General features: G+C 46.2%; 1 protein-coding gene across 1 annotated transcript; it reads right to left on the bottom strand.

The window, feature by feature from the left end:
- Nucleotides 1-23,557: 23,557 nt before the first annotated feature.
- Nucleotides 23,558-52,847, bottom strand: LOC8042325 (4-coumarate:CoA ligase 1-like). The gene is made up of 9 exons (XM_040215180.2): nt 52,695-52,847; nt 50,795-50,996; nt 47,883-47,986; nt 35,223-35,425; nt 33,934-34,099; nt 33,070-33,345; nt 27,276-27,420; nt 24,838-25,101; nt 23,558-23,738 (listed from the first exon to the last, which is right to left on the bottom strand). The coding sequence occupies exons 1-9, from the start codon at nt 52,845-52,847 to the stop codon at nt 23,605-23,607; spliced, it is 1,647 nt and encodes a 548-aa protein (XP_040071114.2). The 3' UTR covers nt 23,558-23,604.
- Nucleotides 52,848-72,089: the final 19,242 nt, after the last annotated feature.

Raw genomic sequence — 72,089 nt, 5'->3', positions numbered from 1 at the left:
AAGACGGCCCGAAAAATCGAGGAAATTCGGAATGAGGCTGTAGATCGATGAGTAGAACACGTAATTGCAACACATATATAATTTTGTTACACAAAAAAAGAAAGTGGACGGAAAGAAAAACACGACGTTTGGGTGGACGCTACGAATTTCCCTCTTTAAAGTCGCGTTGGGCACGCGACGCAGGTTGGGCACGGGACGTTGGGCACGCGACGCAGCTCAGAGAGCGAAGCAACTGGTAGCGTAGCTCCCAGTATCGATTGGTAGCGCAGGTAGGTCACTTCCTCGATTTTTAGTTCGTGCAGCCACTGCCTGGCGCCGTCGGTATTTGGAAAAGGTCCATTGGTCAGGGCGGCCCAGCACTTCGACCGATTTGTTTCGTTCAGCATGGGCTGAGATCCTCATCATGAAGAATCTCCGAATTAAGGTGTCCGAAGTTGCTACAGAATTGAATATTTCCTATGGCAATGCTGTCACAAACATCTATGAGGTTTGGGTACGTGGAAGGTCTCGGCAAGATGAGTGCCACAGAACATTTCTACGCAGGATCGAGAGCACCGCTTGAATTCGTCAGGGGAGCTTTGGAGCATCTCTGAAAGCGACCCAGAAATTTTTTTCGCCCGTCTTGTGACTGGGGATGAGACGTGACTTTACCGGCGGGACACGGAAACAAAACAACAGTCTATGCAGCCGAGGCTTCGGGGTCCCCCCCTCCGAAAAAATTCAAGAGGCAACGTTAGGGGAAGAAGGTGATGGCGACAGTTCTTTGGGACACAAAAGGGATCCTATTGTTTGATTATCTGGGAAAGAGCAGGACAATAACAAGCGAAAAAGACTGACTATTATTAGGGGGAAGGACTGACTGTTATTAGGACTAGGACACACGGGGTTTTCTCTGCCGTGGTTTGAAAACAACAATTATGTTCCACGTGCACCGTTGCAGTTTCCTGCTTTAGAGCGATAGCTGTTAGGAGCTCTTCTAACCACTGGAAATGACGTCCATTGTTGGTGCTGTACTTTGCGTAGTAGAGCGTAGTGTGCCCATCGTCGATGTTGCCAAATCCTTAAACGAACGCCCGCCACCGGAATTGAACCTTTCTTCGCCGCTGCGTACGAAGCTGAGGCGTTATCACAAAGCTACGCCACAGCGTTAACGAGCCGCCTTATGCTTGGGCTTTTTTTATTACCCGATGAACACTGCACGGGCTCTCTGGAAAATATAGAGAGAAACAGCCGACAACAAAGTGCCGGCGTAGCACTGTCAATGCCAAGAGCTCGGGCCAAGAGACGAGCTTTCACGCGCTCCAGAAAAAGAAAAGACACAAAACTTGTTCGGAATCAAATGGTCACATCTCCATTTTGTTCCGAACGCTTTTGTATGCGCAATCCACAGTACGTGAACGTGACGCCAGTGCCCAACGACTTTGCCATGACGTGTCGCAACTGTCGCTGTGACTGCGCTGTGGATGAACACGGGACTGCTGGTTTTAGTTTTCGCCAGCTGCGCTAACGTCACGCTGTACTGGCGTCAAGCTGTTTTTGGATCGGCTATTCTTTTGACACGTGTTGTTGCGACGCTTACCGTAACTTTGGTATCTTTGATGCTGCTTAGATGGCATAATTATTTTTATATTTGATTTGACCATTATTAAAAGTAAGACTGCGCGTTTACAAAGGTAGATCATCTTTGCCAGGTTCCAAGAACAGTACAACTTCGCGCATGACCCATTTGGGGTCTGAGAGGCCCCTCAGAACGCCAAAAAAAGCCTTCCCTCTCTGCGCTGCTTTAGTCAATATTGATTTAGAAGGATGAATATGTCAATACTGTTTTATTATTATCAGTTGTAATAATTGTCTGGATCCATCGTGTCAGGAACCCTCAACGGCCATGTACACCACGCAAACCTGGACAGACATAATCTCAATCTCTCCGGTTCTCCAGAGATGATTTCGGCATGCTGCTACTTGTCTTGGCTGCCACGTGGATCCAGCACGCCACAGAATGGCCGCTACCCCCCCCCCCCCCCCCCCCCCCTCTCCGTTCTTCACCGTCCCGATTAGCACCTGCCCGACACCATTTGGGGTGTATCGGAAGTCCATCCAGTCCACGTAAATGCGTCTCTGCGAGTGCAAAAAGAGATATTTCTTCCAGTTCCACAATCTCGTAGAGTTCTCCCAATTTTGGATGGTTCCGTGCAACCCGAACATTGAGGACGCCCACCGCTACCTGTGTGGATGTTTTCCGCTTGCGTTGTCGACGTTTCCGGCAAATTCTGCCCCCGCGCTGCACTGGAGTTTGCGAGCTTTGATTCCCGGTGCTACCATCCGACTTCTTGGTTGGACCCCAGTTTATCCGTTTCGACAAAGCGGCGCCACTATCCCGGGTCCGCCCATACTGTAGTGGCACTGGCGGCAGAGGACGTAGCAGATTTGAATACTGGGATATTGCCGTCTGCGTGGGCAGTCGCACCGCTTATCTCGGCACTGGCGAGATGTGATGGTGGGGATATTTCATGTTCCCTCCAGAAATTGGGGCAGTTATTAGTTACACGCGTTGATGATCGTCCGGGGACCAGACGTTGCCCATTTGGTAATCCCGGTATTGCGGTGCCACCCTCTCTGACTCGGAACCCGAGCCAAATCGCAGTAAGTTGCTTTCGTAGTTCCCAAAGAGCTGGAAGTCTTCTCCGTTTGGAGCATGATGGGACCCCGCTTGCTGAGGCATCGCGCGCGGCTCCAACTGGAACATGATCGACGCTACCCGGACGCCGGTAAGCTGGTGCACGCTTAGCTTGTTCATAAAGTTCTTTCTGCGCTCTGTCAGACGCACCCTCTGATCTTTCAGATACAAGTCGCCCGTTGAAGCAGACTAAGCTCAGCGTGTATAAACATACACACAACAAAATTATTATTACATCGTAGAGGCTGGTAGGGGTATGCGGTCGTGTAATCACAGCAGCGCGGAGCACGTTACAGACCTCGAGTTAAGTCTAAGAGCGCAGTAGATAAGTTACCCCTCCACAGCACCGAACCATGCCGCCGAATCTCAGAGGCGGATTGTCCCCTAGCTATTTAAACGATTACGAAGCCCAATTTGTTTTTATCAATCGATACCCAGAAGAAAGATGAGGAAAAATTGCATTACGTTTTGAACGAGCACATGTGTTTATAAGAATTACAGCGTACCTCCCCTGATGAAGGACGTATGAAAGGGGGAAGTGCTATTCTATGCCACCGCACTGCGTCAGAGTGAGCCCGGCCACCTAACCTTACACGCACACTATTGTCTTTTTTACACCAAAAGGAGAAGCCCGTCTCCAAACCTGGGAAACAAATATCCTCGAATGACTGCTAGTATTGTGCGAGCTTTATTTTGAAAGCCGTCTCAGTCAGGGGGCACCAGTACATCCATGTTATTAGTCCAGAAACTTCAAGACCCTACGAAGGACAGCACCGTGTGACCGGTCGTCAGGGTCTTCCCTCAGTCGAACTGCTCAATTCTCGTATTTTATTCTCCAAGTGCCATGGCCCTCATGACGGGCTCAGTTTATTCCCGCATCGGAAGACCGTTACATAAAATAAGATAAAGCGCAACAAATGGAAAAGCGGTTAGCAGCAGCGTGTGACTGACAACTGTTAACCGATATCAATACCAGATGACCCCAGCACATTCGGTGACTCAGAAAAAAGGCGCGCAGTTCTTAGCAAAACTTTTGATCAGATTCTATGAGTGTGCCACCTAGGTACTTCCGTCCTGGATCTCTGAATTGAATCGATACAGGCAATGAGCACACCTCCCACTTCAGTCACCCTATCCCGATGCTCCACCTCTAACGAAAGAAGTACTGAATAAGGCACCAACTATGCGACACAAACGAGAGTGTTTACAGATGTTATGTATAAAAATTCAAAGTGCGAAGGCGCTCACGTGACCTTATCACGTGATCAGAACATCCAGGGCAGCTCAAAGCACGCTGCACTTCTTGTCTCCCGGCTAGAAGTAAAATATTTACTTGAAGTTCTCTCATTTTATTAAGATCCACCTGTATTGGGAGGCAAGATGAAGTCTGGGTTCAGAAATCCGGAATATGTATGGGGTCTAGGATAGCTTTGGTGAATAGTATTTTTTCTTAGGAAGGTGGAGCGAGCACTTGAAAACAACTTAAGGGAGCTTTACCAGAAAGATACTCAGGTACGTAAATGATGATCTCCTCTTCGTACAAAAACCCAATTTCAATCAGACACTCAGTAATGTGCTAAAACGTTTAACGAGCAAGGATTAGGCCTGAGATTCACGTTCAAGACTCCCAAAAGAGCACCAGATTCAATTTCTGCATCTCAGTGTTGATGTGAAGGAGTATGTTTGTTGGTTGAACCATCTCAGAACCGCTAAGTTTCTGCTTCAAGAATAGTATTTGTGTGTCTTGTATTCGGTATCCGTTATCAAAATCCTGCGAGCACTAAATGAAGGAGGACGTTTCAGCCCTAATAGCGAGGCGCCAAGACGCAAAATTTCCCGGTCCAGTAATTACCTCGGCCTTCGAAAAAGTAAAAGAAAAAGTATCAAAATAGATGCCGGGAAAGACTGCGGGGAGGGAGTCGTGGAAAACAGAATGACGGTGGCTACTATCTCTACCGTTTACCGCGTATCGCACGGGTTGAAGGGGTCGCCTCAAGATACAGAGTAAGTGTCGTTTTTTTTGGCCAGAAACAAGTCGGGGCAGATTTGCACCGCTGTTGAAAAGCGCGCAGGAAGGAACAACCATATAGACACAGCTGCACCATGAAACATGACACGAAGTTCGTATCGTGTACATTTCGCGCAGTGTATCAGATACCTTTCACGTGCGAGCAGGTATATATCGGTCAAACTGGGCGGTGGTCGAACATCCATTTAAGGGAGTACCAAAGTTCCTTGAAATGATTGGCTTACTCACATTGCACAATGCGCCGTCGTGACTGTGGGTGTGAGCCAAAATTAAGTGACACTGAAGTCATGTTTAAGCACAAAGACCAGCTGTTTACAGAGATAGTGGAGGTGCACAAAATAAAATAAAAAGTTAAAGCCTTGTGCGTGAGCTAACCATCCTTGGTACTGCTAGACAGTGAGATAACATTTTTAGATTTGGGCTAGGTTTTTCAACCCCTCCCTACTGAAAAACTCTGCAAACTGGATTTCAGGTTTCCAACAAGAAATCCAGTTAGATTTTCTGTTCCATAATCCAATTTATACTTTTTTTTTGGTAGGGCTGTCATTACGCTTTTATTAATAGTCATGTAATGCGCTTGCGCAAAATCGCACTGTCCTAGATTGAAGGGCCGTTTTCGTGTATTTTTCTAATAAAAATTGTCAGTTGATAGCGCTCGTCCAGTGTATTTCCTCTGCGTCCTTGTGTTATCGCGCTGTTTCCACGATGAATTCTCCCTACGTCGTATCTGGTGTTCTTGCTATTTTTCGGATTAAAACCTTTTTTCAGAGTCACTCCGCCCTTTTGGATTCGTGGTCTTTCAGTTTACTCCTTCTTATCTAGTTTGTGCAGTCAGCAAAATACTGCGCGTGTTTGAGTACTTCCAGATCAAAATAAAACGTATTTGAAAAATAAAGCACCGCAAAAAACGAGGGACCAGTTGAAAAAGAAGACAGACACAGCGCAGTGTTGTTCCCTGTTTTAGGGCGATAGCTTTACGGGCGACACTTTGCAGAGATTTCGACCTTGTCCGTTGTCGCCGCCGCGGAAAAACCCTTCTCTCCACTCTTGGCCAGGGAAGTCAGGTTTTCCCAGTTTTCTCGTCGGTCGCGCAGAGCGGTGATGGCGAGCCTCAACATCCTGCCAGTAACAACGCGACAAAAGGAGAGTCTTTCGTGTCCTCTGCTTGAAAAACTTGTTTTCAAACATTACTCGCGTTGCGCGATTTCCCCCTTTGGCAGTATCCAGTTGCTACGCGTAATTTTGGCAGTCTTGGGTAGTAACGCGTTACTGTAACTTCGTTACTTTTTTGGTAACTTGTAACTGTAACGAGTTACTTTTTAAAAATGTAACTTGTAACGGTAGCTCTATTACTTTTTCTGAGGTAACGTTGAAAGTAACGACGTTACATTCGTCGTTACTTTCCAGTTTTTTTATGAATAATATATCACTGAATGAGTACAATTTACCCATTCTTCGCGCTTCCCAAATTGTCTGTTCCGACATTTCGAGTGCCACGTTATTTTTTGCACAAACTTGTGAATACGTTCTTTGTCGGCATTCACGACCTGAATATAGCCACGGGTAGATATGGTTAAAAAAAGAGCAGTTATCTTTAGCACGCGCTTGTACTTTGTGACTAAACACTTGCATCTTAGTATCTTGAAGAACTATATCTTTTGCGGTTTTCATTTTTTTTTTTTTTTGCAAACACGCCTTTTATTCTTGTGAATCAAGCGTGAAACAGCAATACACGTGGAGGGCACTGCGAATGTTTCGTATCTTGATTAGCGCCACCACTCCGCACTGCGCATGTTTCGTATTTTGACTTGCGCCACTACTCCGGTGTAGTGTCAGCAGTCGAGACAAAATTTACTGCTCTTTGCGCGGGGGTTGTTTCTGGCTTGCCGGGTACGAACTTAAATATGCCCAGAGACTCTATGAACCCAGCGCAATTGTCAACGGGTCAGCAATATGCTAGTGCTACCAAGGATATGAATGTTGATAAGAACAAAGAACTACCATAGCCGGCGTACAGAGTGTATTTTGCCGTGGTGGAGGTGGTTACTAACAACTTGACCGCAGAAAACGGCACTCTGTTGCCTCAACGCCTACCCGACAATCAAAAACCTGTCTCGGCGAAACAACACAGCAATCCCATCCAGCGTGTCAGACGAGCGCCTGTTCAGCAAGGGCAGGGACGTGTTCATTATCAAACGAGGGAAACTTTCAGACACTAATTTTGAGAAGAAACTGCTGCTAAGTTACAATATGAAGTAAAAAGCACACTTTTTTATGCAAAGAAACTTGGTGAAAAGCGTTTTCTAGTTTTTGCTAATTTTTATGTCATAGAAAAGTAACTGAAAAGTAACGTCGTTACTTTTTAGAAGTAACTGTAGCTGTAACGAGTTACATTTTTGTTTCGGTAACTGTAACGGTAACTTCGCTACTTTTTTTAAAAGTAACTGCAACGAATTATTTTTTAAAAGTAACTGACCCAAGACTGAATTTTGGGTAGTTTTAGAAGCTTCCACCGCGCTTACCAACTTCACGGATCACCGCGAGCACTGGTGGCGGTCGCCAGTAGCAACCACGAAGCCAATTACGACGGCTTTGAGAATTCACTACGTCGCACCTCTGTCCTCAAGTATGTGACGGTACCATTCCACCCGCTATGCGCGACCGTGCTATAGCTATCGCTTGTATTATGAATATATTATCTAAAGATTCTTTTTGTTTTCGTCGTCTGCCAACGTATAATTTAAGACATAGATTAGCTGTAACCGTGTTGTTCGCGAGTGCGGGTTATGAGCTGTACCTATGCGGAGCGCAAGTTCGTCTTTCCCAGGGCCTGTGGTGACGTCAGATCGCCAAGCTTTGATTGGCTCTGATCAAAGTACAGTGGGTAGGTCTCAAGGCAGCTGGCTTTGAGGTCTAGTCGCTATCCTTCATAGAGAAAAAATCAGAGCTCGGCGTTTTGACGTCACCACAACCCCTGCAAAGGAAAAGCAGACGATCTTCCGTTCCGCATAGGTCATTCGCATCAGGCACGTAGCCAAGATTTTGTTTCGGGAAGGGGGGGGGGGGGGGTGCCAATGCAAAGTGTTGTATGAGGGGAAGGAGGAGATTAGATTCCAGCAAAATGTAAGAGTTCGGGGGGGGGGGGGCCATGGGCCGCCCCCCCCCCCCCCTTCCTGGCTACGTACCTGATTCGCATCCAGAATACGAGACAAACATCCACGAGAATCGACTACAGTAAAACAAACTCAATATTGCTTTCTTTTTTTTTTCTAACATGAGCTACGAAATAGCGTACGTTCGACATCCGGTACCTGCAAACCAGATAGCAAACATATTTCTCCTAAAGCCATTAAAATAAAAAAAACGTGCTGTCTGATTTTGATTTATCATCAGCGTCATGAAGTTAATCAAAAATGTGGAATTTCCACTCATTAAACGATGTCGTAGGTACATCGCTCGCCACATGTGGCATTAGAGAGTTTTAGGGAACCGTCTTTCCACATCCGACACGGTACGATGGGCCCCCCGGAACGAACTGCGCACGCGCGGGTTTTCTGCGGTAGCACGTGCGCACTTGGCACAGGAGGGCCCATCGTACCCTATCGGATGTGCAAAAATGGTTCCCTAAAACTCTATTGTTCGTGCACAATATCGTTCTTTTCTTTTACGAGTGTAGCGCTTTTTTTTTTTTCTGGTCTGAATTGCGTGGTTTCAATAAAGGATGGTTTTTTGGCTTATGAAATGATAGCGAAATGATAACTGAAACAATGTGTCATAGAGAGGAGCTCACGCCCGATTCATGTTTCTTCTGTACGACGAACACAAGGGCGAGCGAGCTGATATCGAACCAGCCTTTATTGAAAGAGGTTTGAGGGCGCCCGGGTGAGCTGGTGAATAATATTAGGCAACGCGATAAAACAGAAGACACGGAAACAAAAAAAGAAATACAAAAAATCCTAATTAAGCTGATTGGCCTAACAGAGGCTGTACATATACACAATGTTATTTCCTGTCACACGCACTTTCAGGGTATCAAAAGAGTGTGTATCAAAGCCACGCGAGTCAATCCTCCTTGTAAAAAAAAAAAAAGTTACTCTTTTTTTTTAACAGGACGGGCGCTTTTCACAGCGGAGCTGTTAAGGGCTAGTTTCCATAGTTTCGTGTCCGTGGACAAATAAATCTCGACACAACCCTCTGGACAGTTACCGCCATCTATGAGTGACGGCGGCAACCAGACAACCGGATTGCTGGTTGTCTGGTTGCCGCCGTCGCTCATAGATGGCGGCACATAGTACAGCTCCGCTGTTCTTTCTTCTTCGGCAAAATGGAAAGACTGAACTTTTTTTTTGATTTTGTTAATCCTTGAAACTGAAAAAAAAACTCGACAGAAAAATAAAAAGTGTTCATTAGAAAACCAAACAAGTTCACTGAGCCAAAAAAAAAAGAAAAAAGAGTCCCGACATTTTTATTTAGAGCTATACCTTTCCAGATACTCGCCTTCTGCCCGCTGCCATTTTTGTTCACTGAGATGTGGAAGGCGTTCTGAGCGTGGGCACTAGCCCTCTTCTACGAAACATGAGATAGCGCTCGCGTCCACAGCCATAGGGGGGATCAGAGGCCGAGCGGGCTGCCGCACACCAGCTCGAAGCACGTGGAGCGAAAGCTCGTGCTGCAGCACCAGGGATCCTGGGTTCAATCCCTACTCCTGCCCGTTTCGATCGGGATGAGCATCGCACCGGCGTGCGGACACGTATCACTACTGCGTGGTGCACGTTAAAGACTCCAGGCTAGCGGTTGCACCGCACTGACTAAATTGCTCATCTACAGCTGGGTGACAATGTCGCCATGTTCTGGCACACTAAACTCCTGCTGTAAAAACAACTAAAGCCTTTTTTTTGTTTTTTTTACTTGGCATATTTTGTTTTCGGGTGATAAGCGGCGGAAATGTCTATTAGCGACGTAGACGACCAAAAGCGTCGCTGTGCTCGAAGTTCGCGATTGGCCAAGCAACAATGGATTCCTGTATTATTATAATGCATGCCCAATCGCCGGTTCACAGCGAGGCAAATCCTGCCAATCACGGAGAAGCAGAAGTAAATCCTGCGAATGGCGGCGAAGGGGGGGGGGGGGGGGGGGGCGTATATTTCTACAGCCTAGAACTTAGTCTGCCTGAACGGGCGACGTGTCTCCCAGCTGTATATGAGCAATTCAGCTAGTGCAGTACAACCGCTAGCCTGGGGTCTTTAACGTGCATCACGCAGTAGTGATACACGACCGAACGCCGGTATGCTGCTCATCCAGATCAAAACGGGCAGGGGCAAATCCTGGTCGTCACGTCGGGAAAAGAAACCATTAAGAGGGGGCGCACCTCAGAGCCCCATAGAGAATACATGAGGTTTTTCACCAAATTAAAAAAAATTTTCAGATAATAACGGCTGCGCGGATCTTCTTGAAAATTTCGGCTTTAAAGACATTGAGTCATTATAGAGACACTAAGCGCAACAAATGTTTCATCATAAATTTAATTATATTCTTTAAAAAATCATGAAAATGATCAAAATCGGCTAATTCGGCACTCTTGCGTTCGGAGCAAATTTACAAAATTATCTAAATTCAAACATAAGAAGTATTGCGCTTAATGTCTTCTAAATTTATTACGGAATCGAATAATATTCAAATTATTCATGTAAGTCGATTTGTTCCGTAACTACAGCAAATATAAAGAACCAAGGTGTCGGTGCTTGTTTTCGTCGTTTTAAAGGTACCTCTCTCTCCCGTGCGGTGGCGCTCGCTGTCCACGAAATGCGAAATCGTCCGTTCGGAGATCGGCCGGATCGGCACTGTGCGAGGTGTTCTTCCGCGGCCGTATTCCGCGCCCGTATCCTGTTTCATTCTGCGCGCCGAGGCGTCAGTGTGCGTGTCTTGCTTTCCTGGTTCTCGCTGGGTAGGTCTCCGTGTTTTCGCAAGTGGCAAATTCACCTTGGAGCTATGGGTCGAAGAGAACCGTCCTGTGGCAAGCGGACCGCGAGGTGTTCCACAACCTCGCGGTCCGTCAACGCGTTGTGCTTGTTTCTACTTTTCTTTTTCTTTTAAAAACAGGCTTTTTTTTTTTTTTTGACGCGAAGTTTTATTTTATCGTTATCCTTCACACAAACGTCCTTCGGCCTTGGGGTCGTGGAAATCGGGGATGAAGCGTGCACAGAGTAGATCGTTGTTTCCTCCTTTTTATTTTTCACGGACGTCCTGTGACCTCCGTACGATTCGTGGTCACCGCAATCTAACGCGGCGAAAAACGGGTCGCCTGCTCTGTAGTCAGGGTATTCCTAGGGGAGGGTGATAACTCGCTGTTCTTCTGGAAATTCACATATCACCCAAAAAGGTGACATGGGTAATGATTACGGTATGTTTTTTCCGGTGTTTATTTTTGAGCGAAAATCGGTGCATGTTTTTCGGTGCTTATTTTTTAATCACCAGTGTATTATGGGTTGAACGTCTTGTGATGACGCTAAAAAGCGTTGATAACCAAAGAAAAATGCGATTGGACAAGAACATTTTAAATTTCCAATTCTATTCACATATCCATTACGCTCTTCTCGTGGGAGCATCTAGCCTGACGAAAAATGCCTAAGTAATTGAGCTTTGAACGCATACTCAGTGTACAATCTTTCGGCCTAGAGAGGTATTGCGCACGCTCGAACGCGCTTCACAGCCCAGTAGACGAAGTTGGTGGCACCCAGAAGGCGAGTTTTTGGCAAAAGAAACAAATAACAATCAACGCATATCAGCTCTTCAAGCGAAGAGGCGCGTTTCTAAGGTCAATGGTTCCGGACGGCACTAATGTTGTTGGCGTTGTCGTAAGATGACGTCAGTTCATACGAACTGACGTCATCTTACGTGATCACGTGACACAGACACGTCATCTTACATGATCTCGTTACACGAAATGACGTCATCTTACGTGATCCCGCTGCACGAAATGACGCCATCTTACGTGACCACGTAACACGTCATCTTGTAAGTCAACCTCTCCCCACAGCAGCGCGCTCCGCGCTTTCCGAGCCCGTGCAGTGCTGTAGTCGAAATCAAGCTCCCTATGGCAAGCGAAAGCTTCTGAAGTCTCACGTTGAGAATACTCGCAAGCGACTGTCTGTGGAAGCTTCGCACGTTGAGGTTTTTGTTGAGATCGAGCCATCGTGTTCCATTAACTATAGTTGAAGTTATCGTTCAATAAAGCCCTAAAAATATTAATGTAGTTGGTGTAGACATCAAGATCTAATCAAAAATGCGGTTTGAGGTCGTTTAATTAACGTGTATATACAAGTATAGAGAAAAAAATGAGTTATTTGTGCATAGATGTTTAAAAAAGTGTTTATTATTCGACATAGGACTTTGGGAGAAGGATGTGTTCAGATTTTTCTTCATGAGCGCAAATATACCTGACGCAATAAATAGTGACGATTTCATCGTCCCAGTGGTGAGCAGGTGATTTCTTGCTCGAAACAATGATGTCATTTCATAAACCAAGTTCTGTGACATATGCTTTTCCAATGTCTGGTCACTATTTTGTAAACCTTTCAGTCCAAACGAGTATACTTCTGTTTGTTTTTGTTAGCTTAGGAGGGGGTCACAGAGCCTATCTTTTTGTCTTCCTCTAGGACAGACGTACAGAGTTATACCGCAACACGCATCTGAGGAGCACACAGAGCTATCGCTCTCCTGTTGGCGGTACAGTAGCAGACGACACAACGCAGCTCCGTAGTCTATCGAAGGCACGGCTAGCCGCGGCCCGTAGCGCGACCGTTCAGACTAGGGAAATGGTTTTGAAGAACCGAGAAATGGTATCTTGTATACAATAATCACATGTCGTTAGTATATTCTACTTGCTAAGCCAAATAAATATTTGCAGCTTGTGAGAAAATGTTTGCGTGACGATTTACCGTTCACACTCCTGACGGTGTTTGCGAATCCTTCATGTTCGTGGCTCGCAGTTATCGGTACCCCCTCGGAGTGACTTCACCACATATATTTTTTTCTTGCTTGCAGGACATCATAAAAATCACAAACACGCGAGAAAAAAAAATCTTATGAGTACGCGTGATTTCGAGCTTCGCAGCTCTAAAGATGCCCGGTAAATGTCGTCCAGCTTGGGAAGAAACTAATCCTTTTTGTTGGAGTTTGACTATCGTATGCTGGCAGCTCGTTTCCGGTCTGTTTTGTCTATACTCCGTTTCACCGTAATTTGGCAACCCTCAGTCAGAGCTGCTGTGAGGGAATCACAGTCGCGGAGCAAAGCACGTGACAGCTACTTTTAGGAGCAGTACTATGGCACCTGCAGCGCGTCTCCGACCGGTATGTTTAGCGTCTTATGCTGGCCATACATCAAAAGTGGTCCCGAAGTGCAACAAATGACGTCACAGAAGACGGAGTGTCACGCTGTTACATCTCGCGATCCTGGCAATTCGTCGTAGAAATGCTGGCGAAAACCACGAGGGAACACGAGTGTCGCTGTCGTCATGGCGTCCCAACGAAAAGCAATTATACAATTTCGACGTTTTTGTAATTCGGTAATTTAAATTACTGTGTACAATTTTTAAGAAAATAAAGACATCATAACCAAATAGGAACTTCCGTGCTAAAACATGCAGTGCGAAGTGAAGACAACTACTAACTTTTTTTTTTCTTGATGTCCACAAAAAAAAAAAAAGGCTATGCAGCATCGATCCTACCGTTTTTTTGTTTTGTTTTTTTCGCACATTATGTGATGTCCTCTAACACGAAAGTACCGACGTAAAAGCGCTGTAGAGACGATATAAAAACAAAAATTTAAGTGAATCGAGCTTTGTAGTGGAACGAAAAAAAATAAATAATTAACGACTTTTTACGGTAAAGACTTCACCTCTAAGTAGAACTTCAAAAAAGTGACGGTTACGCGCTTTCATACCCATTTCAACAAAGTTGGGAGAACGATGTATTGCTTCTTGTGAATAGACATGTGGAGCAGCATGTTTATGTTAGAGGCATTGTGTGCGATCGCTGCGCAGTACCTGCCAAAAGAAGATATTATTTGGGCACAGTCTCAACCGTTTCCGTCTGTGTGTGCTACGAATACAGCAACTTTTTTCGTAGAAGAAGTGATGAGGAAATGGCGTGCCCTTGATGATACGATTGTGATTATGAAATAAAATTTTTAATCAGCCAATAATTGCGACCTGTCCGGTCGCCTGGAACCCGGACAACAACTATCGTTCTCTGGAAAGTTCATTCTAATATTTACACGTTTTGTGGAGTTCATCGAGCGAATAAGAATGTTCCAACAATGAGCTAAACCTACACGAGTTCCCGAATCCAACACGGCGCTTTTGAGTTTTAGCGCCGTAGATAGTTCTGCGAACAGTGTATACTTCTGTGCAAATATTCGTCTAACAGTTTTGCAACGTCGGCAAGCATCGCAATGATTCAGAATCACTGCGGAGTTGATACTCGGGAAGATAAGACGGGCACTTGGGAGAAACGGACCGTGGCATTTGAGACAGGGGCACAACCGGGGGACAAACGTGCTACAATCGCATACCCTTCCAAGGTCGTCGCTTGGGCGACCACGTGCGGCCAAGAAACCCTTTTTTTGTTCTTTTTAGGGGGGGGGGGGGGGGGGGGGTGGGAGGTGGTGTAGGCGCTAATAATCTTCCTCCTTTGTGGCTTTTGACAGACGCACAACGAGACTGGCAGAACAAGCGCATGATTCATTTCTTTCGATGGAGGCGTTCTGTCTGTGTATGCGAACATGATTGTTTTCCCCTTTTAGTAGTTAGTTGTTCTTGCCTTGACTCGGGTCCCAGTGGGTGCGTTGTCGTTGTGCCCACTATTTTTTTTTTTTTTTTTTAGTTTATGGTAGTTTTTGCGCTGATGGGGTATCAAGGTAGACAACAATAAAAAAAAAAATAAATAAAATAGCGCCTCGACAAAAAAAAAGTGGTTGCGATCAGGAACGTTTTCAAAGCGATTTTAGGAGCCTGCAGTGTTACCACAGGTGCAGGATTGAGAGCGTAACCCACGCACTTGAAGAGAAGGGGAAGCTCTCGTCTTATTGGAACTCTCTTTTATGGGTTTCCACGTCGCGATTGTCCTTCAAAATCAACTGTCATTTATTTCTCGCTCGTGGCTTCCAAGTACTGAAAGCCACGACTCGAGCCACAATAGTTTTGCGAAATCAAGGTTTCGCTGAAATGGATAACTCTCACGTACAGTTCGACGCGCAATACCTTTGCCGTATTGACTCGCGAGAGATGCCCCCAACACGGCTGAGTATGGCGGTGCTCCAGACCTAACATCTAAATTTTGTTGCCTTACCTGTTACTATTTCGCGCCCATTTTGAGCCATATCAAAATGAAAGCGCATGATGAAATAAAAATGACACTCGTTTTCCGCTCGATGGAAATTTCACGCCAGCTCGCTGTCTTTGCTGGTACCTTGAGCGTTTCCCAACGACGCAGAAAGTAAAAAAAAAAAAAAAAAAACACGTACGATGGCATCTTTTGCACACTCATTACTTCTATAACACTGAGCCACCTCGTATCCTTTTGTTTTTCTTTCATGGTACTAATTTCTTTCTGCGCGTTACGGCTGTTACGACGCTAAGTCTGTCTGCCCTTCGAATTTGAACTTAGGCTCAGATCAGGGACGAACCAGTTTAAATCAGGAAAATATAATTAACACTGTAGCAAAGTAAATCTATCATATCGATCGGAAATACGATTTGGCACATTCCATCTGAACACATATTGTGCGCAGCGAATGCAATAGCGAGTCAGCGTGCAAAACGCCGCCACACTGAGCTACCATAACATCTCAGCGATTTTTGCATAGCACCGAGCACGGAAAAGAGAAAACAGATATTCATCCACATAAACGAAGCAAATTTTATTTAAAGCCCGGACACTCCGTACGTCCAATCTAGCTAAGGTTTTCAATAGACTCGACCATGTCATTTGTCGAAACAGATAAAAGACGTTGGCAAAAATTATTAGACTGAATAAGTGAATCTAACGCACGTATTTTACCAACCGACGGTCGCGCGCCTTCAATACCCTTTCCAATTGTCATTGCGCACCTTGGACACACTTTGGGGAGCAATGCATATTTACATCGCCGCCCGAAGTCTTTATTGAACGTGTAGTGCTGACCCAAATAAAATGCTAACCTGACTCTCAATCGCTCACCGCAAAGGACGATTTCGAACAGGCGGTACTGTAGGTCATTTGAGATAAAAAAAAAGAAAAACAAGCTATAGAAATGAGCGTCGTAAAAAAGGGGACCGGCATTTTTATTCCTACCTCCGAACAGAAACGAGCGCCACCCACTGCATCACACAGCGCAGAGGCCGGACTCGGCCACCGCGCGTACATACCAAGCGCGCGCGAGGGAGGGAGAAACTTCCTCCGCCGGGAGAACACGGCACATTTCGGGATCTATTTCACGCAGCGGATAACGCGGGCCTTTTCACACCTCGATACTGGCGCCATCTAGAAGCTGCGCGTTCAACCACGTTTCGAGCCGCGCGCCATCTGGTGGCTGAAACGGACGAATAAATAGAGGTACCGCGCCCTCTTAAGGGTCTGTTCCACTCCGACGCCGACCGTTGCAAACGCGGCGTATACCGCAGCGTACAGAGCTTCCTACTAAACTCGCATTATTCTTAGTGTAATCGAAGAAACTTTGTGGGCGTCGTTCGTACGGGCGTGGCCTTTTGTATACGGGGGGAGCCTTCGACATCCGCACCAGAATAGGCTGCCAAAGCTGGGAAAGAAAGAATGACAATGCAAGACAGCACGAGTGTATTCGAATGGTGACGCGCCCCGGCACATCCGTGGATAATTCGAAATACTCTAATATTTTCTTGACTTAAAAAAAGATACGATGATCACCTTTACCCTACTGCGACCTACCCTCGTTTGCAGTACTTTGGCGCATCCCCGTACTCGCACTAGGAGAGAAGGGTAAGGTGTAGAAAGAAAGCATAGAAAAAATTATACTAAGAAAAAAAAAAAAAAAAAAGAAACGGAAAACTGTGCGATTAGGCGAACGACCAGAGAACACGTACACGGACAGAGCGCTACTCTGTCAAAATAAAGTAAAAAATCGTTTTTTTTTGTTTTTTTTTTACGTTTCTGCGCCTAAATACGAAAATAAAAGGAAGGTGGTTCGTTTTAGTGCCGCTAACTTTTGAAGCTCCGCGTTCAAAAGCGTTCCCCCTCTCCTGCCACTCCTGCTCCCTCTCTTACCACGACATAGCGGTCTATTATTCTGGCATGAAAGGTGAAGGTTACCGGAACTAGAGAGAAGCCGATCTTTATGGCGTTTACAATGTGAATGATAATAATGTAAAAAGAGTACTAAGCTGTAAAGTTTTTTAAACACAACAGAGAACTAGCTGGATTCGAAGCACGTGTGTCTGTTTTCGAAAAATATCACTGCAATTCCCATGGCCTACACATATATTCCGACAGAACGATTAACGGGAAAATTACAAGTGTCGTTAAAGAAAGCATTTCAGCAGCTGTCTCGGCAAAATTAAAGCCCGTGTACTTTCATCGGTCAGCCGCGACCAAAGCCTCGCGTAAATTGCCAGCTACACGCACGACAAATTTATCTGATGAGAACGTGACTAAAATGTGGCCGAATCCGAAAAAAAAAAAGAAAAAGAAAACGTCGGTCACTTACTGGGCTGTGCTCGTTGACGTGACGCCGGGATTGACCGGCGGTTTGTCGGTTTTGGCCGTCTCTCCGACGCGTTGTAAGACACGACCTTCTGTCATGCATGTATCTGAGGCTTATATATATATCTAATATTTGCTTCGACAAACTGGCCCGCATTATTTATGGAAAAGCAATAACCTAAAAAAAAACAAAAAAACTAGAATTTCGTTGCGTGCTAATTTATATCTCTTCAGTACAAGTCGCAGTAATTTCGAATGTTGATTGTCATAGCGAGGATCCTGAGCTTTGCTAATCTTAATTAGACCAGTTTTGCGAGGAAAAGTAAATATTTGAACTGGCCTATCACTGAGCAGCCGGTAACTTCTTTTTTTTTCGCGAGAATAAAAAAAAAAAAAAAAGAAGACAATATTGACTCGCTAACGATATGAGTACGCAAGTTAAACCTAACGTATAAAATAATGAGCATCTGCACCTCTAGAATGCACATCGCTAATCTGCGAAATGTTGATATTTATTACATAATGCGAAAGCTGACGAAAAACACTAATGAGCAGCACATGTTTATTACCTCCCACTAACAATAGAGACTCATTTAATGTTGTACAAACTTCCAGCCTTTGATAAAACGACCCAATTATTTCTGAGTATGCCCAATAAGAAAACGTGCAGAGCGTCCGCCCAAAATACTGTCACGTTCCCGACCGAAAAGGATCTCTTCCCCGTAATTCTAGAAGGTTTGAGTTTACTCTTAACTCGGGTGTAACAGATAAGGAGGCCAACATGACCTTGCCGTGTCAGTCTCCACCCTAGCTCACTCCCGCATATTCAAGGGCCTCTAAACTCGTCAAACACAAAGTTAGGGCCGAAGTTGACGGAGCGCACCAATTGGCCTATCACGACGATGACTTCGCACTTTTTTTCGCCAACATCCAATCGGCGCGCTCCGTGAACTTTCGGCTCGAACTTTGTGTTTGACGAGTTTAGGGCCCTATACTTCGTTTCAGCTTCGGTCCAAGCGCGGCCGATGTTATACGCCGAAGGCCCAATCAAACACCGCAAAAAGCGCAGCGTCATGGCGTGCTCTCTGCGCTTGATAGGATTAGCCGGCTGAGGAGCGCGCACAGAGAGACGGCGAATACCGGCTGGTCCTATCAACTGCAGGGAGCACGCCATGACGTTGTGCCTCTTTCGCTGTTTGATTGCTCCTTCGGCTAATAGCATCGGCCGCGCTCGGACCTAAGCTGAAACAAAGTATGGGTCTAATATTCGATATACTGAGTGTAGTAGATAAGCAGACTGGGCGTGGCCTTGCCGACTCATTCTCCCGACGACGAGGCCCACTCTCTGGCAGTCTCACCCCAACCAGCTGTCACGCCGACGCTACGAAGTTCGCTGCTGCTCCTTCGATGCTCATTATTTATTTTGTTTCTGCCACATGTTCGCCGATTAAACCATGTTTTTTTTTTTTTAGTTTACGCTCGTCAAGCCTTTTTCAACCGCGACAATACTTTTAAAGTTTTATTTTTCTTTCACCGTAAAACCAAACGAGTCATTGCCGAACGCTCAGCCTCTGTTCAAATGTAGCGCTAGAAGTCTGAACCAGATTCCAATGTTTCAGAAGTAACCGTCATCTTATTATAAGGTTATAAGCGATGCTCCGAAAATTTCAATGGAAAATTGGGCCCCATACTTGGTTAGTGGCGCCACTCAGCTTCACGTCATCGGCCACAATTTTCCCACATAAAATTGAAAAAAATCAACTGTAACATTTTTTTTATATGATAGCGGCCCAGTCTTGAAATGTTGACATCTGGTTTGGACCTAGCGCTACATTCGAGTGGCGCTCAGCGATGCGTAATATGTTTTTTGCAGCAGAAGAAAAAAAGAAGCAATTCTTGCGTTTGTGTGTGTGTGTGGGGGGGGGGGGCGTTTTGTATACTAAAGCACCGCAATCTCAACAAACCGTGTAAGTTTCGCGACCCCTTCAACTGCCAATGCCGCAGAATCTGACGTGACTCCGAGGTCCCAGAACGAAATCTGTCATACAGATTTAAAATCGAAGCTAATTTTAACCAATCAGAAATGTACCAAGTTATAAACGTATAGCTCTCAAGTAAATAGAAAATAAATTGGACCTAAGTCTTTGTATAAATTGTTATGTTAGTTATTTTATATGTACACCATAGATTGTTACATTTTTTCCCGCAGGTCGGGCTGATCCTGTCGGTGAAAGACGCTTGCGTCCTTGTCCATGATGTGAAGCATTACACTCCTCATTGTGAGTGCTCCGACGTCCCGTTCAAGAATCTGCGCGCAGTTTACAACAAGCTTCGTCTGATTGAAAACAGCTGACTTCATGAAGTTTTATCGATATAAATAATAGTACCAGATTTTAGCTATTCGCCGATCACCCGATGGTATGATTTTTCTCAAATATTTTTTCGTGAGGATTAGGGCAAAATGCCAAATTCGCCTAAAATAAAAATGCTGGAGTTTCATAACACTAACACTTTGCTATAATTGAGATGCAATTTTCGTGTAATAAAATGTGAGGCCTTTGATGTTATAGTTTTTATTTCATTTCATTTATTATATAAGGCTGTTTGACATATATAAGGTTAATACAATGGTAGAAAACAACTTATCAAACGCTGTTCACCTTCAATGATTATTTGCAAAGTTATAGCGAGAAAACGCATATCGAGTGAGCTCTGTTGAAAATAAGGGATGATGAATTTTTGCACTCAGATTGGTCGTGTGAAAATATTTGGCAACCACTTCTTCACAGTCACTAACACGGTAAGGACGGCGGTGGCTTTCAGTTGTTGCACCTCCTGTGCGAGCTTTCTCCCTTCGGTAACACTTTGGCGTCTCGCGATCATCGAGTGTGATCATGCAGCAAAAGCACGACGGAAGGCAAAACCGTGTGTTGCTGGCTGGGCATTGGAAAAAGGCGTCCTTCATGTCCCGTGAGTGACAATATAGTCGCGATGCCTCTTTTGATCTTTGCTTGTCTCTGATGTTTAGATTTATATTTCTACGCCTATCATAAGCCAATGGGTGGGCCTCCCTTTACCGTAATTAGTCGTTAGTTGTTTCTTTACATTGGGAGGTCGTCTGCCTCATCGTGGCGACATTGTCACCCACTGTAGATGGGAAATTGAGCTCGTGCAGTACAACTTTCTAGCCTGGGGGGGGGGGGGGGGGGGGGGGGGGTCTTTAACGTGCATCACGCAGTAGCGATACACGACCGCACGCCGGTACGATGCTCATCCAGAGCTCTAATGTAGACACTTGGCGAAAACGTCGAATTCCTCACGGATGTTTTTTCGCCATTAGAGCCCCAGATCAAAACAGGCCAGGGTGCGGATTGAGCCCAGGATCCCTGGGGTGTGCAACGCGAGCTTTCGCTCCACGTGCTGCGAATCGGTGTGCGCTAGCCCACTCGGCCACCGATCGGCCCCTCCCATTACAGTGCCGTCTTACAAATTTACCCTCATAACAGCTGCATTTGGGATAAGGAATACGAAGTTTATTGACAGGGCGCGGCGAGTATCGACCATCTTCTTTTCGCTTCGCAGCCTATGAGATTGTGAGATTAGCCGAAGAGAAAACAAACCAAAAAATCACCAAGCAAGAATACTGATTATAATGAGCCGCGAAATCCTTAGGATGTGAGTGACTATAAAATGGTCAATATTCCGTCTCAGGTAGTCCCATTCCTTAAACTTTTAGCCTACCAGGGGTCCTAATGTGGACACTTGGCGAAAAATTCGTCGAGTAATCTGGCTGCCGTGATTGGCCAACGCCGCACTTGACCTTGGTGCCGGCCGATGAGAGCCGCCGGATTTCTCGTCGACTTTTTCTTAGGGGACCTGAAATGTACCATCGCGAACAGTATGAGCGGGAACGCCGAAGCGCATGGGCTTCGATGAGGGGTATTCACACTAAAGTTGCTAGATAAGCGCTGCCTACAAGTAGCGACATTCTTTGATGCGCGAACTGCGTGGCAGTGCAGGTTTCAGGAAGCAAATGGCAGCGCACAGCAGAGAACTGAGCGCCATTTTGTTCCTGCGGAATGAGCTTTGTCATTGGTATTGGTGTGTCTTTACTTGTAAAAGGAAGTATGAAGGGACTTTAGTTCATATGATGGGTGCTTTTCATGGACGGATCTGTGCGATGTCAGTGATCGGCGGAACCTTATCTGAGCTGCGTCGATCTTCAATCTACCATGTTGAATATACCTGAGACTGGGGTAGAAAAAAACATAAAAGTCGCAGAAACAGAACGGGACAGGACGACGGCGGTGCCATAGCGTAGGGGTTTAGGTGTCCGCTTCGTACACAAGTGGACGCGGGTTCGAATTAAAGCAAAACTACCTTTTAATTAAAACGTCGTCCTGTCCCGTTCTGTTTCTTCGACTTTTATGTTTTTTCTACCCCAGTCTCAGGTATATTCAACATGGTTAACATCTACCAGCTCGCCTGCACCCTTACTATTGTATCTTCAATCTACCTACGGCCTGCTGGCGACACGCTAGCGTATGGTCAGATTGGTTTTTGGAACACCATCAATGCAGTTTAGGAGACTGCATTGATTGACTTACCGTCTAATGCTCCCTTGACGATGAATGTGGCGCGCACCTACTGAAGCTACCAAACTGAAAAGGTGCAGACGGACAAGATGTCGTTCCTGGCGCCTTGAGACGCGAAAAGCGGCTGCTGTAACCATGCGTCAGAGACCTATTGCTAAATTACCCAAGCATCAATAAGAATTATTCGAATATAGGACTACGCGCCGGATGTGATGGTGGCTACACCAGTACCGGTTCGAAAGCAATAATATAAAACAGACGGCATTTTGTACGGCCGTTCGTCAACACTTTATTTTTGTTATTTACTTCGAATCCCTCATACGTGGAAGGCGACCACGTGCGGCGCATAGACCTACACTCCCAGCATTTTCCTTGATGCTCGTGTTATTAGCAATAGGGCTATTAGCACGTAACTTCTATCCAAGTAGATCTTCTAGTGTTACGTAGAGAATAAAAATAAATTGGATCGAACAAGGTAAAACGAAAATCGCGAGAATCGTGCAGCAAACGTGAAAGTATACGTTTTAAGGCACGTTTTATAATATATAGCACTACATTCCCTCGTGCTGACACCATAGCGATTGCACTTAGTCAGCGGTTGTGTATGCTTGCAGCTCTGCATGGAGATGTGGGGCACGATGCGGCGTCGCTTCTGCCCCACATCTCCACATGTGTGCTGTTGGGCAGGTATTTATAGCAGACTGCAAAATGGCTTCTTGCGCCACGCACGATGTAGACATTTTAAGCCCTCACAAAACAAACAATACACTGAACTTGTATCTGTGGATGGCACGTATGGGGACCGTCTGCGGAGAAAATTGCTAATTTCAATTTCTAACGTTTGTTGCAAACTTTTTTTCTTTTTTTTTTTTGCGCGCGCGCGCAAAAAAAAATGTCTCTGCAGTGACACCAAAAGCCACGAGGCGCATTCGTACGACCACCGCTCGACCAATTCTCGGCTTAGTAGAATGAGTGCTTTGGGGAAATATTTTGCATAGTTTTCCAGTTGTCTCAGAGCTTGAGAATGTCAGCTTAATGCAGCTTCTTCCAATGACGCAACGTAGATCTTAAGAGCCATTTTTTTCACGTTTAGGAATCAGATGAATGGAATGATAGAGGTCAGCCCTCACAGGAACTGGAATGGGCCCAGTGCCTCCATTCGTAAGAAATGAAAGGAATGAAACTTTCAGACACTCTAATTCCAAGGAATGGAGGTGGAATGGAATGGGCGTACCCATTCAACAACACTGAAACCAAGCATCTAATTAACCTTCTAATCAGCCTTGCGAAGGATAATAGGAATGCTCCTGGGTTAAATTTAACTCTAACATGGCAGTTGTTCAGCACAAAATTTATGTGAAAAAGTATATAAAGATGAGCAGATACATTTTTGTCAAAGCGTTTTTTATTTGTATTCAAATACATTTTCGGTAAGTATTTTGCCCAAACCTGTCTAATATTTATTGAAGAAAGTCATCTACTGATCCCACAACACCAAGTCAAGATATACTGAAACGACGAGTTCAAAAGCTTTCATATTAGGCTGGCTGAAGAAAACTGCATGATGCAGAGGGTTGTTCATTTGTTCGTTATAAAGGCAGCCGGGTACACTTGGCCCAAGTATCGAAGAGTGCTTTCCTCTGTATCTTTCCACTCTCCGTTTTCGGAAGAGCTTCCACGAAGAAGACGCCTCCGTAGAGATGCTTGTACTCAGCACAGGTTCCTTCGGAGGAAGTAGAAAGTGCATTTTAGAGAAAAAGTTGCGAACTGAAAAGGTACAAACACTCTTAAAAGATTTCGTCACCCGTGTTCCAGTGTAAGAGGCGAGCACGCAAAACCCTGAGTGCAATTTTTACCGAAAATCTTATCGGTAAAGCAGCTTTAGATTCTCAATCACCCCGGAAAATTTTTATCTGTATACATAGCTTGCCTGTGACATTAGTCCGCTCTTCTTTCTAGAATTCAGAGGCGCCTCGTGAACGCACCGAAAGATGCGCCTTTTCCCCCGATATCTTATTTGACCAAGTGACGGCATTGGAAACTATGTATTCTCATCAACAGTTTTTTTTTTCTCGCCAACTGCCTCTACAGAAAGTATTATGATAGATCTGTTTGTGTTCTACTTCCACCAACTTGCCTGCGTTTTACCATTGTACAAGGGTCATCCGACATTAAGCAAACTGCGAATTCATGTTCGGTAGAGATGAAATTAGAATCACAGCGTTAGTAATACACACACATGCTCGGAGTTTTCTTTCTTTCAAATAGACAGTTCGATATTTGAAGCTACTGATCTTCAATATGGGAAGCCACAAAAGGGTTGCTGATAGGCATAAAAAAGCTAAAAACGTAGGATACGCGTTTGATCAGAATGCGACCCGTCCACCAAGGCTTTTAGACCCGCGAGTCAAAGAACTCACCACCTCTGCAATAAGCGATAGGTGCATACTAGCTTATACCAGAGAGAGAGAAAATGGGACACTTTTATTGTTCTTTGAGAATCAATTTGCGATATTAAAACATAGAGCCCAGAGGTATCCACTTGGTTTATTTCATCGAAAGGAATATGTTGCACTCGTGTTAATTAAACATTTATAAAATCCGCAAATTCTCATTTATTTAATAAGGATTTAGTCGAAATATAGATCTCGCTCGCATCTGAGAGATGAATACTTATGTATTTACTAGCCGTTTCGCGAGAGGGTCCTTAATATCACGAAAAAAATCGTAATATTATCCCTTCAAGAAACATTTTTCATTTGGAAAAACACCCTGCACTTTAATGTTGAACACCTTTAGACCGGGTAAAGAATTTGAGATACCCGCAACGATATCCTTGATTTCTCTTTCCATTGCTCCAGCAACGTTCTTGATATCCTCCTTGGGCACGACAATGGCGGCCGGTGCTTCTCCGTAGACCGGGTGGGGCACACCCAGCACAGCCACCTCCGCGATACCGCCGTGTTTGGCGAGCAGCAATTCTTCGAGTTCTGTCGGAACTACCTGCTGATCCAGGCACTTGATCATTTCTTTGATTCTTTCCACGAAGTGAACTCGGCCATCTGTATCGTGGTAGGCCAAATCGCCTGAAAGAATGCAGAGATCAGCTTTAGTCACCGACAGGATAAGAACGGCAGGGAGAACTTCTGCTTGTTCCGGCTCCAGCACAAGCTTCCTACTAGAGCCACTAAATGAGCTACGCTTAGAGTATCGGCACCGTGAGTCGTGATATTTTTGTGCGCACCACCGTTTTGGTGATTAGGACAAAGCACATGCAACTGCCAAACGTCATAATTCAAAAGCGCGGCATCCCCGGCATTAGATTCCCTGTTAGGAAGCTCATGTAGTATTATTAAAAAGCTCAAACACCAACCAAGCCCCTCTATTGGGGCCTTACATTCGAAGCCAAGTCGGTCTTTTCTTCAGGGGTGACTACAGTTATTGCCGTTGAGGAGCAGTGTCCTTTTCTTTTTCTTCTATGGTGGGTGTCTTAACCTCCTTCTACGGCTGTATTGTCAATATAGTGACGAAGCCCGTTCAGATATGCGGATGGTAAAGCTCCGAGAATCCGACTGATGTTCTGTGGCGTTATTTGAATCTGCCAGGATTCGAGAAACAGTCTTTTTCGGGGATTTGTCTCAATGTCACTGATGCATGTGTTGTTAAACTCAATACGATGGTCCTTGACGTCGCAGTGCTCAGCAACCGCAACACGCTCATAATCAAACTTGCGTACGTCTTTTTTGTGCTGACGGATTCTTTCTGAAATGTTCTTTGTTTCGCCAATGAATGTGGACGCGCAAACCCCGCAAGCAATCTTACATATAACGCCTTGGGTTCTGTCTTTAGCAGGGCGATCTTTTGGGCGTTGCATGAGTCGTCCACGGGTAGACACAGGTTTGTGCGCCGTTTGGAGGCCCTTTTTCACGTGCCAGTGCCTCGCTTGTTCCCTTCATGTAGGGAACGCTGATGCGCGAGGTTTGGCAGGAATTTACACTTGACTGTTGCTGCACGTGTCGTTGGTTTCGGCTTACACAGCGGGCAACACAATGGATGAAGCTGCTCGGGTAGCCATTCTTTTTTAAGGTCCGAAATGACGGTTTGTTCCTCCTTTCTCCTTTCTCCTGACCTCTTCCGATCAGCAGGTGGTCCTTACCCTGGTTAAGAGTGTCCTGACCACCGACGCCTTGTGAACGGCTTTCTGTTTTACTTTTAAGTCATGTAATATTGCTTTGCTATGCCGTGAACTGTTTAAACATGTTTGGAAGACGGAAAAGCGTTTCCTGTGATTTAAACTAAAGCTTGAGATAACCGGCCACTATGATTTTAACCACTAACAAAGGTAAGGGTCGTTACTCTGAAGCGTAGCTTATCTAGTGGGTTCCTACCTTTTATTTTATTCAGTGTTTTTTAGACAATACAGATTGTCTGCAGCATAAATGCAAAAAACCAGATGGACTGACGAGGCCTCGATGCCGCTTTATAGTAGAAATACAAGTTACTGTCGATAACGAAACGAAATATCAAAAACACTCTGATCAAATCACATTTTCCTGCATTAACAACAGTATTACAAAAAATGAAAAGAAAAAAAATTCGAATAACAAGTTGCAGATGAACAATTCATACCAAACAGTCACTTCAGTTTCAATTTTATATACTCTTTATGGTTCGATTGCTATTAAGGTTTCTTTCATTATGCATTTAAATTTTTTTATTGAAGTACTAGGTGCGGTAAGTTTTTGAAGGTCAGTACACGTGTTTAAATAGTTCGGGATTTGATACGCCAGTGTTTGTGTGGTTATGTTTGTCCTAATTTTAGGGAGTATTTCCAAATCATGCCGTAAGCCATAGTGATGGCTTGGTAGAATGCAAAATGAAAGATGCGTTGGTTGCGGAAGTATCGAGTCCTGAAACATGCAGATTGCAAGTCTATATGCGTACAGTTGGTAAACATTTATTATTTTATGGTGTTTTAAGAGGGAGGAGGTAAGTGCGTCAGTCAGAATTTAGTACAGCATTGTACGCATAATACTGTCTCGTGAGCCTCTATTGTGGACACGCATCTAAAGGACGACGAAATGCAACGAACGCGTGCTGGAGGCCGGGTATTCGAAAGAGATGCCTTGCCGTTCTCAAATTGTCAGTGACTTTTACGAAAAAGTAACGGTGTTAACAGTACGTGGTAATCGACGTAAGACTCACTTTTATCGTAAGTGGTGCGAAACCGACCCTGAATTTATTAAGGGGAAGAACTTACCCGACCGACACCATCCCTCGCTGTCTCTGAACTGGGCAGTCTCCAGAGGACGCTTGTAATAGCCTCGAGATGCCGCGGGTGATCGGTAGCAGAGCTCGCCAGGCTCATTCGGTCCCAGTGATTTACCAGTGGTCACGTTTACGACCTAAAAAAAGAATCGCCAATTACAAAAAAAAAAAAAAAATGAAACAAGTGGGGTGCCAACTAAGAGGATATTCAGATATCATTCGAATGCCTGCATGATCCCAACGTTCGGCACGTGCCGCGAACAAAGCTTGTGAACTAATCCTTAAATTTCTCTATTGTTTCTTGTTTTTTTTTTTGTCTTTGGGGGGGCGGAGGGAGGGAACTGTGCGTCATCTTATCTCGGGACGTGTCTACTGTGCACAGGAATGGTGCTAGAGAAAAACAAAATGGGAGACATCTACATGCCATTGGGATTGTGATCTTGCAATCACCGCATTAGATTCGGAGGTAAAGCGATCGGCTTGAGCCTTGCGGGACCTACCAATCCGTCCATTAAGCAACCCTACCATGTTTGAAGTGTCGGTGATGTCGTCTGCCTCCTTTCTGTCAGTGCCTAGGGGTGCTGGCAGATAGGAGATTTATGGTAACAGCGAATCCATAAATTTCAACATTCCCTAACCATCTGCCTCTGATTAGGAAGTGCTGAATGCCTGAGCCACCCGGAAAAAAAAGGGGGCCGGGGGGGCCGGGGGGGGGGGGGGGGGGGGGGGGGAGGCTGGTAACTTTAGAATTTTCTTAGAGCTGTCTTGTCAATAAATACATAGTAAGAACAATAAGACACACAGCCTCGCAGGAATTAGAGCTCTATAAGTTGTGAAACTTGGTTTCGATATGATGTTTGAAGATTTCAAGTTAAGAAGTCTAAGTTTTGTGTCATGATCAATTTAAGGCTTCTGATATCTAAAATATTTTGCCGTGGTCGTTTTTGTAAAAAAAAAACACAAAATAACGTACCTAAGTTGTGCGTACTTAATATTATACAGAAAAAAAGCATGCACATCCAAATCAGAGCGCGCTATACACGAACGTAGGTGTCAACGCAGGGATAAAATATAGCCGCAACTCAAGGAAAATAGTGTCAACACTAAAGCTATTTTACTTCGACATGAAAATTCGAAAATCGATGCAGGTTTGTGTGCAGAATTAAATACATCGTTAACTATTAATTGAGGTTGCGTATTTTCATCGATATTTTCACAAAACAATGCCTCGTATCTAGCCGCACTTTCGTGTTAAATTAGAGTATCGCAACGTACGACGGGGTATGTTTAATAGTGCTCCAGATAGAGCTTGGGATTTAGCGACACTGACACGACGGTGACACGACAAACTGAAATAGGGGCAAACTAAATACTTCGTTTCAGCTGAAATCTAAACGGAGTCGATGATACAGAGTAATGGGACCAATCAAGCAGCAACAAAAGCGCAGACCACTCTGCCTTGCCTGTTTCTCATTAGATCAGCACTGATAGAAAACGTACAGAAACATGACGAGCCCCATGATGGTGCGTTTTCGACACTTTCTGATTGGTCCCATCAGCTTGTAGCGGCTACTGCGTCGGGACTAAGGCTAAAACATAGCACAACAGCTGCTTATTTTTCCTTCTACAGAAACGTTCTAAAAAAATATATCGAAAAGAGAAGGAACAGGAAGAAAAGGGGGTTCGGAGCTGAAAAACAGACAAAGAATGAAGAACTATTTTGGATTTCCGCCATCAAAAACGCTCAAACCTACGCCGTTGTCACCGAAGCGCTTGCGTGCGGCCCATGATACGTTGGTCTTCTAACGCGACAGTGTTAAGGAGCTCGTGTCGCAGAAAAGCCGGCGTCGGTGGCGCCGTGACGGAAAAATGCTGATTGGTCAATAGGGTAATGACGTCAGAGCCACATAAACTCGCGCGGGAATTTTAAACAACCCACAACATTCACGTGAAACGTAATGCAACACCTGAAGTAAAAGTGATTAAAGAACATGCAAATTAAATGTCGCCGCACGTCTTAAATAATTCCGCTTTATAAAGTACTTCATTTGCCTTGAAGGGAATGTGAATAATTGAAGGCGGTATTCGAACCCACAACCCTTCGGTTGCGAGCCGCACACGCTACTGACAAGGCCATGTCCGCTTTTTTTTTTTTTTTTCTTTATTGCATTGAGCAGGAAACACATGTCAAATACTATTAAAAATGCTCTGCAAAGCTTTTGCAGAGCATGTTAAAAGCTTTCATTTCCAACAGCTCTTTCCAAAGGCCTAGCCATTCGGGCTCCCGCTCGCGGGTAGAAAAAAACACTTTCCATTTGTTTAACAAGGTCAAATAAAACCGAACTTCTTTGGTATCGGGGTCGGCTTGACGCACTGCCATGCGCGACCGCCATATATACTGCACAGCCCTAAAAGAAAGAACATATCAAAAGGTATACAATCGTCGTTGCTTTAACTAAAAAAACGTATGCCCGACGGGCTGATACAGAACTCTTTCTGTAACGTACGCTGAAGGAAGTCCCCCCCCCCCAAAAAAAACAAACAAACAAACAAAACAAAACAAAAAAACTGCATTTTAAGAGAAAATAAAACGTGCTCGACGGTCTCGGGTTGTTTACACAACATACAACCCACGCCCTTTTCTCTCAGCCAAGCTTTGAGTATTGCTACGCAATTTGAAAAAGAAAGTTTTGACAGCGGGTAGTACACACATGCGCTTAACGCGTTTCAGTACATCGCGACCATCGCTGCAAACGACACTTCTGTACAGCGGGCAGGAAACAAACTTAACACCAAGTCACGTTTTAGCGTCTCCTTGGTTACCACAGACAGACACTCCAAAGAATAGCAGGAAGACAAAAAGTGGAAAGCGTCGACAACCTCTTTGTGAAAGCCATATAGTCTTGATGACTCACCGCCGTAGGATGATACAACGAAGGTCAGCAAATGGAATGACAGTCTTGTTTGAATGAACGCGTGTATGAAAGGGTGGTCTTGGTCGCGGAGAAAAAAGAAACGTGACACCAACTGTCGTACAAACAAATCCGATCATCCCAATCCGCCGTCACTGACACGATGAAACAGATTGTCGCGCCTCATGGGCTCCCAAGACGAGTTCCAGATGTATGTCGCAAAAATGCGGTGAAACTTTTGCACGTTCATGCGGGCACAATGAATTACTGCAACGCATACCATAACTTGGCAATAAGAAAAACATTGCAAACAGTCGAGGCCATGTCCACCGCACTTCCTGCTCACTGACAGAAAGAAGATGAGAAGCGAATGAGAAGGCGATGAGAACGGGGCCTGATAACCCTATCGCGTTCCACTTTTTTAATTAACTCGTTTTTTTTGTGAATACAATTGAAGGCTTACTGACAAACGTTCTGTGCATTCCTGTAGTCACAAAAAACGCCTCCATCACTTCGCGCTGAGGGAGTCGTAAAAAATACCGCTTGCGTTTGAAAAAGCCTACATTGGGCAAACAGGAAAATGTTTAGACTACGAGAGCACAAAAACACCTGAAAGCTGCAGTAAGTCCCACGATATCTGGCAGCGTATTGTGCAAGGAACAGTTGTGAGGCGCAATCCCAAAGAACCATCATACTGACTAGCTAAAGGGAAAAGAAAAAAACACGATGTGATGAATGCGTTTTTCATGACGGCAGGAACGCACGGGCCTCTCGCACGTACCTCAGTGACAACGGCGTAGGTTTGAGCGTTTTTGATAACGGTAATCGCGATAGCGCTGTTCTATATTTAAATATGCTTTTTAGTTCTCTCTTCCTTTTTCTTCTTCCTTTTTTTCACCTTTTGGTACACTCTTCCGTGGAAAGAAAAATGAACAGTTGTTAATTCGTGCCTATTTTTGTATATGTCATATCGTCTGTCTCGTCTCAGTGTTGATTACTTCTAACCCTTCGCAGCGCCGCTTAGTCAAAGTTTTTTTTTATCTTCCTTTCAATTAAGCCCCCAAAGCCCCGTGGTAAAATTGTCTATTCAATGTGTAGATGTCTCAAAATACAGCGTTGAACCATCTGCAGTCTCAAGAAACTGTGCACCTGGCACTGCCATTAGCTCGGCTTAGTCAAGCACAAAGTGAACAAGAAATTTCATGGCGCATTTTAAAACTTGGGTATCTGCCATTCTGGAGGACGTGCACACTGGTTTATGAGGACAAACTAGCTTTAGGTTCCTGCGAAAATATTGTTTATGCAAAAAGTTACGGAACATTTCTTAAGACAATTTTTTTTTTTTTTGCACCATAGATATTTTTATTGCGTTAGCATTAGTTGTTTGGTATATGCGCTGACGTTGGACTGGCTGGAGAACGCGTATTCAAAGTTCGCAGCGCCGCCAAGGGGTGGCGCCGCAGCCCCTCTGGCTCTGGAAACTGGCTAGGAAAGACCTTCTGCAAGAGTCGACAGATGGCGGCACGGTGCATATTTCGAGAGGCTAGGACGCATAGCAACCAGTGCTTAAACACCGACGACCAGTTCCCACTTTCCATTTTTCCTTCGCTTCCTCCAATCCCCCCTTCTACCCTGTCCACTGTTGCCTGTTTCCCCCTCCCCCCTGGTGAGGAGGAGTTTCCGCCTTGCAGAGTCTCGAGTGTGATAGTGGGCCTTCAAATTCAGAGGGGTCTGGGGGGATCTTTTCGACGGCGACGATGTTGAGAACTACAACCATGCGTACAGCATTATTTATTTGGCGTGTTTCTGACGCAGCGTTTGGCTATGTGAGTTAAACGCTGACCCCTCCCCCCATTCCCCTTCCCCCGAGGTGACTACTACAGAGACCCCCTGCCGCCGGTAGGAGACTTTAAGCACTGATTAGCAACGCAGTCGGCGTAAGCCGTGACGTCACACCTAGACGCCGAAGATCAACGGCGACGTCCTTCTTCGCCAATCTCGGAGCCGCACAGCGGGAGACCGAATTGGGAAGGACTGGGGCGCGAGTCAACTCTCCCCGTCCTCCCGCTCACGCCGCTTTGTTGCGACATTCTGCGCATGGCTTATTACAAAAGTATTAACCAATCTTTTGGGCCAGACGTACACGCCGCCTGGCAGCGACCCGCCGGCGGCGACCCGCCGGTGGCCGAAGTACGTCATAGCCGCGCTGTCCCCCTACTGCACCTCGGTTATAAGGTGTTACGTCAGACGGCCGGCGTGCTAGTGCGCGCTTTCGACGCCCTCGGAAGCTCATGCAGCCGGCTTCAGAGGCATGTGAACGCATGCGAGCTGCACGTTGCGTTCTTCGGCCTGCCACGCCGATAATGACGCGCAGTTGTCTTACCATATGTCACCGGGTGGTAAGCGCACGGTGTCGTCGCCCCTGTATGCACATGTCTGCACAACAAGGAAATGGGTCGATCGATTTTTTGCATCGCGCGGACGTCCTTTATGCAAACGCTAAGTGACCTGATCTGCTTGCACCAGGGAGAACAAAAGTTTCAGGAAGGTTCACCCCGCGGAAAGTGCTGAGACGCTGCATTCACCATGTTTTGATATAATTTAGCGCTTCGCGAAATGCTCACGCATTCCTTCGAGAACCAGCGTGATGACAGGAGCGATTTCGGCCCATTTCGTTTCTCATTTGGCGTAAAATTTGTTTTTAGGGTTTTTTGAATTTTTATTCAAGAAAGTCTCATATATCTGGCCTTAAGACAGGACACAAAATGTTGTACCTGCATGTACTACAGTCACAAGTCAATGCATCGTAAGAATCAGAATTACAGGCTCAGCTAAAAAGACAAATAAACCTGAAAAAAAATTAAATTTTGTTACCTTGATTTCGCTCATGAGAACAGGATACCCGATGTCAGTGTAAGAGACGACATCCTTCGGCGGGGCACAGAGAAAGCCGTTTGATTCTGTCATTCCGTAGAACAACCTCAGACTTCGAAGGTTTTCAAAAACGCTCATGGTTAGTTCCGCGAGCTGCTTTGAGAGCGCGCCGCCCCCGACGCCGACATCCTGCACAGTGTTGAGTCTTCTACCCGTGGAGTGAACGTAATGCACCAATTTCTCAAGACGCCCTGGAAAGCCATGAAGAAGAGTTACCTACAAGAAAGGAGACGTGAGAGGCTTCATTAGACGGCACCCCAATGTGCAAGCGCGAGTAATACAAGCGTGAACGACCTGCCACGCTTACTTGGCGCATCTACTAGTGCCAAAGAAGACCTTCTCCAAACTAATGCTTGGCCTACAAGTTTAGATACAAGTCTTAAAATTATTACACAAACCGCAAGGAACATAATCGGAATTGTGGGATCTATACTCATCGCAAACAGCAATGCAATATTATGTGTGGGTGCATTTTTTCCAATCTGTATGATGGACTTTTCTGAGATAAATTTTGAAAAGGTATTTGCTAAATATAAATAAATAAGGAGTAAATTTACGAGAAAAAAAAAAATACGCGACGGTTTCGACAATACTCTGTCTACCAGCTCATTTTCCTATTAAAGAGAAAAAGGCGAGACGGCTTGAGTGCTGTGTTCCTTGCTTTGAAGTAGCTTAATATTAAATTCTTCTACTTTTAAACTTTCCCTGTGAATGTACCGCGTTCCTTTTTTTTTTTTTTTTAAACTTAAGTTGCATTAGCCCCAGCAGTCAATAAATAGAAACATAGTTTGCGTACCCCCTCACCTTGAATTTGTCGATCATATCGGCGTACCGGTCCATCCCTAAGGTATGAGGGACAACTACGCAGACTGCTCCAGCCAAAGCTGTGAGGATACTCCATAGCCCTGAGACGTGAGCCAGTTGGTTCCATGCCAGCGTGACATCTCCGTCGGTTCTAGTGCCGCATTTCCTGCAAGGGGTCATTCAGAAGCCAGTCCCAATGACTTAAGGGGAGGGAAAAGAGACAATGTTCAGAAATATTTCTATTTTAAGACCCTTGGATAGTATTCTAAATGAGTGAATGATGCGTATGTGTCTACTTCTTTATAAAGCGTGGGGTGTGCACTGATCGTGATCTACAGAGGGTGCTAAGGTACAGACGTCCAGCAGTTCGTAATATTTATGGGTGTCTACAATTGATTTTAGTGTTGTCAAACTAGCCGGAAAATCGCAATCGCTGACTCGGTCACCTGCGAACATGTCCATCGTTGACTATTTTACAAAATGTGCGACGACACTACTTAGTGCAAGCTATTGGGGTAAATGTTTATGACTGCAATGAAAATGAAGCAACGAGAGTTACTGCCTCCATTCTCACCTTTAGTGCTTTTTGTCAGAAATTAAAATTTATTACCTATCACAGCTTACCCAATTAGCATTTACGTTAGCGATCATCTAGTAATATATATGTTCATTAACAAACTATACAAAAACAGAACAAAAGCTAGATCTCTAAGTATGAATTTTCAAGTAAAACGTGGAATGCGATAGGATGTAGATTGTCTGTACATATCTTTTATTGTGTGTAAGAAGAGACGCGTTCCCAGGGCGACGAATAAAGTATTAGATAGAGGCTCAAAAAATAAAAAGGAGGGTACAACCTCCGTGAGCCAGGCTTCCTTGGCATTGATGGACATTGAGGTAGAATTTTTAGATCAGGAAATATCACCCATGGAATTGTATAACCAATATCACCTAATTCGGTGATGCACAGGCGTCATCCCACCGCGATTATAGAGTTATGTGTTTTTGAAAGTTTTTGTTTTGCGGATTTTCCAGAAAAAAATTCCCGTTAATAGTCAGCGCTTGTAACGCGCGCTTCTTTCTTACGTTCGTGTAACATTCACGCTGTTTCAAGATGAACCCACGCCAATTAGCCCAGTTATCCTGTCTCATAAAATACATATATAAACATTTCTTGTAAGTGTTTAAGCAGCAGCTTAGAAATTTGAAAATTGTATCATGCTTACGTTCATCTTAACAAAAAAAAAAGTAGCAACGACCATATAACTACAGGCAAGCTTCGTACATACGCGGTTGTATAAAATGAAGCTACGAAGTTGTAGTGCGTGATTTCGACGGGCTTGGGAAGTCCCGTGGTGCCCGACGTGTATGCCAGGGCCATCAGGGTGCGCTCCGGGTCCGGTACGGGAATCTCTCGGAACTCGGATTCCTTCCATTGGGAAAAGGTAGAGGTGGAGACGAATCCCGCGGCATCTCCTATCACGAAGAGACCCTGCAATATGGACACAATCCTTTAGAATGCAGACTTTTCTGTATTCGAAAGTCCCGAGTTTATTAGTGCTATTGTCACGAATGCGAACTTGTGCTCAAAACAAAAAGGAAACAGAAAATAACAACAGAGCGTCGCGTGCGTTGAAGTCGGCGTAAGAGCAGGATCGAACGCTAGGGCGAGACTTACTGCGGCTTGCCACGCGAAGCCCCTTTTATACACGCGTGGGCTTCAGGAACAATCGACGGAGAAGGTTCGGGCATAGAGCTTTCTAACCTCGAATCAGCAACACGGTCCTCGAATTTACCATACTTCGTCTCACCCTACAATGGACTAAAGGCAAAAATTACGGACGGCCAGATCCAATCACGAGTCACTTAGAAATTGCGTGGTATTGCGCTTTGATGCACGTATGAGTGCCCGCGTCTTGAATCACTGATGGGGATGGGTGGACAGTGGTTCGAATCGAATAGCAGTGAGTGACCCAACAATTTTACATTGCAAAAAAAAAAAAAAAAAAAACAAGCCGCGACGTACAGGCTGTTTTCAGTGTCGAAGCTATAGAAATGATGCAGCGTTTTAGTGTTTGGTGTATTATGCGTCCACCCCTAATCAATGCTATGCATGTCATAGTTTAGCGTGGAGCGTGATTGGACCTGGCGGCCTGTGGCTTTGGCCTTTAGTCCATCCTGGGATGAGACAAAGTACAGAACATCACATTACAGAGTCAACAAAAAAGTGTATCCGAGGCCAGGAATCGAACCTTCGCTCTTGGCATGGAAGGCAAGCGCGGTAACCACTGATCGCTATTTTAGTGGGCTGGATCGCGGATCGGGAGCCTGTCGGTGTCGCCACCGGCGGCCATAGCTTGACACCAGGCAATACACGCAAGTCTATGGGAGAAACGCACAAAAGTAAGAATAGTGATGCATTTACGCTGTGCAGGGAGGCGAGTATTTTATAGTGCGCTGCGGTCCTCATGCCGGGCGTTTCGAGATTGAATTGAGATTTGTCAAACGTTGGGTTGCCGAATAAAAAAATCAAGCGTACAGGAGCACACTAGCTGAGCTTGCAAGCTTGCTCTCGTAGTGGAGTAAGCAGAGGGACTTGCCGTCAATGAGACCGTCCTCGGGGAAGCCCAGAAGTTGATGAATGACAAAGAAGTGCCATCTCGACAGCGGCTTTCCGGGAGTGAGCGAATTCCGAGTAGCAAAGCCTTCGAGCTTGTCGTCTGCTAAACCCAACTCAACGAAACCGCCACCGACTCCGCTGTAACTCGAGGTATCTCTCGCCTCGTTGAGCTGCACTACTGCGGAGTCACTTTCGACCACAAAATATTTATTTATAAGAACTGCGAGGGCTGTCAGTTTTAATCTTTCTACGCAAGCTATTTGACGGGCTTATCGAAAAGCATCCAAAAAGTTTCAGTGCCAACAACAACTTAGAAACGGGGGAAAACGGATCTTTTTCTCGTTCTTCCCATAGAGTGCCATGCATTGGCTGGTGTCAATCAATAGCCACCGGTGGCGACACTCGGCCCCAGCTGCCGAGGCCACGCTCCGCGATCCAGTCTACTACAATAGAGATCAGTGGCGATAACCGTTAGGCCACGAGCGCGCTGCCTGCTTGGTCAGCTGCACGCGCGGCAGCACATCTGCCAACGAAGCGGAGGCTTAAAGGGCAACTCCGCTTCACTTTTGATACTTAGAAAACTATGTAGCCCTCTTCATTATCATATAGGAAGACCCTACGTCAAATATTACGATCTAATTCCGTCTATATATTTAATAAACTGGCCAGCAAACCTTCAAGTGAGCCAAGTCACCGAAATCTGCCAACTCTAGCGTGCGACGTGAGGCGCAATCATCAGCGCAGTGAATGCGACGAAGTTGGAGCGGCCAACGTTGAACCACTACGTCAGAGGCATGACTACGTCATTCTCACGTTTTGCTTGTATTTACTTCTCAGAGCGAAATTGAACGATGACGTCACGAGTTTCTCCTCCCGGTGTTGGCTGACCGGGCGTTCACGTGATCACGGTAACACGGATGCGCTAGTTTGCGCTGCCCTGCGCGCTTATCGGTCTGTTTCTCCGCTCCCCTTCTCCTCTTTCGTCTTCTTCTCTTCCCCTTCTCCCCCGGGCCATCACCGTCCACGCCATGCGAAGCGACCTGCCCGCGTCGCATGTAATGTCCCTCGCTCCCTCCCGAACGTCACAAGACCACGTGGTTCGACGTGACGTCGCCATGACTCTGACGACACGAGACCAACGTTGTCGGACGCAACCGAAGTTTCGGTTTCAGCTGATGTTTAAATTAGGATTACACAAATAATATTGCACATTTCGCGAATCAAAAGACGTAGAGTTGTTTAGTAGTGCTTTGTGAATCTGAATCACATGTAAGCCTAAATTTTTCGAACATGAGCGGATTTGCTGTTTAAAGAGCCCATGAAACGAATTTCGGGTTGGGTTGGGATTATTGGGTTTTAGATTGGGATTTTAGGCTAATAGCACATTGTTCAGTGGGCCAAAAGAAACAAAGGTAAAAAGTCAAAAGCCTGACTTTCAGTGCGAAAATTTGAAAACACAGCGGACTATTTCGTACCTCCTCCCCTTCGTAAGCTCTCTGCCTTTACAGTGTGACACATCCGCGGTCCCAAAAGCGCGTCATCGAGTTCAAACGAACGTCACACGAAACCGGACCTCGCTTAGTCCCTTCACCCCTAAGCTGACATTGTGGTGGAAGCTCCGCGCTTGCTGGACCAATCAGCCGGCTCCCTTTCATCACCTGACATCATTCTCTGGCCGTGGGTATGCGCGAGGGAGCGTGATCATGTGGCAAATGTGGCTGGTCCGACGAGCACGTAGCTTCCACAGCACTGTCAGCTTCGGGGTGAACAGGTTGGGGAAAGCAACTTTTGTCTAAATTTTGAGTGATGGGTTAATCTTCTAGGGGGACAATGGCTCTGTCCGGGTGCACAAATCATATTCCGAGCAAGAGGGGCCTCTCCTCTTTTCGTCTTCTTGAACAGGCAATGCTGGAATGCGCGATTTATGAGTTGAGGAGGAAAGCTAAACAGGAAAAAGTTGGAGAAGCGTTTCATGACCCCTTTAAGCAGCCACCTTTTTTCCCGCTTTTTATCTACATTTTTAAGACGTCTGCGCGTTCACTTTTCTGCACGACATGCTGACTGCCAATCACGGTGAATAACGGAACAATCATTACGAATGATGAAGCTAAGAATATCATCCAATCAAAATGTCGCTCCGCACATCGCGTTTCTGTGGCCCATAGCAACACCAAAAGGCCTCCGCATGGTCACATCTCCTTCTATCAAACGACATCAGAGTCGGATCGCGCTAACTCAGCTATTGGGCCCGGGCCTGACCTTCGACGCGCTGATTGTACAAGAGCCCCAGCCGAACACTGACACAGCACTCGTACCCAATCTCACGCCTCCATCGATCTTACTGTGATGACGCATGCGGAGCCCTACTGTCTAGGTGGTGTTGCCTATAGTCGCCGATTGGTTGAGAAAGGCAGTATGTGGCTCTTCACGTTCGCGCTTCCTGTTTCGTGATTCGTTCTCGTCGTTCTTATTGCCTAATGCCTCAATTTGATTGGCTCTGCAGCGATCATAAGATGTTAGGGTCTCGCCACGCCGTGCGTTTTCAAAGCTGTCAGGGAGAATGACTGAGTTTCAAGTTTCGTCAGGCAACGATCGGAAACCTGGGTATTCCGTAGGAATGTGACCGCGCAGGCTTTACTGAATGGAGAAAATTCAGGCGCGAACAAACCCAACATACAAAAAAAAAAAAAGAGGCTACAACGACATTTGAGATTGCTAACATGTAGGCAAGCGAAAGCATTGGTGTACTAGCGTATTCCTACAAGCTGCGCGCCGCGCTCAGCCCGGCTGGGCGACCTCTGCGTAAGCTGCCCAGGCGGGCTCTCCGGCCGGCCGCTCTCCAGAGCCCGGCCATCTTCTCCCTCTTACCGGCGGCCGGCCCGCTGCGCCATGGAGAGGGCTTCTTTGTGGGGTGGCGTTTCTTGGAACTATGCCGGGCGCCAGCTAATGGGAGTTTTCCATCAATTCGGTGCTACAGACTACAGGCTTCGCTCCATCGGGCAGGGAAATTTAGGTGCCGTGAGGCGCAGCTTTAAAAGCTGATAACGCCGGTTCGCTCCATACGACAGGTTATGCTTTGGCATAAAAGAAGTGTGGCGACCTTCATATTCAAGGTTCTATAGAGCGACACGCCGCTTGCAAAAGAGTCAGCGTTTGCCCACACCAGGTGTGACCACGCCGACATGTTTAATGCGACTCGAAGAGACGGAGCTAAGGGTAAAGAGGAAAAGAAAAAAAAGTGAAAACCGTTTACAACTCCCTGTAGCGCCGAATTGGAGCGCAGCTCTTGAGGAGGAGGAGGGAAGGGTACTGAGGGGAGGGTAGACCCGTCCTCCTCCTCCTCCTCCTCCCCTCATTCTTGAATATGCTCCAGGGGGGTCACCTGACCTCGGGGGGAGGGTGTCACTTGACTTCGGGGGGGGGGGGGAGGGGGGTCATGTGACCTCCCGGGGGTCACGTGACTTGGGGAGTCACGTGACCTTGGGGGTCACGTGACCTCTGGGAGTCACGTGACCTTGGCGGGTCACGTGACCTCGCGGTTACGCCGACGCCGCTCAAGCCGGAAACGGGCGCCTAAAGGCACGACCACATTGGCGTCGCGGAGGCCTGCGGCGCGACGGTCGGTGCTGCCGTTTGCCGACCGAAACCAGTTTTCGGCTTCAACGGCGCGACGTACGGCGCCGCAGAGTCAACCGCTCCGTGCGCGGTTCAGAGCTTGACGCCGCACGCCGCAGAAGAGAGGAGCCAATGAGAGATGGCGTAGATAGTGACGTCGCGATGCCATGGCAACGCTCAAGCCGGTCCTCGGCGCGTCTCACGTTCCGAAGGACGCGTTTCGCGTCGTCTGCTATCCCTATTTCCCCCCGATGCCTTCCGCAACGCAGCGGTTCCTTGAAACTATGCGACTGTTTCCCTTTTTATATGACAAGACGCAGCCAGACCGCCTAGATAATGACGCTAAGAACAACCGCTGAGAAATTATAGCAGAGGAATTCGGAATTGCAAGCGAGTTTCTCCGTGGCACTTGTTGCATGTCGTCTGTGTTGTGACGGATGTCGTGTTGATTTCGTGACACTTTCGAAAGTAGCCTTCATCTCTGGCGCGCCACCGGCGCAACAATGCACTGACCTGTCCTTCGGTGTTTCGGTAGAACCAAGGAGGTAACCTCCTTGTGTAGAACCAACTCGGGCGGACCCAAAACCTGCGTCTCCTTCCCTTCAGAGCGCGGCGACGTCGCAAGATCAACGAGCAGGCTAGGATAATCACATTCACGCTGATCACCAGGTCATTGTGGACTCCTACTATGTAGGTAGCGAGTGCGGTTTCGATGCTGATATATGCGAAAGATGGGAGCCGAAACGGAAGTATCTAACGAAGAGCAGACGACGAAAGAGCGGGAAATCCGACGGGAGGCGCGATCGCGAGATCCAGTGCTGTCATGTGACGCCCGCAAAACGGAGGCCAATGTGGACACCTCGCGTTGGGACGCCGGACGGCGGTGCCGCCCGGCGGCGCCGCCCGGTGGCGCCGCCCGGTGGCGCCGTTCACGCTAGTGTGGTCGGGCCTTAAGAGCTGCGCTCTAAAGGTTTTCGAGTGCGCGTGTCGTGTTCTCAGCAATGCGGGGCGTCGCCCATTTGTGCGTAGAAACTATATTTTGGTGTCGCGAAGCGACTGCGCATGCGGCGGGCCGACAACAGCGCCACCGCAGAAGCGCGACGTCATGGCTGCGCATCGGCGTATAATGCATAAAACAGTATTTCAGAAGCAATCGGTTAAAATAACGTGTAAAAAAAATAAACGCCACGTGACGTTTGTCGTCAAAGCGTGATGTCACGGGACACCGCGACTTTAGTGACCTGACGTCACGTGATGTTGTCACGTGACGTCACGCCACGGTGTGAAGTCACGGTTTCGCGTGACACCATTACCTCACGTGACATCAGGGTGTTGGATCAAGGTGTCACGGTAAGTCCCGTCAGATAAGAGCGTCACTTTGATATCACCTGACGTGGTCACAATAGATCCGGCGTCAAGTCGGGGTTTCACGTGGCATAGCGTCATGTGAACTGACGCCAGGTCACACAATGGCTTGATGTTGAACGTGCTTACATACCCTGCAGTAAGCTACGCACGGGCGGACGGCCCAAGGACGGGCAAAGTGAAGGGATCAGGTGGTTCCGTTATTAAACATTGCCTGCTCTAAAGTAGCTCGGTCATTCAGTAGAAAAGGCGCCACGAAAATAAGGGAGAGCTATGGGCCGAACGTGGGTTAAGCACACACGAAACCCGTTCCCTCATCTAGACTCTGGACAACCACAAGTCGCGGATAATCTTCTTGCGGTGGTAGCAAAAAAGAAATGCGAACTCAAATCGGTTTCTGCTTTAAACGCTAGGGGAAATGAAAGTTCTAAGTGAACAATAATAAAAAAAATAAAAAAAGTACGGGACAAAGCAGCAGGAGCCGGAACCTTGGCCTCGCCGCACACGGGATACTGCGACCGTCGTGAGACTCAATCAGCGGATCAGTCAGCATGGAATCTGGAAAGACGGCCTCTTTAGGTCAATCAAAGGTGGTGTTGACGCAGGCTTGTTGCGAGCGATGTGTTATTCAACGCCGACGTTCAACTCTGTATTCTGCAAGGAAGTTAGCGTCATCCTTTTTCAAACTGCGAGGGGAGCCGTGTTGGCGCAAGCTCAAAGGTGGAGAGGACATGGGAAAGGAGGGAATGGGAACGAATGAAAGGCGCGAACTGTACATAGGCCTTCAAGGTGGTATTGCGTACAGTCACAGAAGGCCTCAGAAGCGCAAGGCGTGCTTCATTAAGTTCGCGCTTTTCGCTTCGAAACTCGTTTTTCGGCATCCTTATCGATTGATTGATCGATTGATTGGAGTTTCATGGCGCAAGGGCTACTAAGGCCAAAATGCGCCAAGAGTGGAACTATTGTATAAGCAAAGGTTTGGAAGAAGAAAGAGCTATAGTAGCTGATGATGTAATAAAACTATGTATATGAGATTGTATAAGTGTATACAGGATGAAGGCGAGTTCGGATTACTAATTAAAATCATAGTCGGTGTATAAGGCCGATGTCCTTAAGAAAATTAAACACACAAGAATGCGGTATCAGCGGCTGTTCGCCAAATAAAATAACTAAGTGCAGTGGAGTATGCTCTTGATATATTTGCAAAAAGTTTTTGAAACGATCTTCGTCATACTTCGGGGCATCCTTATCGGTTAATGTCGCAACCTCAATAGAGAGTTTTAGGGAACCATGTTAGCACATCCGATACTGTACAATGGGCCCTCCGGTACGAATCGCCTATGTGCGAGTCTTCCGCGGTATCATATGAACAGTTCGTACCGGAGGGCCCATTGTACCGTATCGTATGTGCGAAAACGGTTCTCTAAAACTTCCTATTAGCTGCGGAACGGTAGTACAATGCTCGCAACTCGCCCCGCGCCATTTTCTTTGCGTGGACTTTCACTATACTTCTACGTTCACCAAAACAGTCTAGAGGACATGGTTCAAGGGTTAGTTTCCGAACCATATCGTGGTTGCAAAATCGAAAGCCACAAAATTGCGGCACTTTGTCACCGAATCTAATCGGGCGACCAATCCTGGAAGGCCATGCTAGCCAGAGGGCGAACGGCCGGTGTCCTCCTTTCCAAAATAAAATGAAGACGCTCCTTAGCTTCCAACAGATCGGAAATCATTACGGTCAGTCGCTCGCTTGCACCTTTCACTCACTTCTAGTGGGATGCGATCGACGAGCGGGAAGCTAATCTCAATTACACTGCGCGGAACCTGAATTGCGCGGAAACTTCGTACCTAAAGGTCTACACACTGCCCTATATAAAAATAATAAAGCTTTTCTTTTGCCCGGTTGGGGAGCTATATACTCTATAAAGAGCGCCATCGTTGTACCAATTTTGAAGGTCGACGCGCAGGCAGCGCTTTTTGCCAGGCAGAAATCCGCAATGTCCCTCTTCACTGCTCCTAGCCCTCATTCATCATTCATGTTCAAAAGCGAGGCATATGTATTGGTTCCCGTGTTGCGCCAGTGCTTTGCGATATATTTTTGGCTGAATGTGATAAGAGAATATGTAAGGATATCAAAAGAATGGCGAAGTTCACAATCTGTCGGTATGTCGATGATTTCTTGGTGCTTGCCCCGAAGTCCGTTACTGATGCCATGGACTTAATCAGCGATGTGCTGGATTGTTTTAACTTGCATTCACACGGATTGACGTTCACCCATGAAACTATGACGATGGGATGGCTTCAGTTTTTGGATTTGAGCCTCAACTTCGAAGGTGACCATGTTTGTTGGAAATACACTCTTAGAAAAAAGGGTATGGATAGTCCTCCCTTAGGGGAGGAACGGTCTTGTGACCTATGTTCCTTTAGAAAGGGAGAAACTTTCGTCCCTGAAGCAGGGGAGCAAAGTTCCTCCGTCACTTGCATCTCAATATGGCGTCCCCGAATAGAGCAAATCGAGTCCAATAAGGCTTGACAAGGACGCTACGTCTCTTGTACGGGACGAGAGCAGCAGCAAATGAAAGCGTAACACGAGCTTTCCGCAAACTGTGTTTATTTCCGAAGCCAGATTCCCCCCACAGGTACAGAAACTTGCGTTTCGAAAGCAGTTACTCAGTCTTCTCGTCGACAGCACAGCGATGTTAAACGGAGACAACCGATACCCAGTTACTTCGCGCACTTTGTGTCTTACCTTTGGTGTTCCTCCAGTCACAATTCCTTCGTCAACCGCACATCACGGAGAAGGGCAAACTCAATCCGCGAAACCAAAAGCCGCTCTCGAAAGAACAAACTCGAAGCCGCTGTTTATTGCGTAGCGTGAAAGAAGGTTAAATCGCTAGCCACCAGATGGCGGGGTCAAGCAGAGTAATTGCAAGTAGCTAGGCTAGATGGCGCTAGGTACCGCCCAATTCATGTTTTACAAAAATAAATTTTTTTTTCTGACGTCACTACTGCGCTTGGGGATCCTCTACTATACACACATTCCGCTTAAAGCATCAGGTGAACATACACTGAGCACATAAATATCAATACAACGGAACTCCACACTAACCCGAACACTACACCCGTGCTCTGCGTTTTCGTCTTTTATACTGGTCGTTTTGAACGTACGGAACTTTTCGGTGACTCCCTAAGCAATAAAAAATATACCCAGCATGTTGAATTTTTCCCAGCAATGTCATACCTCTGAGAGTATTTTGAAAGGCTCAGGCGATGAATCTCCTATTAAAAAGTAAACGCTCGATCATGCCGTAATTATTTGAAAGCTAATAAATCAAGCCGCTCTAATGCGGTTCGAAGCCACGAGTTTGTTTCCCCACACGGCACGTCGTAGCCTGTATTTCTATTGGTTTTTCTATATGTGCTGTTCGCGCAAAGCTGCAATTGCCGTCTTGAATTAATCTCTGTAGAGCGGATATTCACTCAGCTGGAAGTGATGCTTCACGGGCTAAGAAATCGCTTTTCGATCAACTTGAATGCAGTCAAAGCCGCGACTTGCGGCAGGTGTTAAGTGTACGGAGCTACGCCGTGGCGAGCCCGAAAACTTCTAGCGCTCATCCTAGCGCGCCACGGAGGGCAGTTTCTCCAGGAACCGTAGTATATTTAAACAGCAAAATAAAGGGTAGCTTCTTTTTTCGATTTTACCTACTATTGTTTTTTAATGCCGAAATTCCATACTGTAAATATACGTACTTTCCTTCACGATTTCGTACTGTTCAGTCCTTGCCCCAGAGCGCAATCGCTCTCCGGGACGAGACAATTCCGACAGTCACATTGGCCACTGTACGATAGGAGCTTTTACTGTTCAGACCAGTGTTCCAACATGACAATCCGCAAGTTGATCGATTGCACGTAATCCCTGAAGTGGTATTAAACTTTTTAATGTAAAGCGGAATGTCAACCTGCGACACTTTACGATCTCATTTTCTTGTTACACCACTGATACGCGAACACACGGTCACATCGGCGATAATTCCAGTCTTCTGTTCACTACCCACAACACTGCCATCACGATGTTGCAGCTATGTTGCTGACACGCACAAACACAGAACCACGTTGAACGCCGGTTGCACTCGGCATCGGAAAACAGAACCGAACTCAGGGGGGAAGGCACCCAGGCAGCCGGCAGCAAAACCTGCCTGTCTTGGACGCAGTTCCTGCGATTTCCATAACGTCGAAAACGTCGACACAGTTACGCGTGGTTTCGCTACTGTAGTGACTGCAGTGCTGTAGTTGCTGTAGCTCCGTGCCGCGCGAGTCCCGCAATCCGGAGACGGCCATCGCCCAGTGTACGTGGCGCTGCTGGCACTGCTCCGGAACTTCGCTGTTTCAAGCGGCTTTGTTTGCTCGTTTGATAAAATTAGTGATAAAAACGTCAATGCAACCGAAATGTTCTGCAAGTTTAGACTAGAAGACGGAATTACAGGCGGCGTTCGCTGCCGCTGAAGCTCAATCAACTCAACAGCTATTTATTAAACAACGTGCGCGACCTGCTCGAAAAACAAAACCGAAAGAGGATGAGTCGGGATGGCGAAAGCTTTCTCCCGTCTGCCTGGAGAAGGAGAAAAACGTTTCGTTGCTCCCCTTTTCTCGTGTCCGCTTGGGGGCGCGTCGGTAGAAGGGAGGAAGACTCGCCGTTGCTACTTTTTTCCTTTATTTTTTCTCAGAGTGTGTGAGCCGCGAACTAAGAAGGGGGTTCTGCCCTTCAATTCTGCGCAATCGAAACTCGTTAAAAGGGGAACAGCATCGTGCCTAATAAGAGCCTCCCTTGCAAAATCATGCCACCATGTCGGGGATGAAAGCTTCCTCACGCAGGTGAATCGTCTTAAACGCGGAGGGTACCCCGATCGATTCTTGGTGGAAGTAGCGGATAACCTTGTTTCCAAGATGAAGAGAAAAGATGACGATCATATTCCTTCCAGAAAACTAACAAGACCGGCGGTGATTCCTTATATTCATAATCTATCGCACAAACTAAAAAAAGTGGCGGCTCATTTTAAAGTGCCAGTGGTGTTTTCAGCGCCACACAAGCTGTCTCACCTGTGTTCAAAAACAAACAACGAAATGGGAGAGGGTAAGGTGTGTCAAAAGAAACACGCTAATCAATACGTGGAACGTGCAACGTCAGTGGTGTATAACATACCATTGAGTTGCGGGAAATGGAATGTGGGCCAAACGGGGCGTTGCAAAAATGAAAGGGCCAGAGAACATGCCTGGTCAATCAAACAGTCCCCGTCCGGCAATCTTGCGGTGCATTGTGGTAGGTGCCCATGTGGCCGGGAATTGAAAAAAAATTACACCATCTTCCCGAGGGGAACCATGGGGTGATGCGGAGCATCGCGTATCGTTATTAACGGTGTTATTAACGGTGTTAGTAACGTTGTTAGTAACGTTGTTAACTTGCGTGTTATTGCGTTAGTTTGTGAGGGTGTGCTGACGCTTGCTTGCGCCAACCCACTAACTGACGGGACTTTTCCTTACATCACACTTCATCGGAAGAACGGAGTGAAGTGGAGTCAACAGCGGTGAACTGAACGCGCGCAGCGCGCTACCGCTGCTTATATTCACACTTGAAGGAGAGGAGACTAGAGGAGGAGAGTTGCGCATGCGCGCGCGGTGTGAGTAGGAGCGAACGCACGCGAAGTGCACGCAGCTGGTAGAGAGAGAGAGCGGAGAGAGTAACACGCAGCTGTTGGAGAGAGGGAAGGAGGAGAGTTGCGCATGCGTAGTGTGAGTGCGGACTACGACGCCGCGGGACATAGATCCGAGCAAGAGATGCTTTGCATCTAGAAAACAACAGTTCTGGGTAGATACGAAAACAAAACAGCGCGAGAAATACACGCGGCATTCCGCATAAGAGAGCAAGGGGTGAGTCTGTGTATTAGTGCGCCGTCACTGCACTTAACTGATAAAGAGTTTTTCTTTTTGAGCCAACACCCCGATAGACGCTATTAATAGTCAATGTTGTTTTTAATAAACCTTCAGTTGTGAGTGCGCTTCGTCTCTGTCCCCTTCTTCGTCCTTGTTCATTCGGCGCTTTCCATTCAATTAATCATTCCTTCTCTTCGCCCGAAAGGAGAGGGCATACAAAAGTGCCCCTTCCCTCCCCCTTGCAGAGGGGATGAGAGGATTCGTCCTTTCTGGGACGAAAAGAAGGCATCGCTTGCCGGTTTTCGCCTTTCTGTTTGCGCCTCGGTCTAAACAATTTACGTTTCTTTATTTTCGTTTTGTAAATTGACATATTAACGTAATTCTTAGTCATATGATTCAGAGATTAGTCTCACAAAGATACCTTGAATGGGGTCACGGCATCCACATTCTTAACTTTCTGGACGAACTTTTGTTCTGTCAAAATGTGCACAACGTCGGCCTCCTTTACTTGGTACTGGAGTTCCCCTGAAACAGAAAGCATGTTAGTATTTAGACAAGAGTAAAAGGTGTTTTACTCAATAGCCCGCAGCTTAGGTGCTACGAGCACAACACAGTGCGTGGTTGGTAATTGGGGATATCATTAGATGCCGCGGATCATGAACGATTATGAGCTTATGCGGGATGGCTTCCGGTGTAGCCCAAGAATTTCAACGTTCACCGAGATGATTTCTGATTTCGCTTTTCTACTCGCATAAACACTTCCTTTCAAATTCCTTTTCTCGGTGAAAGAAAACCGATGTGCAGTGCTTCTTATGCTCGAGCTGTTCTCTAAATATTTGTTCAAAGCGGACAAACTGATCCACCGTATATCGTCTCGGACAAGGAACACTGATATATGTAGCATATAATCTCTTCATAACATGTAGATTAAGAAATTCCTAACTGGTGTCTCGTTGGTTTTCCTCCGGCTTCCGTATAACCCCCCCCCCCCCCCCCCCCCACCCCAAACTATGCACAAAATAATTTGTTCATAGTTTATACACTGCTCGATGTAGCTCTTGTAAAACTTGCTTGTCAGAGACTAAGTGCCATGATAATTTGTGTCTGGAGTATATCTCTGGATAAAATTACATAAAACTGATTTTATATAGGGTGTCCCAAGTCATCATGACTCGATCAAAAATGGACTGTAAAAATCGACACCTGCCCGTTGCAACGTTGGAATCTAAACTTTTCGTCGGGGATCTACGCTTCGTAATTTTACAAGAAAAAACCGACCTGTGAAATACACTTTTGACGAAAAGATTAGATTGCTACGTGCATGCGCCGATTTTTTGGGTCAATTTTAGATCGAGCCTGGTGACTTGGGACACCCTATACATATACTGAAGGCACTTGCAACCGAGTAGAACCCAACAAGCCAAGACCGGTTTTTAAGTCTCTCGCGACGGCTAAGGACAAGCGCCGCAGCAGCGCATTCGGTCCTACGCCGCCGCAAGAAGCCTAAAAACCGGTCTTCTCTCGGTCTCGGCACTACTCGGTTGCAAGTGTGTGAACGGTCCCTAAAGCTCTCCCTGGGAACTGATGGCTGGGTTCACAAAGACATTGCTCTGCAACCTCCTCAATCCAGATGAAGAAAAGTAATAGGAAAAACTTCTATTAAGTAAAGTGAATTTTTTTTTTATATCAAGTAATCAAGCAAGCAAATTTGTTTTTTCTCTGACCGGGGATTATTTGTTTTCACTATTTGTTCCACTATTTGTTTTCAGTAGCATAAAAATAACTGAATATGCCCGGCATTACCAGGGCTAGTATAACATCCCCCGTCATAACTACTGGGTGTATCATGGAGTGGCCAGGCTTTTCAAATCGACCGCGAAATGCGGTTTCTTAGCCTATCGCGCTACGACTTTGTGCAGCGTTGCCCACAAATGGTGCATTTTTTTGTGTGTAAAAGTTGCAAAGAGCGAACTTTCAAACAATACGGCGCCGTTTCGCACGGGAGACAAGAGATGGCGGAAGCGGTCGCGAAGCCAACTGCGCCAACGAACGAGCATACGGCGCCGAGAACCGGCGTCCTTAGCAGACAACCTTTTCGTCTCGAAAGCGGAGCGCGTTCCGCAGGCGGCGACAGTCGCTGAAACAAAAACAGGCGCGGTAACAACAAGGAACTGCAAAGCAGACGACATCGGTACCCCGAAAAAAATCAGTCAAAATATCCCGACAAATCGTTTTTCCAATCGATTGTGTGTTCACTGAATATGATTTATCAGTAAGGATGATAAAATAATGCATTGGCAACAGATATCAGAAAAGCTCGCGCCGCTTTTGAGTCGAAAAGATCGTCTGCTAATGACGCCAGCTCTCGGCGCAATATGCTCGTTCGTTGGCGCAGTTGGCATCGCGACCGCTTGCGCCATCTCTTGTCTCCCGTGCGAAACGGCGCCGCATTGCTTGAAAACCTTCGGCTTCGCCGCATTTCCATAGGAGCTAAGCCTTTTTCTTCCTTTACTTTTTTTCTCAGGTAAGTTTGCTCTCTGCAAATTTTACAAAAAAAAAAAAAAAATGCACCATCTGTGGGCAACGTTGCACAAAGTCGTAGCGCGATAGGTTAAGAAACCTAATTTTGCGGTCGATTTAAAAAGCCTGGCCACTCCTTATACACCCCGTATATATCTTATTTGGGAACAAAGTCACTGGATTGGTTCTTGCTCCGAAACTAAATTTACGCTTCACACACATGTAAATCTAACGTTTCGAGAATAGTGGTTGCCAGATATGCTTGGAGCTCTGCGCGCTTTGCCGGCAAGCATACATGTACTGGAGGGCTCCATAGCGAGCACAAAGATTGATGATTGTCCGTGCGTTTACTATTCAGCGAAGCATGCCAGTAACCGCGCTCGCCAGAGGGCTAAAAAATAGCTTACATACAAAGCGTGCAACGTAACGAATACTTAACGAACTTAGATAGCGCGAAGGACAGACAAGGAGAAGGACACAAAAACGTGACTAGTGTTAGCTAACTCACAACTGTCGTTTTAATTCAATATCTTGTAATCGTATTAAAACGACAGTTGTGAGTTAGCGCTAGTACCGCATCTTCATGTTCAAATCCTTGCCTGTCCTTCGCGCTATTTATGTTACTAATGAATGTAGCCTGCGACGCGGCACGGAGTACAAAGACAGTCAAGCTGGGCACTTAGGAGGGCACATAATATATTTCAGGCGAAGCGTAATCTGATGGTGCACACGAGCTGTTTAGCTTTTTCCGTGCCCTGAGTGAGAATGTCTCACGATAGAAACTAAGGGAAATTGTTTCTGTATAAAACATACTTTCCGTTAGAGAGGTCTTCGCCAAGACGATCACTGCTCCGGCGAAAACACACCCGAACGTGGCGAAGTAGTTCTCGATGCTATTTTCTAAGTACACACACAGGTGATCGCCTGGTTGGATGCCGTGGGCTTGGAACCCTGCAGCGTAGCGCTGCATTTGAGTTAAGCATTCGGCCCGTGTAAAAGCGTGTGAATCGTCAACCTGCAGAAAAATGAATGTATAACAAATTTTAAAAATATATCCTCGGGCTTTATAAAGAAAGTTTTATCGGTGTGAGACCGTGCCTGAGCTATAGACGAACAAAAAACGAGCTGTTTCTTTTTTTTTTTCAGAATATATATATATTATCAAAGGAGTCAAAGCGTACTTGAAGGTGTGAACAATAATATTCCAAATACAACACGAGACAGGTAATTTCAGGTCAGATTCTGCATTAGGTCAGTGCTAGTTAGTCCTGAAGTATGCGTGTACAGAGGCTGGGACGGATGCAAAAAGCGCAAAATATTTATACAAGTACCAATTAGAGGTTCATTGATGCGCCACCACGCGAACGATGTGACATTTGACTCTCACGTGGGCTTATTATGTATTACAGCTAACACCATAGCCATAGAGTCAAAGTACGCGTTTTTGTTATGTGAAATAGGCCGGACAGTAACCCATACCTTTCGGCCACCTCGTTCCTCTGATAAATATGTTGGTTTTATAAAACATTGAGATTGGGTTTATTTAATTATTATATATATGTGGACCATACAGTCTTCATGGGTGATAAAAACAATATACATCGCGCGAATTACAAGCCACGCGCTCAGAACGGGTTTAGCAAAGCGAATTTTCACTCAACATTTTATTGTCCAAGTGTCTACTCTGCCCATAAAGAACAATGACGACATCAATGAAATCAAATGCGATGAAACCAAAACGCCTGTATGAGCGAACGTGAACGAATAATATGCATTTTGATGCGTGTATTTGTGAATCGGGTTCACTCTTATAAAGAACATTGGGTGAAGGCAGAAACCACGGCAGGGTTCATGGCCTTTTGCCTCAGAGAAAGACATAAACTATTCCTAAAATGCTTGTTCAACTGCCTTCGGAAGATATACTGGAGTCATGTTTCGCGTAAAATATATATACATTGTGTTTTTTTTCTTCAAATCTCTACAAATTGTTTTAGAAAAGCTGTGTACTTTGCACTAATCCGGTCTGTACAGTTGAGTTATGCGGCACGGGGGACATATTTACGTGGATAATGGCCTTGACAAGTCGGTTAATTAACTATAATGCGTTAATTATCTTTTTAAATATTAAAAATAAAGATATTGCACGATTTAGAAACTTGCTGAGCTTAATCGAAAACCGCTAAATAAGCAATCTTATGAAGGTATAGGGCGCGTGGGAAACGCGGTGGTGAACTAGAGTTACCAGTCGTGCAACAAGAAAAAGGCCCCAGCGCGGTATTTCCGTCTTTTATTTATTTATTTTTATTTATTTATATTATTTTATCCTCCGTGTTTTTCCGCCGCCAGCATTGCGTTTGTTGCACGAGTGGTAACTGTAGCCATAGCCTCCTCTATAATGACAAAGCCTGGCAGATCGCCACGAGAAGCGGCCGCCGAAATGGAAAAGGTGGAGCGGGAGACAACGAACGAGAGGAGAGCCACGGTAGAGAAAGAAACGAACGTCACTACTTGAATGTTCAATTTCTAAGCTCAGCTTTGGACATAATTTGTGTCAATAGGTAGCCATCATTAACAGTTTGATGTCATATGACTATGATGGATATACTGCGGAAAACTAAGTCATTGCTGTGGCATCAGACGGATCAAGGCGGTCATTCGAGCGTTTTTCAGCTTCTTATTCAGTAAGGGACATGTCAACTGCATCATTACTTACCAGCATCACCTTTTCAGGAGCATTCTTTACTAGCTCCCTTGTCATTGCGTAGAAGGAACACTTGGGTATATCGAAAGACGGGAGCGGTGAATACACGATGCCGTCCTCGATGCGAGCCGTTATGGGCGAATCTGCATTTGAAACATGTGCCATGTTCGAGTAAAAAAAAAACAGAACTACACTGCTTTCAATACCTATGGCTCATCTCTGAAGCAGAGAACCATGTCCCAGGATATAGCTCATATGTGTTAAGACATATTGTGACGCAGTGTTCTTGTAAGCCAGATGTCCACACGCAAATAAAGAGGTGGGTCCAGTTCAACGACATACTATAGGAAAAAAGCTAATGAACACAACAGGGGTTGCCTATGTTTCGCTAATTAGCTAAATGTTATGTCGAAGTGCGACTACTAGTTATAATGGTAACCAAGCGTGGAATTGTTTGATTGCCGTGGCATATATGACTGTCGTACCTCGAAGCAGATTTAGGGGTCTTCGATTATGCTGAGAAAGATTTTAGATGGAACGATTTGTTCATTTTCACTAATTAGAAGTATGTAACTTCTAGTGTAATATTCAGCTAAGTGGTGTTTTTTTGTGTTTTTTTGCAATTCTTCGTGTGTGGCGTTGCTGGCACTTTGTTCCAGTAGAGAGTTATTATTATTTTTTTCTCAACGACTTCAGGAATTTTCGAGTCTTCGCTGAAACACCCGGTATAAAGGTTGTTTCACAAACGACTGGAAATATGGTTTTGTAATAGTTAACGCTTGAAATGGGGAAAAATTAATATTCACCGCGGGAAACGCCACAGTATAAATAAAATGTGACAATTAACAATATAATCACGTAAAATTTGCGACTTACTTTAATAATTCCTCGCATTTGTCAGATTACAAAATAGAGATTTCTTGCCCGTCGTCAAAATATCATATACAAATTGTGAAAAGCAAGAAAACCTAATTGTTGTTCGTGCTGTTCCCTGGCGAATATAGACTGTCTAGAGTCTGCCCTAGAGAAAAAAAGTAGAAAACTGCCGAAAGCAGCGCGCCCGGAGCGACATCAGAGTGCAGCGTGCCTGGTAACTTTCATGCTACAATCTCTAACTGAAGTCCGTCTCGGTAAATAAAGTTGTGCTGAAGGTATAATTCTTTTAGTTAAAATTCGACTTTTAAATTAGTATCAGTGTCTAGTGAAACACCCTCTACATTTGTAAGTTATACTGTGCGGCTTGCAAAACACTCGAAGTTGAAGGTATTGGTAGATGACGTTCGTAGTTACGAACGGGATGTGCGCTTCCTCGCAGCAGTTGGTTTCTCTCCAAAGAACACGAAATGATGCTGTGTCGTCGCTGTTCACGTATATACCTTTTCCACAAGGGCAACTTGAATGCTGCCACTTCTGATATGCGTTAAATACATCATTTTGATCTCTCCAAGCCGCTGGAAGGTGTTCACGAAAAATTCCTGATTGTCACACATTCTTGTTTCGCTTTACATATATATATATATGTAAAGCGAAACAAGAATGTGTTACAATCAGGAATTTTTTGTGAACACCTTCCAGCGGCTTGGAGAGATCAAAATGATGTATTTAACGCATATCAGAAGTTTCTAACGCATATCAGCATGTTTTAATTTAAACTGTATGTTATTTGTAATAAATAAAAAAGTTAATTAACAAACTTTACCTAATTGGCCGACTGATAGTTACGACTATCTCCCTACACCATGTCCTCCTGGCCGTATAACTCACCTGCACAAACCGCATAAATGTTGATTTCACGACTTTTTTTAAAACAAATCTGTTAAAATAAAAAGAAAAATACAAAAAAAAAAAAAAACTTGTATAATCAGTTTGTTATTTAGCCCAGAGAGGATCAGCCTTTGTGAAAGCGAGATTTATGGAAGAACGTCGTTTGTGGAGACAAAAAGCACGAAAATGGACAATGGGCTTCGGCACCAACCAAGTCTTTGAACGCTGCTGCGCAGATTCAGTGCCGACACTCGCGTCGGGCTCATTGATAAACGGCGTACCCGGCTACAAAACATTGAGGAATGCGCTGGAGAAGAGACATATTACTCCCAACAATAGTAATGAACTTTGTAAAGATAACAGGGAAGTTATGCGGCTATAAAATGAAGAGAAGGACAACCGATTCTTGAAAATGAGAGGCTAGCTCAAAAGCATACTTACCCATGTTTAATGAGTCTTTACCTTCGCTGGTAGCAGATCAGACAGTCTGTGCGCAACCGCCTGGAATTGGGGCTGCCAGCTCAACGACAGGTGCGCGGCACAAACATGGTTCGTTGAATAAGTGAAAACCTTTTCCTCTGCTCTGCACCCCAGGTTGTTACGTGGCTCTCCGGCAGAGCGTTACGTGCCGCGCGTGACAAGCAACGTGTTATTTTTATACTTAATACTATTTTGTTAGATAAGTAGCAATTTGTTACTTTCCGAGAACACAAACGAGTAACATCTATTCGCTCTGCCTGTGTAGCGAGTAACATATATTCAGTCTGTCTGTGTAACAAAGTAAAGAATAACTCGTTCCTTTTTTTAAAAAAAGATCACAGCTGGCACTAAATGAAAACAGCACAACGGAACAATCACCGGGGCGCGCAATGGTGACATGCACGTGGCGGGTGCAACGCGCTTTCGGAACGGCTGCTGTCGAGCGACAGCAGCCGTTCGCAAAGCGCGTTTTCGAAAGTCCGATCGTCTGTCACGGGCTTTCGCCAGCCATGTGTGACCGTGCCTATGAGATTAACCATTAAAAAAAAAAAAAAGAGAAATCATATGCACCCATATGACACATATATCTCAAAATACCATGCGAGGGACCATATGAACAGAAATCTGAAAATTAAGTGGTTTTGTCAGAACACTCAAGAATTTCAGGTGGATCAAGACAATCTCTTACGCATACACATATTATATACAGAGAACTCAAAATACTGTCCATGATGTGCGCCGCGTTTATTTATTTAAAATATCGCCGATTAGAAAGTTGCTAAAAAGTGGTGCAAAAGAAACAATGCCATTTATGTGTCGCCTGACAGGTACTGTTATAATAGACAAACATGGCCAAATATGAAGTTCACGCGTGCGCTCTTTAATGAGAAGAATGAGTCTAATATATCATACGGTTCAGTCATATGGACGCCGATTAAATGTTCAAACCCGGTTATAACCGGGTTAAAACTTTTAATATTATAATCGCCACCCCGTAATCAATTATTCCCGGCATAATATCGCTGAAAGGCAGGACACATTTTATTATGTTTTTTTTAACACACCGCAGTGCACATTTTGAGCATTGGATAAACGCAGTCAAATAAAGTAAAAACAAAACAAGACAAGAAAAAATGTGAAAGCCGTTTACAACTCCCTGTAACACCGAATTAGAGCGCAGCTCTTGAGGAGGAGGAGGGAAGGGTACTGGGGGGGGAGTGAAGTGACCTGGGGGGGTCACGTGACCTTGGGGGTCACGTGACGATGCCGATGTCGTCAGTGACGTCACTGATGACATCATCAGTGACGATGACGATGCGGACTCCGATGACGTCATCAGCGATGATGACGATGCGGATGTCAATGACGTCATCAGTGACGTCACTGATGACGTCATCTGTGATGATGACGATGACGATGCGGATGCCGGTGACGTCACTGATTACGTCATCAGTGATGACGGTGCGGATGCCGGTGAGGTCATCAGTGACGTCACTGATGACGTCATCAGTGATGATGACGATGACGATGCGGATGCCGGTGACGTGATCAGTGACGATGACGTCATCGGGGAGGTCACGTGACCTCGGCAGGGGGTCACGTGACCTCGGGGGGGGGGGGGGGGTCATGTGACTTTGGGTGTCACGTGACCCTGGGGGAGAGGTCACGTGACCCTGGGGGAGGGGTCCCGTGACCTCTGGGGTGACCTTGAGGCCGCGTGACCTTGGTTACGCCGACGCCGCTCAAGCCGGGAACGGGCCCCTAAGAGCTGCGCTCTAAAACACTCTTAATAATATTTTAGCTGCATAAAGCAAAGAAATATTGTGGCATTCTTCGACTTGAGGCAGTTTCTTGCCTCTTCACAATCATCCTTGCTGCACTATAGACAGACGCTCGAGAGACGTTTAAAGTTTTGACCGTATAGAGGCATTACTTTTCTTGCGGCCCACACCATCTGAGAAGCGAGGAAGCACAGCAATCGGCCACCGCAGTTCACCATTTGTCACGTCTGCTTTGGAACCATACAGCGACATTCCCGGACTTTTTGTCCCGCCGCCATTGAGCGTCACGACGAGCGGTTGTAGAACGTTGTGAAAATCGGCTGCTTTGAGAGGACTGACAACGTCGGTAGTACCAAACACTTTATGAGCGTCATTATAGTGGACCGACGTCAACGTGGGATTACGAAAAATGTGACCGCGGCCGTCAATGCCAGAGGAGCGAGAGAAAAAGCCTTAAAGCCCGACAGCTGTGCCTTTGGCTAGATGCACTATTAGGGAAAGTGAAGCTGTGGGGCTCGAGCCTTTTGTCCCTTTTGGCGCCCTTGGGGAATTTCCGCGTTCAGCGAACCTGCTAATCTTGGGACCGCCCTCTCATGGGCAAGCCTACAGGTCGTGGACGGTGTCTGCTTGCTTTGCTAGCCACGAAAACCCAGATGGGCTCTTCGTAAATCGCACATGGCTTTCGAGTTGGAATTTATTCTGGCTTAACCGCGAAGAATGATGTAGATATTTTTTTTTTAAGTTTTGCGCCGACTAACAGGATAGTGTTTGCGTTTCGCAGATGGAGAGCACGTCAGTAAAAAACAACAACAACAACAACAACAACAACAACATAAATGTTTATATTTGTCTAGGTTTACCCGGTTTCAAGATGAACCGATCACCAGTTAACCGCGATTAAAGTATCGACTAACTAATAGAAAAGTTAATCAGTCAATCGCCCAACCCTTTTTCAAGTTTTTTTGTTTTGCTTATTTGTTGAGAAAAGAGATTTCTTCTTTTCTACTCACTGCTTCACCAAGTTTTACCATGGTCAGTAGCTTTTGAGACGCTGAGCTAGCAAGAATTATAAATAAAATATCCATGTACAAAAAAAAAGGTCTGTGCCAATTATACCAATATGCAAAAGCACCCCCGATATAGAGCTGGGAACGGCCCAACCACTCTCTCTCTGCGTACTCACAACGCAGCGACGCGCAATGAGATTTTACCTTTCCGGCCGTTGGACGCTATACTTCTGCTAATCAATTTTAATGCCGCTGTACGCTATGCACTATTTTCTGCAGAAAAGAAGCATTTTGGATGATATGATAACATCTTCTAGAATGCGATGTTGCCAAAGTTTACCAAACTTGTGACACACGAAAAAAGAAATTATCGCGCATGACAATGACAACGACTAATGTGAAACATAAATTGAGATAAAAAAGAAACTGCCTCTGTAATTGCGAAAAAAATATTCATAATACGTTAAACCTTTATTGAAGACAGTCATTTATTGATACCAGAGCATCATTCTCAAAATATAATAAAGTAATAAAAAAAACAAAAAAAAACATTGCATCATATGACGAAAGTAATCCCTGGAGAAGGGGAACAAGAGGGACAAAGGACAAACATAAATCTCCAAACACAGCTCGCTTGCACCTTTGGATTTAATTGCATTATAATTGCATCATATGCTGCCTGAAGCAACGTGGTTTACGAAAGTTTTCTATTTCCCCATACCGGGTCAGCCGCATACACTGCTGGCCCAAGTGTCCACGAGCTCCTTGTTCGGAACCTTTCCGGTTTCCGTTTTCGGAAGAGATTCCGCGAAGAAGACGCCATCGTAGATATGTTTGTGGAGAGCAAAAGATCCTTTGGAAAAAATAGAAACCGTTTTTTCTATTAGAATTAGATCTGCAATGGTACACAATTAAAAGTAAGCGTCGCCCATGTGATTGTACGGCCTTACCCTAGGTTGGCCTGATACCAATTGAATTGCAAAGTCCTGAAATACTATTTGCGCTGAGAACCTGATAGTTTTGGCACAAGTGAAACTGATGTCATTTTTTTTTTCTTAAGCGAGTGTGTTGTTATAGTACGAAAACTCAAGAAAAACAACATAAAAGGACCGAACATTTTGTAGCATAGTGTCGGAGAGAATTTTAATATGACATTTCAGATGCTCAGTCACCTAGCGCGGAGGCCACGTATGGTTATATAAAGTTTTCCACCACATCATCCGACAATATCTTCTCTCAGTGGGCATGGCAGCCTTAGCGCAAGCATGGTGCTAAATCCGCTGCTGTTTTTGTGACGTGAGTGCTGTTGCTGCATATCCCCGCTTCATCGATGACTAGTCAGCACCGGTCCTATTCGTCCTGCCTTCATCTGACCTCATCACCGACCTGCAACTGTCGTCATCAACAGCAACCAATCCAACTTCATCTAGAGTGGTGACACCGGACATAAAAGAGAGGACCAGGCAACGTCTCGACAGTGGGCACGGCAACATTAAGCAAGCATGGCGCTAAATCCGCTGCTGTTTTTTGTGCAGGTTGGCAGACCATCTTCCATGGTTCAAAGCGACTATCTAGCTATGTCTATTCGTCCTGCCGTGCCCCAAAACTTGTCTCGAGTGCATTGTTGAAATGTTAGACATGATTTGTCTTTTACTGGAATTATTTGGCGACATGGAACAGAATCCCGGACCGAGCGTCCAAAAGATGTTGGCTCAGGTTCTTGAAAATTAAACCTGGATGACGAGGGAGCTATCAACTATAAAATAAAATAAAAAACATGCAGAAATCAGGTTCAGCAGTAAAACAAAAAGTTGGCTGCCGTAGAGGCGAAAATGTCTGTTTTGGAAACTACTGCAAATCAGTTTCCCGCCCATCAGCACAGGTTATCCTTACTTCAAAACCTAGTCGCAAAAATGGATGACAGAATTGATGATCTCAAAAGGAGGAGTCGACACAACAACATTATCGTTTGCGGCGTTCCGGAGGCTGCCGACGAGACAACACAATCCCTCCAAAGTCAAGTTGTGAATGGCATCTTTGGTGAAAAGCTCGGGGTGTCTATTACAAGTACGGAAAGACTGCACCGTATTGGTAAACGAACGGCTGATAGACCAAAGCCTGTTATAGTGAAACTTTTCATTTTTTTCCGAGAAAACGCTTATTTTTAAGAACTGCCGAAAAGAAGGGCTCGACAATATTTGTCTCTAAGGATTTTTCAGAAAGAGTACGCGGCGTTCGTGAGAACTTGTGGAACAGTGCTGCCGAAAACCGTACAGGGGGCGATAAAGTCACTCTAGTGTACGATAAGCTTAAAATAAACAACACACTTTATGTCTGGGATTTTGAAAGGTAAACGAGGGTTCCAATGAATCAGCGGTTTTCAGAGCAAATCAACTGACAGCCAAAGCGAAAGTCTGATGCCATAAAACTTATATTGTCACGGGTGGTGACTAAAAAAACAATAAATAAACAGGAAGAAATAAACGTTTAATGTGGCGAACTTGTGCCAAAAATAAAAGGGTACAAAAGATAATAACAGAGCGTCGCGGGCGTCGAAGTCGGCGTAGCAGCAGAGTCGAACGCTGGGGCGAAAACTGACTGCAGATCGTCACGCGGAGCCCCTTATGTACACGTGTGGGCTTCTGGAATGATCGGCGTAGAAGGTTCGGCGTGTAGAACATTCTGACCTCGAATCAGCAAGACCGTTCTCGAATTCACCCGAACATCAAATTACACTGTCAACAAAAAAATGTGTAGCCGCGGCCAGGAATCGAACCCCGGCCTTCTGCGTGGGAGGCAAGCGTGATAACCGTTAGGCCACGCGCGCGCTGCCTACTTGGCCAGCTGCACGCGCGGCATTACTCCCCCCTTTAAAAAGTGCATCGTCCCGATGCAACCCAAAAAACAAAACGAAGCAAGTAAAACAGAACGCTAAACTAAAGAGTCATTTGGAACACATAAGGGTCACAGTCCTAACGAGCGTAGTACGGCTTCAGTCGCACGACGTGGACGACTTCCGGTCGTGGAGGGCGGCGTGACGAAGTCCGTGTTCCGTTGGGCATCACCTCGTAGTTCAGATCCCCGAGTCGACGAGCGGCGTGTAACTCGCTCGGTGCCTTCTTGCACTTGAACCAGTACCGCGCCAAGTCCGGCGTTACTTGCGTCCGTGTGAATTTCGGTTTCCGCATCTTGATCGAAATGTCCTAGAACAGGAGTCTGCAGTCGTCGCTTCAGCTCGTCGAATGCCTGCTGCTGCTCCTCGGCCCGTTCGAACTTCTCGGCGTCTTTTGTGAGGTTTGTGAGCGGTGCGGAAATCCTTGCGAAATTCCGGATGAAGCGCCGATAGTAGGCACATAGTCCAAGAAACCTTCGCACGGCCTTCTTGTCTGTCGGTGCTGGAAATGCTGCGACGGCGCGAGTCTTCTCTGGGTCGGGGCGAACGCCTTCGTTACTAACCACATGACCTAGGAACTTCAGTTCGTCATAGGCGAACCGACACTTTGACGGCTTCAGGGTGAGTCCGGCGGTCCGTATGGCTTGGAGAACTGCTCGCAGTCGTCGCAAGTGCTCGTCGAAGTCGCTGGAAAACACTACGACGTCGTCGAGGTAAACGAGACAGCTCTGCCACTTCAGTCCTGCCAGTACAGTGTCCATGACACGCTGGAAAGTTGCTGGAGCCGTGCACAGTCCGAAGGGCATCACCGTGAACTCGTACAGCCCATCTGGCGTGACGAAAGCTGTCTTTTCTCGGTCCCGTTCGTCGACTTCGATCTGCCAGTAGCCGCTCTTCAGGTCCATGGATGAAAAGTATCGGGAGTGGTGCAGCCGGTCTAACGTGTCGTCGATGCGGGGGAGTGGATAGACGTCTTTTTTTGTCACTGCGTTCAGCTGCCGGTAGTCCACGCAGAACCTAAGCGTTCCGTCCTTCTTCTTAACCAGTACAACTGGGGAGGCCCACGGACTGCTTGAAGGTTGGATTATGTCGTCGTTCAGCATCTCTTGCACTTGCTCCTGGATCACCTCCCTTTCTTCAACGGAGACTCTGTACGGCGATCGATGCACAGGGCGCGCGTCGTCCTCGGTAACGATGCGGTGTTTCGCAACGACGGTTTGGCGCACCGTCGACGACGTCGCGAAACAGTCACTGTATTCGGCGAGAAGGTCACTTAGCTGCCGTCGTTTCGGGCTCGGAAGCTTAGGGTCAATGTCGAGCTGCGCTGGCGACGGACTGTCTTGCTGAAGTGGCGAGGTTTCGTCGGTAATCGTGGCGATTTCGGCGGCGTTTCGAAGTTCCTCGACGTGGCCCACGGCTGCACCTTTCGTGGGGTGTTGCGTTTCATTTCGGAAGTTCGTCACGAGGACCACAGTCCGCCCATCCTGAAGTTCAGCTACTCCTCTTGCGACGCCTATTCCTCTTCCCAGGAGCAATTGAAGGTTGCCTTCTAGGACAACTTCGCCGCAGGTAGCTGTATCGGTTACGACGGGTACGGCAACACTTGATCGCAGCGGCAGGTTCACGTGGTCGGTGGCGACTCGGACGGCGGCTGACCCTGTTTGGGGTTTCTCTGAAGGCGGAACAGGCTTCCGCAGCGTCAGTATGTTCTCACCCAGGTCGATGACGGCGCCGTATTCACACAGAAAGTCCATGCCAAGAATGACATCTCTGGAACACCCCATTGAAAAATATTTTTTACCGGAATGTAATTTCCAGTAGAAGTCTATTTTACTAGATTATGGGACTGTTTTTACTTCCAGTAAAGCTGTATTTTACCGGAAAGTAGCCGGACCTTTACTGGAATGTCACCGGTTGTTTTACAGGAATGTTACCGGATTTCTACCGGAATGTCACCAGATATTGCACCGGAATGTCACCGCATTTTGACCGGAAGTTTATTTCCAGTAAAATCTATGTTACTGGATTACGAGACTCTTTTCACTTCCAGTAAAGCCAGAATTTACCAGATCACCAGAATTTACCGTGTTTTCTCTTTCTTTTTTTGGACGCCAACGGTAGGCACTTAGGAGGAAGCCTGTGAACCGTGGTTGGTTATGTTTACCAGATGCTGGACGATTCGGTAACAATTAAGGTGGTTAGTCTATATAGACCTGAAGGTATTTATTTAACAGGCTCGATACCAGTGAAACAATTTGCACAGCTGTAGACAAAAGCAATAAGACCAAATAGGAACAACCAAATTCTTTGCCGCAAAAGATATCTTTCAAGGTACTCACAATGCCGCTGGGCATATTCCTAGACGTACGGTAGTTCAATTAATACAACCGCGCAGGTGCACCACACGGACACACACACGTATACTGTCAGCAGCACGTTTAGCGAAAACAACGAACGCGCAAAACCCTACTGAAAGAAACTATTTGAAATTCAAACGGGTGGCAAACTGGTCGCCCGTTTGAATCAAACTTGTCGATCCGTTTGGATCAAACTTGATTATAGGATACGGTTACCCGTTTGAAATGGTACCCGTTCGAAACGGTACCCGTTTGTTACGGATTACCGTTTGATACAGGTGCCGATTTGATACGGTGCCCGTATGTTACGAGTACCCGTTCGACCTGGCACGTGACCACAGGTTTTAACGTGCCATTCGAATTGGCAAATTATGCGCTAGCCCTAAATGGGTACCGTCTGGGAGGTTGGTTATCTTAAACATATTTGAGACGCCCCGCAACTCAAACGTATTTATAACATGGAGAAAGCACGTAGAACAAATGCGCTCGCGTAGGTGCTTGTGAAGGGACAGGAAAACCGACACGAAAGATTGTTTTCAATTCTTCACGAAGTTATACCTCTTGTGTAGACAAGTACAAACGTGCAAGCGGTCTGTGAAGACTATACATGTAGACTTTCGGGGAAATTATTCTCCCGTCTGCCACGCGAATATACGTTGCATAATTCTATAGATAATCTGGAAGAGTACGCGTAGAACGGTCGATCGTTGCCAACACGTAGGTTGCAGTGCACTTACCATAACAATAGCGGACTTGAAAGATGTAATCTGTGATATTTGTCGACACGGTCACAGCAGGACAACCACACAAACACAAACGAGAGGGAACGGCTCCTTGGAAGTTTCAACTCGATGCGGCGCACAAGCTGTCATTTGCCGAACCCAACCAAACCGCGAGAATTTGCGACTTCTTTGAAGAATCGCTCGTTGCCGATATATACGTGGGACTTTTCGAACACTGATAGCTTTGGTGCACATCCAATACGTCGTCGAGAGACATCCCAATAAGACCGCAGGTTTAGGCGACAGATTGAACCAGGTAGGACGAGCGAACTTCGAGCAGCAACTGACAACAAGCAGACAAAGAAAAAAGCGGCTGCAAGGCGCGCCTCTCCGGATCTTGATGCTTATCAGGGTCTATCAGGGTGTAGCTCGCGCGCTGCTGTGGGTCACGTGACAGGGGTGACAAGAGAGGAGGGAGGGGGCGAGGTCAAGGCGATGGGACCACCGGCACAGCCCCTCTCCCTCTCCCCAGGCATTCCAGTGAGATGTGTTTTTGTAGCCTCGAAAAACAAACGCGCGCGCGCGCGCATTTTAGCATGCTCGAACCTTGGAAATGGCGGCGGGGTGGCCAGAAGCTCGGCTTGCGCCCGAGCGAAGAAAGTACTTAGCGCGAGCTCGTAGTTTGAGTGCTGCATCGGCGGGCGTGCTCTCGCAATGCTCGATGTTCTTGCAGCCGCGTGTACGCGTGCTACCTTCGCTGCGTCTTGAATTAAAGTGAAACGGAGTCTAGACGTACATTCTTTCACGCGGTCGCGTCTTCTGCGAGAGAGATTCGAGCTGAATAAGTAAATTGAGGCAACAAAGATGGACAAAGTTTTAAAGTTCTGTCAAAAATATCGGCTCACCAAATTTTAGTTGCAGTATTTTAGTTGCAGTTGCAAGCGTTTACGTAAAAAAAAAAGGTGTTAGTTTTAGTTGCAGTATAATCGAAAATCAGCGCAATTGAAATATAAATATAATTACTTGCATTACGCGGACGATCTGAAATCGATGAACCGGCGCTCCCAGCCTTCCGGAAACATTGGCTGCCACGGCTGAAACGCTAGGCGTGCCCACGCCGTCGATCTGTACGTTCAATATCAAACGGGCTCCGGAGAGCCGTTTGATTAAACCGGTACAGTTTGCAACATGGTCACCGGTTTGAGCAAACGTGCGACAACTTTGCCCAAACGAGTCGCCCATTTGCCAAACGAGTCGCCCATTTGCCCAGACGAGCGACCCATTTACCAAAGGAGTGACCTGTTTGTCCAAATAGGTGACCGTTATGGCTCATACGGGCGACCCCTTTGAGCCATACGGGCGACCCCTTTGACAAGCTGGTGACCGGTATGGTTAAACTGTAACCGGTATGGACCCGTTTATTTTCATATAGGCGCCAAATGGTTTTTTTTTCAGTAGGGAACGAACATCCGCCGACGTTGAGAAGTCCCGGGCACACTCACGATGTCGTCCCTAATGCCGTCACCGCGGGTGCACCAGGCGTCAGTAGCACGCTTAGCGAAAACCACGAACGTGCGGAACGAACATCCGCCGCCGTTGAGAAATCCCGGGCACACTCACGATGTCGTCCCTGATGCCGTCGCCGCGGGTGCACCAGGCGTCAGTAGCACGCTTATCGAAAACCACGAACGTGCGGAACGAACATCCGCCGCCGTTGAGAAATCCCGGGCACACTCACGATGTCGTCCCTGAGTCCGTCGCCGCGGGTGCACCATTCGTCAGTAGCACGCTTAGCGAAAACCACGAACGCGCGAAAGCAACATCCGTCGACGTTGAGAAATCTTGGGCACAGTCTTTTTCGCTCGCTGGATGCTTCTGAAGACGGACAGACAAAGAGGCGTAAGAAACAGCTAGGTCACTGAAAAATATTTCGTTTCATCTGCACACCCAGCTGCTTTGGAAAATACAGGCCGCACACATGGAACGAGAAGCCTAGACTGAGCGTTCGTTCCTGGCCGGCCGTTGCTCCTTGACGGACAAAAAAAAAGGCTTTCTTCAAAAAAAAAAAAAAAGTGAGCAAAACGACCCTTTTGCATTTTCCCCACGAACCCAATGCGAGGGAGAGAGGTAGGTTGGTTGATTTGGTGTGTATGGCGCAAAAGCTACTAAGGCCATAGAGCGCCAAAAACGAGACTATTGCTGGAAAAGGTTTGGAGAGAAAAAAGAGGCTTTAGTAGCCAGTGATTAGATAAAAGATGGTAATGGGGTACCAAAAGGTAAAAGGGTGATGGGCATGATCTGTAAGTTAAGAAAGCTACAATCGGTGTAGAAGGCCGATACTATCTAAAAATTTGAAAACATTAGTATGTGTCACAAGAGAATCATCACTTAAGAGCAGGGCTGGGTGTAGTGGGACTTGTTCTTGATACAGCTGCGAAAAATACAAAAGCCGTTCTTCATGATAAGCAGGACATTTAATTAGAATATGAAGAATGCTTAAGGCATTGTCACACTGCTCACAAGTGGGGGCAGCTTCCCCACGAAGAAGGTAGCCATGAGTCAGATGAGTGTGACCAATCCTGAGCCGGCAAAGGACAACCTCAAAAAAGCGTTCCTGGTGGCGTGCACTCTGCCATTCGCTCAAAAGAGGTTTGATCATGTGCAACTTGTTGCCGATTTCTTGGTCCCATTCAGCCTGCCATTTGCTCTTAACGTGACGCCTGAGAAGGCCTTTGTAGTCTGTATAAGGAATGCTGTGGAGGTCAACTGTTCCTTTTACAAAAGTACTTGCCCCGCGATCTGCTGCCTCATTGCCCGGAATGCCCACGTGGCTGGGAATCCAGCAAAATACAATCTCGTGTCCCTGTCTTGAGGCAGCAACAACCTTATTTCGCAGTTCAAGGAGCAGGAAGTGCTTGAGGGGTGTTAGTGAAGACAGTGCATGCAATGCACTGAGGGAGTCAGTGTATACGATGGAGCGAGAGAGCTTTTTATCAAGTATGAAGCCTATGGTAAGAAGCAGACCATAGAGCTCCGCTGTAAAAATAGAAGCAGAGGAGTTGATTCGCCTAACAAGCTGAACTGTTGGGCCAATCATGGAACACCCAGCAGCAGATTCCGTCTTTGTACCATCTGTGTAGAAGCTTACAAATTCGGAATACTGACATTGCAGTGCTAAGAATTCCTGAAGAAACACACCATTAGAAGTATCAGCTTTCTTGTATCGCGTCAGTGAAAGGTCACACTTAATGACAGGGTGCTCCCAATGTGCTCCCACAACAGTAGACTGCACTACCGGGGGCTTCCAATCGAGTCCCATGTTCACACTGGCACTTTTCAATCTCAAAGAGAAGGGAGGCACAATTGTGGCTTTGTTCTGAAACACCCTTTCAGAGCGCATGTCTTCCACAGCCATTCGCGCAGGGTGATCAGAGATGGACCTGACTCTCAGGGAATGCATAAAGCCCAGAGAAAATCTTCTCTTCTCAAGAGACAGCTCGTTGGCCTCTGTATACAGACTTGACACAGGAGACGTGCGAAAGGCACCCGTCGCCAATCGCAACCCAAGATGATGAATAGGGTCGAGCATTTTTAGAATGGAAGGCCTAGCTGAACCGTAAACAATACTGCCATAGTCCAGTCGTGATCGCACTATCGAGCGATATATCCTCAAAAGGCACGTCCGGTCAGAACCCCAGGATCGGTGAGACAGGACTTTAAGAATATTAAGTGATTTGTAAGCTTTTAATCTTAGATTCTTAATATGGGCACCAAAGGTTAGCTTGCTGTCAAATGTAAGACCCAGAAACTTGTACTCACGTTTCACAGAAATTGTGGAGTTGTTTAGTGCAAGAACAGGTTCTGGAAGTAGTCCGCGTTTCCGAGAAAAGCACACACAAATTGTTTTATCTGAGGAAAACTTAAACCCATTTTGATTGGTCCAGGTTGATAGCTTATTGATAGTTAGCTGAATTCGTCGCTCACACAGTGACAGATTGCAAGACGACACTGAGATCTGAAGGTCATCTACATAGAGTGAATATTGCACCGATGGGGGGATAGCCAATGCAAGGGAGTTCATTTTGACAATAAAAAAAGTGACACTAAGAACGCCTCCCTGAGGGACGCCATTTTCCTGGACAAACACTTTAGATAAAGTTGTTCCTATCTGAACACGAAAGGTGCGCGTGCTGAGGTAGCTCTCAATTGTACGAAGCATTCGACCACGGATACCCATATCATACAAGTCCCTCAGTGTACCAAAACGCCAGGCTGTATCGTAGGCGTTTTCGAGGTCAAAAAATACAGATAGGCAACGTTGTCTATGAACGAAGTCCTCACGCACGACCGTCTCCAGCCGTACTAAATGGTCAAGAGTGGACCGAGACGAACGATAGCCGCATTGGTTCACATCTAGATGTCTATTTAGTTCAAGGAAATACATCAATCTTTTATTAATTATTAGTTCAAGAGTCTTTCCAAAGCAGCTAATCAAAGCGATAGGCCTATAACTAGCTGCACAGGATGGATCCTTACCGGGCTTGAGTATGGGTATGATTGTTGCCATTCTCCAGTCCAATGGAAAGTAGCCCTCGAACCAAATACGATTAAAAAGGTATAAAACAATATCAAGTGTGGCAGGATGGAGATGATGAAGCATGTAGTAATGAATACCATCTGGACCAGGAGCCGATGACTTAGAATTTTGGAGCACTATGTTCAGTTCGTGTAAGGTAAAGGGGGCATTATAAGCTTCGCGTTCACCACCGGATGTTTTCAGTACCATACTTTCAGCTTTCTTTTTATGTTGTAGAAAAGCAGGCGAGTAATGCTGCGAGCTGGAAATGAATTCGAAATGCTCGCCAAGGATGTTGCCCTGCTCTTCAAGATTGCTTGGACATTTTCCATTTCTGGAAAGAAGTGGAATAGTGAAAGCATGATATGAGCCATTTACTTTATGAATCCTGTCCCATACTTCCTTGGGAGAAGTACTGCTATTGATAGAGGACGCATATTTTTGCCAGCTCTCGCGTTTCGCTTTGCGACGAATGTACCTAGCACGAGCTTTCATTTTTCGGAAAGATATCAGGTTGTCCCGAGTTGGATAATGTCTTAGAACACTCCAAGCTTTGTTTTGCTGTTTGCGACTCTCTTTACAGTCTTCATTCCACCATGGCTTCGGTCGTCTAGGGAGCTGCCCAGATGATCGAGGGATTGAGAGTGATGCTGCAGTGAGAATATGGGATGTTAAAAGATGGCTGAGCTCATCAATCGAAAGCTGATCGAGGCTAGAACAGGCCAGGAGTGACGACTGCTTAAAAAGGCTCCAGTCTGCTTTTTCAAACTTCCAGCGTGGATGGCGTGTAGGTAAAGACTGAGGAGTGTCGTTACATTTTAAAATAATGGGGAAGTGGTCACTTCCATGGGGATTCTGATCAACAGTCCATGAAAAATCGGGTAGCAGATTTGCACTGCCAATAGAAAGATCGATGCATGTAGATGACAAGGATGAAGGACTAAAATCTGTAGGATGGCCAGTATTAAAAATGCATAATGACTGTGAAAATAATATGGATTCGATTATCTTTCCACGTGTATCTGCATGATCACTTCCCCAGAGGGTACTATGTGCGTTAAAATCACCGAGTAAAAGAAAGGGCTCTGGAAGCTGGCTTAAAAGAGAGTCGAGATCTTGTCGCTTCAAAGAAAGAGAAGGTGGAAAATACACTGAACATACAGTTATGGGTTTATGCAACAAGAGACGAACAGCGATAGCTTCGAGTGGCGTCTGAACCGGAACCTCTGCACACGGAATATGTTTTGGAAGCACCACCGCAACGCCGCCACAAGAAATGGACGTGCTAGGGCGGTCTTTACGAAACACACTGTAGCGTCTCAGAAAGTTAGTGTGAGACGTATTCAAGTGTGTTTCCTGCAAGCATAAGGCAGATGCCTTATACTCCTCTAAAAGGAACTCAACATCTGCCTCGGCAGTTCCACTGAAGAATTACAGAGCCCATTTTAAAGGATAAAAGATTTCATAAATGGATTAAAGCAGTTCTACATTTGCTACACCCTAAGGAGGAACCACCGGCTTTTTTCCTTTTTGTTTTGATTTAGCGGTTTGCCATTCCATGCCCTCCTGATCCGAGGAGGGACCTGAAGAGTCGGCAATGTCAACAGTTCCCACTGCATCCTGAACCTTGGATGCAGGTTTGCCAGTTCCGACGTGATCGGAGACCTGAGCCACGAGTTTCCGGCCACGGCCAGATACCGCCGAAGAAGTCTTCGACGTACCAGGCCGAGACCCTCCTACATTCACGCTTTCAACGTCTTTTGACGTTGATAGAGCAGCAGGTGGGCCCTGTTGCTCCCTAACAAGGCGGGCCGCCTCCGAGGAATTGGAACGACGGCCTCGCTCTCCATCTTGAGAAGAGCCACTGGCACGAGGCTGCCGGTCAGCCGGAGCTCGTGCCTGAATCGACTGGGGAGTCTGTGTGCTCCCAGCATTACCTGGGGCACCCTGCTTGCCCGCAGATCGTTTCGGGGCCTGAAAGGGGCCTGCCAAGGCCTCAAGAGAGAACTGAGTGGCCCTGGATTCCGTACGCGGTGCAGGGCCCCTGCGCACCGCGTCGGAGTAGGTACCTTTGGAAATTAAAGAAAACCTTTGTTTTGCTTCAGGGTACGATAAGTTCTCTTTGGCTCGTAAGGCAAGTATTTCCTTTTCTTGTCGCCACAGCGGGCAGGACCGAGAGTAAGCAGGGTGAGGACCCCTGCAGTCAGCACAGGTAACTGCACCTTCACAGATGTCGGCCACATGGTCGTGGCTCCCACACTTTGCACACGTCTCCCTCCCCCGACAGCTTCGCGATCCGTGACCAAAACGCTGGCAACGGAAGCATCGCTGTGGGTTCGGGACGTACGGTCTGACACGGCAGTTCAGGTAGCCAGCTTTGACGAGTGCATGAAGCGTGTGACGTTCAAACGTCAGGATAAGGTGCTTAGTTTTCACCTCTGCACCATCACGCCTCATCATAATGCGTTTGACCGCCACTACTCGAGATGCCCGCAGGCCTTCGAAGATCTCGTCTTCACTGCTGGAAAGTAGATCATCTTCTGAAATCGCCCCTCGAATGGTGTTGAGGGTTCTGTGTGTGCTCACTGTTACCTGTATGTCACCTAGAGATGTCAATTTTAGAAGAGTAATGCTCTGGGACGTTTTTGCAACTTCAACAAGCAGGTCACCAGAATGCAGTCTCTTCGCTTTGTAATCACCACCTATTTGACTGTCGAGAACTTTTGCTACAAGGAACGGTGACATCTTTGATAGAGGATTGTCAGGGACCTCAGAGTGGATCACCATAAATCTTGAAAAAGTTTCATCTTCTTTATCTTTCACTATGACTGTTCGTTCGGGACGATGCCTCTTAGCGGCACGTCCAGAACTGGGGGTTTTGGTTTGGGGGGTTGCCATAAGAGGCGAAGTTTGTTCAGAACCTGTGGTGTGCCGCCCACCACGGAGCCCAACAAGGGAATAGATAACGCACCATAACAAAAAGGGCTTTGCTGGAAACGTTATGCTATTAGCACTGCCTAGGAACTATACCCAAGTGTGGTTCTGGACAAGGGGTCTGTCGCCACCCAAGGTTAGCCCTTGCCGCCAAAGAAGTTGAATAAGGAAAGAAGAGAAATGAGAAGAGTGAAAAGGAGGGGAAGACAAGGGTGAAAGTAGAGAGGGGATAGTAGAAGATGTGGCGACTAGAATGAATCATCCTGGCCGGGCCTTACCAGGACTCCCGTCTATGAGAAGCAGGGGCCAAAGTGGTGTATTGCCTCGCCCGGGGGGCCCCGAAGGGTCCAAACCTACCCCGGGCTTGGCTCAACCACCAGGATGCCCTTTTCCCCAGAGACGGGACAGCCACGCACAGCCAGACGTGGGTGGGTCTTACCCACTTGTTAATCAGGGTCCGTTATGTAGCCAATGTGGCTGGGGTCCGCGGTGACGCTACTCACCAAGCACCAAGCACCTAAGGCGCAGGTGCCCCCTGCGGGGCTCGGGGTCCGTGGAGACGCCACTCTCCAAACACCTGCTTTCACAGGTGCCCCCTGCGGGGGCAATTCTAGTTTAAGAAGAGGAAAGAGCTATAGTAGCGTAATATATGATCAAACCACGAACTTGAATATGTATAAGTGTAAACAATAGGACAATGAATTTAGGATAGAAAGTAAAATCACAGTCGGTGTAGAAGGCCGATATCTGTGAGGAAATTAAAAACAGAACTGTATGGAATGAGCGGTTCGTCACCTAGTAGTAGGGCAAGGTGTAGTGGAATCTGTTCATTATAAAGCAGTGAGCAGTGTTTATACCGGCAATGGTCATACACAGGGCATTCAATGAGTATG

Source organism: Ixodes scapularis, unplaced genomic scaffold (genome assembly GCF_016920785.2).
Source record: "Ixodes scapularis isolate PalLabHiFi unplaced genomic scaffold, ASM1692078v2 PGA_scaffold2__306_contigs__length_199485367, whole genome shotgun sequence".
Classification (NCBI taxonomy): Eukaryota; Metazoa; Arthropoda; class Arachnida; order Ixodida; family Ixodidae; genus Ixodes; species Ixodes scapularis.
The sequence above is the reverse complement of the archived record's forward strand: the minus strand, read 5'-3'. Positions and strand labels throughout refer to the sequence as shown.

Bases quoted from the DNA above. Each gene is read 5' to 3' on its own strand.
- LOC8042325 (XM_040215180.2), bottom strand. From the start codon at position 52,847: ATGGCACATGTTTCAAATGCAGATTCGCCCATAACGGCTCGCATCGAG. The intron at 47,987-50,794 runs GTATGTTTTATA...TTTCTGTTTCAG, and splicing joins GAAGACCTCTCTAACGGAAA to GGGAACTCCAGTACCAAGTA. The intron at 33,346-33,933 runs GTGAGGGGGTAC...CCTTTCTTGTAG, and splicing joins ATATGATCGACAAATTCAAG to GTAACTCTTCTTCATGGCTT.